The sequence below is a fragment of the Carya illinoinensis genome, chromosome 4, assembly GCF_018687715.1.
Source record: "Carya illinoinensis cultivar Pawnee chromosome 4, C.illinoinensisPawnee_v1, whole genome shotgun sequence".
Taxonomy (NCBI): domain Eukaryota; kingdom Viridiplantae; phylum Streptophyta; class Magnoliopsida; order Fagales; family Juglandaceae; genus Carya; species Carya illinoinensis.
The window spans coordinates 36,745,068-36,817,156 of NC_056755.1; the positions used below are offsets into that span (position 1 = coordinate 36,745,068).

Consider the following 72,089-nt stretch of genomic DNA (forward strand, 5'->3'; position numbering starts at 1 on the left):
AAGTTATTCTCTTTTTCAAAATACCTTTATCTAATGATTCTCTAAGATGAAAAACAAAGCTTGAAACTTGGCCCAATGTGAACAAGGGAAGCAAGAGGAATAAGCACCCCAATCCCACTCGTGGAAGATGGTGGTAGACTTTGACTCGCTTTGGATAATGTTGAGTTGTTGGTTGCCCGCCTATTCCCAAGAAGTTCACAATTATGATAATGGGTATCACATTGGATTCTCATAAAATTACGTATTTTTTTGAGATTTTTTTTATAATTAAAATATTTTTCAAATATATACACCTCCTAGATTACAATTCAGTTTTCTATCAATTTAGGCAAATCATCCTTCAAATTATCAGAAAATTATATATTTTTAAAACAATAAAACTAGAAGTTAAAAAATTTAAGTTATTTCTTAGTTTCTAAATAATTTTCCAAAAATATACAATTTTGTTAAAATATAAAATAAATGATAAAATCTACATTTTTCCATTAACGTAAATTTTTAGGATAAGTGATGATTTCACATGATATCAAAATAGAGGTACTAAGATTGAACTTTGACTCTACACTTTATCCTATTTAATTAAATATTTCACATGTTGGACTCATAGTAATTGAGATGGAGTGTTAATATATAAAATAAATAATAAAATTTATATATTCCCGTCAACTCAAGATTTTTAAACAAGTGGTGATTTCACATTTTAATTTTTTTTTTAAATAAAAGAATTTATTTAATAATATTTTTTTGTATTTTTTGTTTTGTGGAATTTATAGGTGTAGTTTTATCTTTTTAAGTGGACAAGGAGATCAACTGAAATTTTTAGTAGTTTGGGAACATGGCAAAATTGCTTTTTTTTTTTTCTTGTCTATCATGATGTCATATAATTTTTCAGGAATGGGACTGTGGTTTGAATTTTCTCTACTTAATTATTTTGATAAGTGGAATTGTTGTTAGGAAAAGTAATATCCAATGGGAGCAACTCCTTCATCTATTGGGATTCTAGATAGCTTCATTTTTCCCACCACCACTCATGCTAGCAGTCAAACATTGACTGACTACATGTGCTGCTCTCCAATGCTCTCCACTACCACTCATGCAAGCAATCAAGTATTACCATTATCTGTGATCTCTTTAGTCAATGGCCATTGGCCAATGCTTTACATAACCCCCACGAAATGGTTGGATTCAGAAAAATCAAGATATGATTATTACAAAAAGGTAAGATAAAATAACGATTAAAAAAAGATAAAATACAACAATGTATTTCCCTCTTTCTAGATGTTAACATGGCATGATAAAATATTGACGCTTGTCCCTAGCAGGTAGGGGTAAATTTGGTCCAGTTCAGTCATGCATGCCAATATATATATTTTTTTTCTTTTTGATCTTTCTAAATAAAAAATAAAATGATTTTAAAATAAAACTAACCCAGTAATCAGTATATTGTACAAAAATCAGGCAAATGTCTCCTGTTTTCTCTCTTGTAGTCTAGAAGGAAAGGAAAACTCATGCCACTCCGTGAAGATCTTCTGCCACTGCGATTTTCGTCCACCATGGAAAGGAACACAGCGAATGCTCATGTTCCAATATAACAAAAAATTTAAAAAGATCTAATAAATCACCTGGAATAGAAGATTTTGGACACAAAATTAAAGTACTGTATGAGAAAGAAAATGAGTTCACAGGCAGTATCGCATTTTTGGCGAACTTTATGACATTTGAAAAGTACGCGAGCCCTTTAGGTCTCTCTTTTAGGTCTGAAAATAAAAACCGGTAAATTGTGTTCAGGCTAGTGCAAAACCAGTCCGATTAAGTACCAATTTTGTTTTTTCTTTTGTAAAAAACTAGTTCCAAATCGGTCCGATTTTAATTTTGATTTTTCACATCAAACCGGTTCATATATATATATATTATTTTTTATTATATATAATTAATTTTTTTATATAATTTTTTATATTATATGCTAAATTTCTAATTCATATAATATGAAAATTTAAAATGTTAAAGATCATGTATGACAATTTAATAATATAAAATTTATATAACAAAATTTTAATCTTAAACATGAATATTAATATTAAGCTATTAATATAAACTTATTTTTGATATATATATATTATATCAAGGATAAATGCATTTTATGGCATAATAAATTATAATATATATTCTTTTTGATAAATACATTTCTACACATTTGATCATATATACTCGTATAAAAGTTTATAGTGTAACTGGAAACACTAAATTCAAAATCCTAATAATAAAAATTAATGTTGAAAAAATTATAAAAATCATAAATCAAAATTGGAAAAAGGGGACCGAATTGGATTGAAGCCAATAAAATTGGAAGTACCGGCTTTGGTGATGACTGATCCGGTATTGATTCTTCAATTGTCAAAATCAGTATATACCAATTTGATTCTAAGACATATCTAAAATTAGACCCTAGTCCCTTTTGATTTCTAAAGACAGTAAACTCCATCTACAACTCTCAAAATTTCTAGTGTTTCTTCTAAGAGTTCTACTATATACAATCACTTTTGCGTATTTCTTATACACTCCATTGTTATGATCGGCTAAATTAGTTATTTTATATTTAAAAAAATAAAACAAACAATTATATTAATAAAATATATAAGAAGTACACAAAAGTGATTATACATAATATTTTTATTCTTCCAAAAACATCCCTCATATGAGTTCAGGTTTTTTGATTTCCGAAAATAACCCTGACATGAGTTAAGCTTTTTGACTTTCACCCCTAACGCACCCAAGGCTTTTCATCAGTGTTTTTCTAGCATCCTATGAACGATTGCCATTCTTTTGTTTTTTCCTCGGCAAATCGAGTCAAGTCAAGAAAATTTGTCCGGATTTAATGCGTATGAATGATTGCCACTCTTTCTTGCGATGCTTTAGGCAAATACATTATTGATATACGTTATCTTTGTGTAATAATCATATCTTGAATTTTCTGATTCTAAATGGTGGTTGTGGAAAGCATTAGCCCTTGACTAAAGAGATTGCAGATCAGCAGCATGCACATTTAGTCCGTCAATGCTTGACTGCTTGAATGAGTGGTAGTGGAAAAAATGATGAAGCTGTCTAGAATCCCAATACATGAAGGAGTTGCTCCCACTCGATATAACTTTCTCTAACATTAAAAAGTTATTTACTCTTAGAGAATCATATATTTAAACTACTTTCAAATATGTTAGGCTTGTTTGAAAACAAATTAAAAAAAATTATTTATGAGATAGAAATGACGATGAGTTGATTTTTCAAAGATCATGACTATATCTTTAAAAATTTCAAAGTTGTAATTATTTGAAAATTATATAGGTATTTTCGTCCATTAACAGTCTTTTTAAAATTTGAGCTACATTCCATATTATCTAGAAAAATGCATTTGAGGAAAAGCATTGACGTACTTTTTAGCTTATTTAAGATTAAAAAGTAGTTTAATATGTAACACTCAAACAATTTAATTTTTTCATCATAGAGCTTATAAGAATATTTAAACACTTTTTATGACTCATAACGCAACCCCAAACAGGCCATAAGTGCATGCTTGAGATTGTAGTGAAAATATAGCTTATGGCTTTAGGGTTTATAGTTTATAACTTCAGTAATAAATTTTATTATTAAAAAGTTATTTGCTGTTTGCTAAACATATGTTTAAATTACTTTTAAACATGTTGTGTTTGTTTGAAAACAAAGTAAAAAAGTGTTTTATAAGGTAGAAATGACAATTATTTAAATTTTAAAAGATTATAACCATATCTTTAAATTTGAAAGTTATAATTATCTTAAAGTTGTATAAGTATTTTCGTCCATTGATAATGTTTTTAAAATTTGAATTATTTTATGCTTTATCTGGAAAAGCACGTTTGAGGAAAAATATTAAGGGCCTGTTTGGGACTGCGGTGGGAGTTTTAAAAAGTACGGTAGAATGGTATAAAGTGTTTATATGACAAAATTTATCCGTTTGATAGTTTTACATTAAAGTACTTCTAAACTAAGAAAAAACAGAAAACTACGTTTCAACAAAAGTACCAAAGTGATACTTTTTGTCAGAAGCACTTTAGAAAAAATAATCCCTATTTTACCGTGCTATGTACATTACGAAATGACCCTCATCATTTTAACACAATGACAATTTTGCCAATCTATATTTTTTATTATTCCCGTATAATCTACTCAAGACTTTGCCCATCAATATTTTTCATTTTTCTCCTATCACTTATGCATCGTTGAAGAAATTTTCTTTTTCATTATAATTATTGAAAAATCTATTAGACTATTTTTGTTATTATTTTATTATAATATTTTATTTTTATCAAGTATATGCCTTTTTATGTCTTTTTTATGTCAAAAAGTGCTTTTTAAATTTGTTTCCAAACAAATTAGCATGTTTAAAAGTGCTATAGACATACGGATCCCAAACAATAAATAGCTTTTTAATAGTAGAACTTATTGTGTTAAGCTCTAACCTATAAGTTTTAAGTTAAAAGTAATATTTTCTACCGCAACTCCAAACATATACTAAAACTTTTTCTTAAATATACTTTTTAACTTATCTGAAATTAAAAATACTTTAATAAGTAACATTCAAACAACCAAAATTTTCAATTAAAAAACTTTTCAGACTATTTAACTACTTTTGAAGACTCTACAGTAAGTCCAAACATGTCATAAACCTATAAATTCTTCGAAACAAAAAAAGACAAAAGTAGTTGTAAACTTGACGGGAAAGTGCGTATAGAACCAACAAACTCAACATCATCCAAAGTGAGTCAGAGTCTTCTGCCATCTTCCACAAGTGGAGTTGAGCTGCTTATTCCTCTTTTTTTCCATGTTCACATTAGGTCAAGTTTAAAGTTTTGTATTTCATGTGAGAGAATGATTAGATAGAGGTATTTTGGAAAAGAGTATAACTATTTAAACATCAAAACTTTCAAGTAATTAGAAGAACAAATATACCACAAAATCAAATTTTGTGATGAAAACAAGGATTTTAATTTAAGCACGTACCAATCATGTTAAACACTCTCATGGGTTGCAACAGAGGGGGATGCATAGTTAGCATGAAACTAGCCTCTTGGTTCTAAACATATGAGTAAATCTACTAACACTACAAGAAATCTGACTTTTTGCAGCGTTTTTTAGAATGTTGCAAATAAATTCGCTGCAATAGATAGCTTTTTGCAACAAAATATACGTCCTTGCAAGTATTCGTTGTAATAGATGAATTTAACAGAGGCGGTCACTTAATTTATTTTTTTGCAGCGTTTTTTTTTTTTTATTGAGGCGAAAGTATGCGTTGCAATAGAAAAAATCTTATTACAACGGGCTACCATCGTTGCTAATTGATCGAGGCGCCTACTTACTTACACAAAAATGAAAAGATTTAATTTTCCCCCCAAAATCATACCCACTCTGTTACTGCGTAGCTCCTTCTCCACTTCGTCTTGCTTTTCCATTGCTCGTACCTTCAATGCCCCTGTAACCAACTTGATACACACAGGGTGAAAATCTACCCCCACTGTCGACTACGTCCCGAACCCTAGATTCTCCTCCACTTCAAATTCCATCAGCGGAAGCTACGGTCATGTTTTCCTGAGTAGACGAGCTCTGTTCCTCCATCGTTACTATCGGAGTGATTTCCTAAACGATAGCTTTTTGTATCGGTAGCCAAACGGGAGGACGAGACTCTTGGGTATTTACATACCCAACGTCACCGCAGGTATCTCTGAAACGATTTTGTCCTTGTCTCCCCTTTCATTCGCCCTCGTTGATTTACAAAAATGGAAGCTTTTTTTTTATACTATTGATAGTTGCTAGAATCTGAGTGCCTAAACATTCTTGCACAATTTTATTTTATTATAACTGTATTTTGGCTACGGGTTGATTTGGGTATTTGATGTTCATAATTTTTGGAGTCTAGTTTTAACCTGTGTGTCCTCTGATTTGTATAATTTTTTATTGAAATCAAAATCCCTAATTAGATGACTAATTATCCAATATGAAGTTAGGTTTTGAAAAGCCTAGAAAAACAGTTTCAAGATACATCTGTCCCTGCAACAAAATCTAAAACTTAGACATGATAAGCCTTAGCATAACACATGCATCTTAGACGATTATCATTGTTCCACAGTAGTTGAGATCAAAATAGTGATCCTATCCAGAATATATTAGGAAAGGAAAAAAGGTGAACAGAACATACAAGGCAGATACTTACTGTAGCAAAACTAGTGGGAAATGAGGTGTGTGTCCAAGAGAGACAAAGCATAGCAATTCTCCTCTGTGATGAAGCGACAATGGTCACCATTGTCATATTGCAGCAGCATCTTGTGTTATTTTGGTTTAGAAATATATATATGATCAGTCTATATATATATCTATAACACATATATTCATAAGGATGTAATTAATGACTAGTTTGGCATGTTAGAAACTGTAGTTCTTTCTCTTTCCTCCTTTGTTTTTTTTTTTCATTAGATAGTTATCCTTTTATAATGGTTCAGGAAAAATTAGCTTTTCGAATGGCATATATATCTGTCAAACATCTTTTCTTTGTGATATACTAAATTTGTTATTTTAGCTTCATGTTCTGTTTCTATTGCATCTTTTCTTCTTGAATGGAAAAACAATACCACTGTGATCCATGGATGCTACTGTGAGCTCATGGAGACTGATATTAGATAGGATTCTGCCTATCAAACTCTCTACATGGCTTTGGATGAATTTTAATCCTTGCTTCTCTTTGCATCACTATTAACTTTATATATTTAAGAGATTAGTTGGCTTTGTTTTAAGATGCAGGGGCATACATTCTAACTTAAATATAATTTCCTTTTTTACCCCCTCTTGCTTTGTTGTCTTATTATTACAGTAATTATAATATGCAGTACTAAGTCAATATAATAATTATACAAATATATATATATATATATATATATCCATATATATATATATATATATATATATATTCAAGGGAGCATTTCTTGAGGAATTACAATTATGGTTTTGTATCTATCATAACATCTTTCAAACAAGTTTTAATGTTTAGGGGTCAAACCAGATTTTGTTTTTCTGATCACTATCCTGGTACTGAAAAATTGCAGAATTCCTTGTAGTTTGGAAGACACTTGAAAGCTTATAGAAAAGGAATTCCTACTACTTTTTGCATTGTCTCCCATATGTAATTCAAGTATTCCAACTCTAGCAGGCAGTAAGTTGGGTACCATTTAAAGCACCAATGATCACATGACTAATTAACACTGCATCCATCCAATATCATGCATTATATTGGATGTTCACTTAACTAATCACTAGGGCCTTATGCTAAGGGAACGTCAGACAAAGATCAGCAAGAAGAATTTCTTTACCACTTCATTTCCCTTGACCATCCTTTCTAAATTCATTTGCTGCTTTGTAGCCTTGTGTCCTCAATTCCCCCCATCATCTTTGGTGCTTTAAATGTTTCTTTATGTGCAAAAAAATGAGGATGGTCCAGATCATATAAATTGTAGCCTATTCATACGTGAATGCTCTTACTCTTGGCATGCATGAAAGTACCATCCTCATGGTCCCTCTAGTGGGACTTTGCACTCAATAACACGGACTGCACAACAAAACTTCAACATGGCAAATGCTACATATTCCATGTATATTGTAGTTTTGTGATAGATAGAAGATAGACAAGTACAGTTGTGATTGCTCTTGTGAGAATATATTAACAAAAAATTACAGAAACTTTGTAATAATGTATACTATTTTTTTTCTTAGAAGTAATAATTTTCTTTTCTGAATAGTCATATAGTTTAGTACACAGGTCTAGTATACAAAGGATAAACCTACAACTTCCAGAAACAAAAGGAAAACAAACCCAGAAAACATATCCAGGTTCAGGAAATCCTACCATTAGTTTAACTTTACCTGACAAACCCAAAGTACTCAAGCAAAAATTCCTAATATCTTCCAAAGAGCTCATCTTGTGCTATCGATATGATCAGCCATTTCTTTTGATCCATAAGCACCACATGAGTTAGGTAAAATCATCTGTTGTTGCCCACGCTGCCTTCTTACAGCCCTTCAAACACTTCCACCCTACCAAAAAAGAGCACCACATCTTTGCATATTACCCTATGTAAACCTGTCCATGTGCAGAACCTATTTAGGAAATAGGTGTGCAGTTTATACAAAGATGGCTTTTAATAAAAGTTAATCTTCCCCCCTAGACAAATAGATCCTTTCCAACCCGCTAATGAAGCATTCCTCCCAAGATACCTGCAAAGGCAATTATCAGATTCTTCCACCCCAGTAAATTTCCCAAATCTGATAAATTCTGAACATCACCCACAGGAACAGTTTCAGACTTTGAGGTCTTAACTCCAAACCCAAGAATCAGCTTCAATAATTAACTCCAAAATGAAGCATTATACCATAGAGACCAATGGCTCACTTTGACTTCCATATATTAAATAAAAAGCAGTAAATTTTGAACTTTTTTGTGAAAATTGAAGCTAGTTTGGATTTTCTTGCACCTTTCTTTGAAGAACTACTTTTTATTTAATACTATATTGCCATTGCTTGTAAGGATCAAATATTTAATTCACTTTTACTCAAGGATACATAAAAAAACATTGGATGTTCTTGCATTTGTTCTAACTTCATTCAGTGCTTTTGCATGATCTTTTCATATAATATTGACTTGTTAGATGGAGTTAAGCATTGTTACAAGTTGATATTTCTTTAAAGGATATGGTGACCTTCTAATTGAAATTCATGATCTTTTTGCATCTAGGATTCCAACGTATCTACTCCCTCTACTTGCCATTGAGAACAAGGAAAAGCCTTATGAACATCTAAGGCATACTAGCTTAGGTGCTATCGATTCCTTAGTGAAGGTAATCTTTCTTTCAACCTCTTCAATAGTCTTTAAGCACTTTGTTTTCCCAGGTAAATGGATATATATTTCTCACCCAATTTGATTGTTGATAATTAAAGTTTGTTTAAAAAATTGCACAAAAAATGTATGTTCCAATCAGAACACAAATATTTCCTGTATTATGTACAGAAACAGAGTTTGTGCTTCATGGAAAATATCCATTCTCCGTATAGGCTTGATTGCTTTTTAACTATATGAACCTGTTACCCAAGGTAGCTTCTCTAAAAGTTCCAACATCCTAAACTGCTAAAATAAATAACCATAGGAGGACTTTTGAATATGTTTTCAATAATTAACTCAGTTCTCCTAGTCCATACCCTATGACAGATAACAACCACCAAATCTAAGTCTTAATAGTTCAGTCCATGGACAAATTGTTAGTATTTATTTTTAACCTTTTCCTCAACCTAATAACCTAAGTATACATATAGGTTATTGGCTGTAAAACTCGAATGAAATTTCCAATATGCATTCTGTTTTAGTTCAAATCAGACCATTTTCATTTCTATCTTCCATTTGATCTTCCACTCAACTAAAGTTACTTGCTAATTTCTGTGATGAACTACTTAATATCAAGGGAAAAACTAGCTATCAAGTGATCCTTAGTTCTTAAAACTTTTTGGTTTCAACAAAAATACCAAAAGCTGTCAAACATATACACAGTAAATTGATGGATACAGAGAATGTTTTAGTTGTTGTCATTCCATTTTTTTTTTATTTTATAAATTGCCTATGCATGTGTTTGTGTATGTATAATGTAACTGTGGCCACTTAGGTATCTAATTCCATGAAGTACTTTAGCTAGCTTTTACATCCTTTGCCTTCCTATAAGATTAGATGTTGTATTTTTTACTTTTGTGTTTGCCATCAAATATATCAATTAGAGATCTGCAATTTGTGATAAAGATAATTTCTTAACTAAATATATAATACAAAATTAAGAACAACTCAGAAGATTATATATAATAGTATCCAATCAGAAGTTCAAATACTCTTTGGATATTCTACACTTGCCCTCTATGTGAAAACTGTTCAAAGTTTCACACACATACACACTCGTGATGGATGTTGCAAATAAGCGCCCATGCCCCAGATAATTAATAGTTTTTTAATGGGTTGTTGACTAGTTTTACATCTTAGTTTCTGTTGAACTCAAGGTTTCAAGTTTCATGTGATTATAAATCTACACATGGATTTTGATGATAACAAATGAATTCAAAGAATAAAGAAGTCTCAAGCTCAAGTTGTCTACACAATGGAGTCAAGCACATCAAGGAAACAAGCATGAGCAAGAAGGGAACAAGTTCACATTAAAATTATAGAGTAATGTTGTAAATCTCTTCAAAATTCGAAATTAGGATTAATGCTCAAAATTAATATTTTATCATAAAGCATTAAAATACATTTTCCACATGTGCATGAATATTTTTGAAAATTAAATTTGAAAATTTTGAAAGATGATTGATTGTTATCTTTTGCATGTGCATGCCTTGATTAAAGGGTTGAACTTTGAAAATATTAAAGATGATTGATTGTCATCTTTCACATGTGCATGTTTTATTTGAATATTTTCAAAAGTGATTGATGCTTTTTTAGACTTATACAAAAAGTAAAAGATTAGGTTTGAATTTTTTGAAAATGAAAGTGTGCTCATTTTGTCATATGCCAAAAGTAAAAGATTAGGTTTGATTTTTTTGAAAAAGTGAATGATGTTGTCTTTGACAATTGAGAAAGAAGAACCTTTTATTTGAATTCTTTGAAAAAGTGAATGATGTTGTCTTTGACAATTGAAAAAGAAGAACCTTTTATTTGAATTTTTTGAAAAAGTGAATGATGTTGTCTTTGACATGTGAATCTTTTTAAATTTGAATATGAAGTCTCATATGCCTATAAATAGATCATTTGAGAGCTTCACATTTAACAACACCAAGAGCATACAACATTCATTCAAAGCTTTCATTCTCTCTTCTCTAAACATTGAGCCTTAATCCTTGTTCATTTTGAGAGATATAGCTTGCGCTGTATTGTTCTTATTTCACTCATTGAGGAGTGTTTTCTGATAACCTACCCACTATCAGCTTTTGTATCAGAAAAAGGGTGTGTATAACCCTTGTGTGTGTAGAAAGTATTCTACACGGGGAATAGTTGAATCACCACGTGTAAGGTGATTGCAAGTGTAGAGGGTGTTCTACACGGATCCTTTGTAGCGGTGTTGTTCAAAGGTGTAATAGGTTTCTATCTCCACCTGAAGGAGGTTGAATAGTGAATTTGGGAATCCTCAAGGGGTAGCTTGAGGCGAGGACGTAGGCAGTGGGGCCGAACCTCGTTAACATACTGAGTTTGCTTCTCTCTTACCCTTACTCTTTATATTTATTGTTATTTCATATTTTGTTTATATTTTATATTATATATTTGATTTATAATTGTTATTTTTTTTAATACAACTCAATTCACCCCCCCTCTTGTGTTAGTCATCTGGGCAACAGTTTCATTACTTGCAAACAGGGCAACAGGACTTACATTGGTAATTGCATTTGCACTGCTTTTGGATGGTACTTCAACTTTCAATGGTGGCAGAGTAGGTCTCTTTAATCAGCACTTCTTTACTTGCATTTGAGGTAATATGTGAGGTGTCTTCATCCACTGCTCCCCAGTTTGCTCCTCTGATAAAGACTGCCCCTAACACCTTTCAATTTTTGGACATAGGTTATTCATACATGATATATATTCATCATGTCTTCCATTTAAATAGCAAGTTCACCTAAAATCTGTCACATTAATATCATGGTTGTAATTTTTTGGAGTTTGTAATTTTTTTCCTATAATTTGGAGCTATATATATATATATATATGTCATTGGGTGTGTGTGTGTTTGTGTGTGTGTGTGTATATATACAACTTATATAAAAAAAGTGTATATATACACATTTGAATTTGTAATATATACATCTCTTTAGAGAGCTGGTTTAGAACATTGTATATGTTGGTGTTATAAGCAATAGCTAATGCACACGAGAGATAGGAGTACATATATATATATATACTCTAACTGATTAGGCCCTTCTTGGACAGCAGTCACTACTTTTTTATAAATAAATATCTAAGCAAATTGTTTGTAAATTTGTATAGGAGTTTTGGTTTGGACAGTTATTGATGAGCTTCTAGTGTTAACAATACACATTTTTCCAAAATTTTAATAAAAAGAGGTTTGATTCTAAAGTTGTACTTTACTTGAATGAAGTTCTACTTTGAGATTAGTAAATTAGATTGATGTTGATGTGTTACAACTACTATGAAAGGTTTTCATGCATTCTTTACCTATAATAAGGCTTTCTCCTGTTTGTATGACTTCATGCTCCACTTTCCAGGTTTTTTGTTCTACTAATCAGTTGGTATTGTGTCTTTTCAGAAAACTCATATACAGGTATGCCTTTGAATATGGGAGCAATTACTTTTAGTTGAAAGTGATGAAGTGCACTTAGGATCGACTTGAAGTTTCTGCTTGGCTATGTACTTAACATATTTCTACTTGTTGTATACTGAATGTACTGAACATATTTTTACTTGTTGTATACTGAATGTACTTTGTTGTTATTTTCTATGTACCCTTTGTATTATTAAGTAAAGGGAATTAAATCCTAGCTGATCTACTAACTTTGCTTCTAATACAAGTGAAAAAAATTACTGAAACTGTATGTTTCAGTAGTAATTTTTTTTTTAATTTTGTAATTAAGTATTTGCAGCGATTTTTAGTCGATGCAAATAGGCCAAAATTCGTTGCAAATCATCAGTTTCAGCGATTTTAGTCCTTGAAAAGTATGCAAAATGCAACAAAGGAAGCAAGCGTTGCTTTTGCACATTTGCAGCGCTTTTTGATTTTTTGCAGCGATTTTAAACCTTGCAAAAAGTATCAAAAGCAGCGCTAGAATGGTATGTTGCTTTTGACGTACACAAATTGCAGCGCTTATAAATCAATTGCAGCGATTTTAAGTGTTGCAAAAAATGGCAAAAGCAACGAACCAAATGTAGCGCTGTTGTTGTTGGGAGGCTATTGCAGCGAAATTTAATGATATAGCAAGGATAAATTTCGCTGCAATTGATCAAATGCAGCGCCATGGCAGTCACATGGGGTGGCCTTTTGCAGCGTGAAATTAGTGACTTTGCAGCGGTTCAAAAACGCTGCAAATGAAGTCTTTTGCAGCGTTTTTTCAATAACGTTGCTATTGATCAAAAATATCACTTTTATACCAACGAACATGCAAGGAGGGTAATAACGCTGCAATTGATGAATTACAGCGTTTTTTGAATGTATTTGCAACGATTTTAAGCGCTGCAAAAGGGCTAATTTCTTGTAGTGTATAATCTTGTTTTAAAAAGTATTGTTTTCTTTAAGAATCCCCTATTTTGGTTTTTATTTACTCGGCAGGGATGGAAAATTCCAGCCCCACAAAACGTATCATCTCAGCAAAGATGCTCGACTAAACTTGCAACTATTGGTCAAAGAATTCCCTTTCCGTGGAAAATTTGCAAATGCTACGTTCTTTGAATTTTCCTTGTTTTGAAGTTTGAATGTTCCACCATTGGTTATGTTTTTTCTTATCTTTCTCCAATTTTCATCTATTTATTAGCTCATTCACTACAAGAAATTAGCCCTTTTGCAGCGCTTAAAATCATTGCAAATACATTCAAAAAATGCTGTAATTAATCAATTGCAGCGTTATTACCCTCCTTGCATGTTCGACAGTATAAAAGTGATATTTTTTATCAATAGCAACGTTATTGAAAAAACGCTGCAAAAGACTTCATTTGCAACGTTTTTAAACCGCTGCAAACTCACTAATTTCACGCTGCAAAAGGCCACGCCATGTGACTGCCATGGCGCTGCATTTGATCAATTGCAGCGAAATTTATCCTTGCTATATCATTAAATTTCGCTGCAATAGCCTCCCAACAACAGCAGCGCTACATTTGGTTCGTTGCTTTTGCCATTTTTTGCAACACTTAAAATCGCTGCAATTGATTTATAAGCGCTGCAATTTGCGTACGTCAAAAGCAACATACCATTCTAGCGCTGCTTTTGATACTTTTTGCAAGGACTAAAATCGCTGCAAAAATAAAAAGTGCTGCAAATGTGCAAAAGCAACGCTTGCTTCCTTTGTTGCATTTTGCATACTTTTCAAGGACTAAAATCGCTGAAACTGATGATTTGCAACGAATTTTGGCCTATTTGCATCGACTAAAAATTGCTGCAAATACTTAATTACAAAATTAAAAAAAAAAAATTACTACTGAAACATACAGTTTCAGTAATTTTTTTCACTTGTATTAGAAGCAAAATTAGTAGATCAACTAGGATTTAATTCCCTTTACTTAATAATACAAAGGGTACATAGAAAATAACAACAAAGTACATTCAGTATACAACAAGTAGAAATATGTTCAGTACATTCAGTATACAACAAGTAGAAATATGTTCAATACATAGCCAAGCAGAAACTTCAAGTCGATCCTAAGTGCACTTCATCACTTTCAACTAAAAGTAATTGCTCCCATATTCAAAGGCATACCTGTATATGAGTTTTCTGGAAAGACACAATACCAACTGATTAGTAGAACAAAAAACATGGAAAGTGGAGCATGATCTCGTTGCAAACAGGAGAAAGCCTTATTATAGGTAAAGAATGCATGAAAACCTACTTTTCATAGTAGTTGTAACACATCAGCATCAATCTAATTTACTAATCTCAAAGTAGAACTTCATTCAAGTAAAGTACAACTTTAGAATCAAACCTCTTTTTATTAAAATTCTGGAAAAATGTGTATTGTTAACACTAGAAGCTCATCAATAACTGTCCAAACCAAAACTCCTATACAAATTTACAAACAATTTGTTAATTTACATTATATGGCCACAGTTACATTATACATACACAAACACATGCATAGGCAATTTATAAAAAAGTAGTGACTGCTGTCCAAGAAGGGCCTAATTAGTTAGAGTATATATATATATATGTACTCCTATCTCTCATGTGCATTAGCTATTGCTTATAACACCAACATATACAATGTTCTAAACCAGCTCTTTAAAGAGATGTATATATTACAAATTCAAATGTGTATATATACACTTTTTTTATATAAGTTGTATATATACACACACACACACAAACACACACACACCCAATGACATATATATATAGCTCCAAATTATAGGAAAAAAATTACAAACTCCAAAGAAATAACATTATAGGTTGAATTTGTAAAGTGTGGCAGAAATATTATTATTTTTTACAGTTTTATCATTTCCAACCATGATATTAATGTGACAGATTTTAGGTGAACTTGCTATTTAAATGGAAGACATGATGAATATATATCATGTATGAATAACCTATGTCCAAAAATTGAAAGGTGTTAGGGGCAGTCTTTATCAGAGGAGTAAAATGGGGAGCAGTGGATGAAGAGACCTCACATATTAACTACACCCATCAATTGCAGAGTAGGTGCCACATACCTGCATGTTGCAAAAAATGAAATATATGAGAAATAAAGAGATAAAGCAATAAAATCAAAGCAATAAACACAAGCTCCCAATTTGGAATAAAACTACTAGTAAGACTGTTTAGCTGTCATACCCTATAACACAAATGATATGAACAATATATTACTTAAATACACTAAGCTCATATATTAAAAAATACACTAATCTGATTTTCATTTCCTCTACAACAGATCATATAAAGTACCAGAACACAATCATTTCAAGCAAACCTAATTTGTTACCTACTCCACATGGCATTCCTGCAAAAGAAATTACTTCCATTCCAATTAATTAATGCAGCATTTAATTAATGCTCTCAATGCATTTATCCAGCAAAACAAAATTTTCAAAAGTATCGCCATGTTAGCTAAAGCATCAACTAGAGAATAATTAAAAAGTAAGACCGTGAGCCATCAAAACTGAAAAATTTATCAAGATGCAGGGTGTCCCAGTTTGGTTATCAGATCGACATACAGAGGCATATAACATATACGTATGTTATATTAAGTTTTCCAACACAGACAACATTGTTGGTTTTCATGCCTTTGTATATGTGTGGTGATTTGATTAATACTATTGTCTTTGAAGTAAATAAAAAACTGGAAAGAAAATGATAGTGAACCAACTTCTCATAGAGATCCTATAAAATTAAGAGATAGCTCTTTTTTACTTAAATTGATAGTTCTTTTTTAGAAAAGAAAAATTGATAGTTCTTAACTATCAAGAAACAAAGAAAGGAGGACAAGAAGAAAAATAGAAACACAAGTATACTCTTTTAGGTAAGTTATTAAGATCCTTCTAGTCTCCAAAAAGTCAACAATCTATCTAAGATATGATGTAAATAGTCATGGACTCAATAAATAGAATGCAGTATGACAATGAATATTCTCGACGTCACTTGGCCAAACAAGCAAACACATGTGATTCCTCTTAAAATAATAGGTGGAAGACTTGAATAGAGCAACAACACCAACTAGAATTGAAGATACTAAAAAAACCTTAAAAGAACTTAGTGAATTGAGATATAACCTCCCCAAAGCAAAAATTGCTTTCCATTTGCAGAACACGACAGACAATTAGAGCACCAATGTCACGCCCAACAACTGCAATTTTTGGCTTTCTAGTTTTCAGGCACTTGTATAATTTCTCAGGACTAAAACCAATGTTGGATCCATTTTCTCTTGTTTGTTAACCGCAGTGGTTCTTTTTGATGTCATCTATTATACTAATCCGAAGGAATGGAGGAGAACTCTCGGCTGGAAGAAAAATAAAATTTTCAGAGCAACCCTAGGTGTCCATTTCGTGTAGAATCAAAATCCCCAAAAATGGAAACCAAAATTTGAAAGCTTACCTATGTTTATCCCTCTCCTTGAGGAGATTTAGGCTAGGGTTCCACCCTTTGTACTGAAGAGACGAGCTGGAGAGGAGGCCAAGGGAGAAACGCATTAAGGAAACCGAAAACAAGTGATGATTGACATACCATTTCTTCTCAGAGCCTCGTTTGGTGGTAGATGAGCAAGGTTTGTTTGAGGTTGCAACCCTAGATCTTCTCCTAGTCCGGTCCCAACAGCTGATGAACCCTGCATTGAACCACAAGATAAAAAATAAGACAAGCTAGAGAGAGGAGCAGAGTGCGAGAGAGAGAAGAGCAGAGCGCGAGAGAGAGAGAGGAGCAAAGCGTGGCGACGTGGTGGGGTCGCTGGCGACGGGCTGTGCGCGGCGGCGTGGGTCGAGGGAGGATCGCTGGGGGAACGAGAGCGGGGAGAGAGTGAGGGGGAGGTCTGCTGGAGGGAAAACAAAACATAAATTGGGGGAAAAAAAATTGAAACTTGGCGCCCATATCAATTTTGACTATATTTAGGCGCTGCAAACATAATTTTACACATACAGCGACTTAAATCGTTGTAAATATTAGATATTTCGTTGTAAACAGGTAAATCATGCATCGTTTCATCTTTTAAGACAAAAAAAAGCGGCGATTTAAAAAATGCTGTAATAGATAACCTTTTGCAGCGATTTGTTTTGCAACAATATAAAAATCGCTGCAATAGGCCTATTTTCTTGTAGTGATTATTGAGATCAGAGTTCAGACCAAAGCCAAAGTGTAACACCCCGTATCCAGGTAGGACGGAGAATTACACCTATCATCTACATTCATAGCTCCCAACACAAATAAGATCTTTCAAATATTTCCAAATAAACATAAATTCATCTTTTTCCACTTAATAAACATCAATTCCTCCACAAGGTCATTAAGCAATAATCAAACAACATAAATCCATGTTTCTACAATCTTCCAATAACTCAAAAAAAGAAAAGAAAAGAAAAGAAACTGACAATTTAATATGTCTCACTAAATCCCAATTAACAAAAAGAACTCCAAATAATCAATGCACCCTTCCACTAGCATTGGTATCCTTAGGTACTTGACTTTCTATAATCAGCTAACCATGCTTCAATTTCTATTCATAACCCTCAGCTGGGTCATCAATATCATCTAAAAAATATTGTGAAGATAAGACGTAAGTTATCAATAACTCAGAAAGCAAAATACATATACTAGTGCGTAAAAATAAGCCCTTTCAGATAGTTCAGTATGCAATAATAAAACATTTTATTTTCAGAATACATATTCCAAAAATATGCTATCAAAATATCGGAGCGATATTTCATAAATTGTTCATTTCAAGAAAAACTATTCATATTCAAAGACTCTTTGTTCATAATCAAAGATCGACTATAGAGGGCATCTATCAAAGCACTGTAGGCGGGACTCTACCACCGTTCCTACTTACCACCATCTCTATAGTTCCTGGTCGCCAAGAATTCATCAGGCAGGACTCTACTATTGTCTTTGCTTACATCATCCCTAACTTTGCTCTAATACTAACTGTTTATATCATATCAAAGACTTTTTATTCATATTCAAAATTGAATATCTTTCTTCATCTTATGATATCATTTTATATCATATCATTTCATATCATATCAAATCACGTGTTAAACATATTCATATCATTTCCATATGATCAAACAGGTCCAAAACATTTTTATATAACATGTACAAATTTCTCAGAAATCATATTCACTGTTTTGCACATTTCATAATCGTGTCAAATATTTTGCTAATGTCTACACCAGTCATATCAGAAAAACATTTTCCTCTTTCATAAAAATTTCATGAGTAATGTAGAAATACATAATTGAGGTTTTTTTTCACATTTTCTTTTCAAAACATATCATACACATTTTCCAAACCATCCCCAGTTCACTTTTCTTTTTATGAAAAGTCTAGCATAAGAACCCTACTTATCTAAACTTCTTAGCTTCTCTGAATTTCTTCAAAACAATGTCAACCGAATATCAATAATCACCTATAAAAATTCATGTAGCTTGAATAAATCTCCATTGAATAGTTACTCATATTTACACCTAAAATACCTATTTTAATTTCTCAAAGAAACCTAAAATTCCTTTAATTCTAAAAATATCATCACTTTCTAAATTCATCAATATCCACGTAATTTCTCCAAACAATTACTACATTAAATCCTAAGACCATATTAAAATCATGATATCTACTAGTGGTCCGAAAACGTGTGCAGCCCAAAGTCCAAACACAAAATCCGACTAAGTCCAACTTAACATAAGGACCTCGTGAACAAGAACGTCATTCTTCAAACTATTAAACCCAAAAATAAAACTAAATCTATCATAATAACAAACCCAACAAAAAATAAATTTAGTAATAGATGTAATGAGTCCAAACAAGACCCAAGCCCGTTGTAAAAATAAATAAGTTACACTTAAGGGTGGCCTAACTTAAAACAAAAGCCCAAGAATACTACAACCGAGACCACTAGAATTTGCCATACCGCGGGGGGGGGGGGGGGGGGGGGGGGGGGGGCGGCTGGGAAAGAATTATACTGCTAAAGGGCATCATTGGAATTTACTTATGGAAAACAAATCCACTCAAAAGTATATGGTTTGCACCGAAACTTGAATAAAACAAACACTGAGTTTTTTGTTACAACCAACTACTAATTGTAATGGAAATTAATGGATTGAAACTGAATATTATATTGATGTAAGAAAATAAACTCTCTTCGAGGGGAGAGCCTCTAGGTTCAACAGAACATTACAATAGAAAATTCCAGATCCCCTCTTTCGGACGCACAGGTAGAGTTTATACTAACAAGGGAAATAAAGAAAAATACGAAACTGCCCTTATCTAAGGGGCTTCAATTAATAGGGTTACTTTTATTTACTTTACTACTAATGGCCCGTAAGCCTAGCCCACTTCACTCCGGCCCTTCAAGCCCACTTCAGCTTACATCACTTCAGTCTAGGTTTCCATCTCATCTAGTCGACAACCTTCTACTTCGAACTGGGTTCTCTCATCTCTGCACTTCAGCCGTTCACCTCCCTTGTCGCCTTACCTCCATATACGCTGTGTAACAACTACCCCCTCTTTTAGAACACCTTGCCCACAAGGTGGGGATATTCTACACAAAGGGAGTGGTACGATTCCCACGAGGCATCCTCGGGTGGCTATCCCTGCCAGCGCACCAACAGCTCGACCAGCGGCTGATTCTTCACCTTCCGCATCCTCCTGGTAAGTACTTCCTCCAGTTTCGGTTTAAAGACTCACTTTTTATCTATCGGTGGTAAGTGTGGAATTGGTGATTGATGCGATAAGCCACTTCTCCCACTCTTTGCATGACCCGAAAAGGTCCATAAAAATGAGGAGAAAGCTTGAGGTTTTTTCGGTGGCATACAGAGGCTTGCTGATAGGGCTGTAATTTCAGGTAAACCCAATCACCCTCTGCGAAAGTTTGTTCCTTATGTCCCTTGTCTGTTTATTTCTTCATTCGGTCCTGTGCCTTGGTTAAATTTTGTTTGAGCAACATCCAGAGTTGATCATGGCTTAGTAATGTGTCTTCCACGTCTTGTACTTTTGCTGTCCCCGTGGTGTAACTGAGCCACTTGGGTGGTTTATACCCATAAAGAGCCTCAAAAGTTGTAACCTTTGTTGAGGCATGAACACTAGAATTATAGCACCATTCGGCTAATGCCACCCACTGCGACCATTCTTTTGGTCTGTCCCCCATGTAGCTTCGTAGGTAGTTTTCCACCCATTTATTCACGGCCTCTGTTTGGCCATCCGTTTGAGGATGGTAGGCAGTACTAAAGGCCATCTGCACCCCTTGCAATGTGAACAACTCTTTCCAAAATCTACTGGTGAAGGTTGGGTCCCGATCTAAGATAATTGTGTGGGGTAGGCCATGTAGTTTGAAGATATGTTTGACAAAGAGTTGGGCAACAATCTTAGCAGTGTAAGGGTGGGATAAAGGAATGAAATGGGCATATTTAGTGAATTTGTCTGCAACCACCTATAGAGCATTAAACCCGCCAGAAGTTGGGAGCCCATCAATGAAATCCATGGTTATATCAGACCATGGTATAGAAGGTAGGGGTAGAGGTTGGAGGAGGCCACTAGGTAAAGTATTATCGACTTTTATAGTTTGACATATTTCACAGTTCTATAAAAATTCCTTAACATCAGATTTCTGCCCTGGCCAATAGAAATCTCTTCTCAGTCGATACATGGTCTTGTCAAATCCTATATGCCCTCCCATTGGGCTGCTGTGCAAAAGCTCCAAAAGCTTATGGAGGAGAGGCTTATGGGTAGGGATATAAACCCTGTTCTTGTAAAACAGTGAGCCATTTCTCACTGAATAAGGTGCTGGTAACAGGCCTTCGTTGTGCTTCTTTAATAGTTGTTGGACTTGCTGGTCAGAAAAGTAGTGGGATTTGGTCTCATCCATCCAATCCCATGTGGGAAGGGACAACATAGATAGTATAAGCTCCTTTTCAGCCCCTTGACACGAGAGAGCATCAGCTACTAGGTTCTGCTTCCCTTTCTTGTATTCCACGATAAAGTCATAGCCCATTAGTTTAGAGATCCATTTCTGTTGCATAACTATTCCTGCTCGTTGGTCCAAAAGGAATTTCAGACTTTGATGGTCTGTTTTGACCACAAAAGGTTACCCCATGAGGTAATGCCTCCACTTTTGCACTGAGGAAACTAGTGCCAATAATTCTTTCTCATAGGTCGTCCACTTTTGCACTGAGGAAACCAGTGCCAATAATTCTTTCTCATAGGTCGAGAGTGCTAACAATCTGCCTTTGAGTGCTTGGCTAAAAAAGGCTAAGGGTTTGCCCCCTTGCATTAATACCGCTCCAATGGCATCTCCTGAAGCGTCACATTCAATGACAAAATGAGACTGAAAATCTAGAAGAGCTAGTAAAGGTGGTTCTGTCATGGCTCTTTTTAAATTATCAAAAGCTGCTTAGGCCTCTTCGTCCCACAGAAAATTGTCCCTTTTAAGTAAATTGGTCAGTTTCGCAGCAATAGACCCATATCCCCTTATAAATCTTCTGTAATAGCCAGTGAGGCCTATAAAACCTCTCAAGGCCTTTAAATTTTTAGGGGCTGGCCATTCGATCATGGCTTTTATCTTGGCTAGGTCTGCTTTCACTCCATTTCCTGATATCAAGTGTCCCAAGTAGGAAATTTCAGTGCAGCCAAAACTGCACTTGCTCAACTTAGCAAATAATTGATTCTCCCTTAGAATGTCAAAGGCCACTTGCAAATGTCTCACATGGTCAGCAGTGTTTTTGTTGTAAATTAAAATATCATCAAAGAAAACTAAAATAAATTTTATGAGATGAGGCTTAAAAACCTGGTTCATGAGACTCTGGAAAGTTGATGGGGCATTGGTTAAACCAAATGGCAACACCAAAAACTTGTAGTGGCCTTCATGTGTGCGGAAGGCCATCTTCGGGATGTCTTCAGGATGCACCCTAATTTGATGATACCTTGACCTGAGATCCAGTTTTGAAAAGACCTGAGCTCCATGTAATTCACCTATGAGCTCCTCCACCACTAGAATGGGAAATTTGTCCTTGATAGTAATGTTGTTCAATGCCCGATAGTCCACACATAACCTCTAAGAACCATCAGCTTTCCTCACCAGTAGCACAAGTGAGGAATAGGGGCTTTGACTGGGTCGAATGACCCTTGTTTCTAGCAACTCCTTGAATATTTTCTCAATTTCATCCTTCTGAAAATAAGGGTAACGGTATGGCCTGACTGAAATAGGATTGGTGTTTGGTGGAAGCTTGATGCTATGGTCATGGGATCTTGTTGGGGGTAGGCCAGTAGGGGTTGCAAAAATGTCAGGATAAAGGTTGAGGAGTGATTGGATGGTTGGCGGAATAGGGGTTCTTTGGAGAGGAATTGTCTTCAATGAATTGTAAGAGTAGCCCCTTTTGTTCTAGGCTGTTAGCCTTGGACAATTTCCCTTCCTCAATTAATTTTGTACTGCTGAGCCCTTTTAAAATTATTGCTGCAAACTTGTGAGTGAACTGCATAGTGAGCTGCTGAAAATTCCAAAGTATTGATCCAAGGCCTTGTAACCATTGTATACCAAGGACCACATCACATCTAGCTAGTACTAAGACATATAAGTCCATGGTAAAAACATGGCCCTGCATATTAACATTAACTCCCACTGCCTTGCCTTCACTTTTGAGTTGATCCCCATTAGCAACCTTCACATTCACCCTTGCCTCTTCCTGGACGGTTAAGGGAACTTGGGCTAGTATTGCTGGGTCAAGGAAATTATGCGTACTACCTGAGTCTATTAAGATAGTCACTGCTTGGTTCCCAATTTTACCCCTGATACGCATAGTTTTGGGGTTGCGTGACCCCAAAATGGCATGTAAAGAAATTTCAGGACATTTCCCTTTATCTAGACTTTCCACCACTTCCTCTTGGGTTGACACTTGGCCAGTATCATGGTCGATAGGAGGGTTATCCTCTTCCACTTCCTCAATCAAGTATATTTTTGGGGCTGTGACAGCGATGGCTTGGATTCTATTTGGAATCACAATGATAACAAAGGCCCTTCTCTCTACGTTGTTTCATTTGGTTTTGGGAAATCTTATGGACAGGGACAATGGCGTTGGGGTATGTTGTGTTTGAAGATTTGGGATGTAGTTGGGTTAATGGTTGTGGTATATGGTAGGTAGGCTTAGATTTGATGATGGCTGGGTCAGTGTAGGTAGTGGTCATGGTTTTGGGGTTGGATTTCTTATAGAGTAACACTTTCTCTTCCTGTATCTTAGCAAGTCCATAAGCAGCCATCAAATTAGTAGGCTCAAACATTCTCACAGTCAAGCGAATTTCATCCTTAAGACCACTAAGGAAACAACTCAATTTAAAGGGATCAGAAACGCCTCTTAACCTGTTTGATAATTCCTCAAAGTTAGACTTATACTCCTTCACCGTGCCTACTTGTCTCAACCTAGTGAGTTGTTCCACAGGATCATCATAATTACTAGGCCCAAATCTGAGCAATAAGGCCTTCACAAAGACCTCCCAGCTGGATAAAGCTCCTGATTCATCCAAATCTTGGAACCATACAAGGGCCTTGCCCTCCACATGGAAGGAAACTAGCCTCAAACGGTGTTGTGGTAATGTGTTGTGGAAGGAAAAAAAATTGATTGACCTTATAGAGCCAACCTGGGGGATTATCTCCTGTGAAAATAGGAAAATCCAACCGTATAGTGTGTGGAAAAATCTCACCAATATGAGGTGTGATTTGATGTGAATTGCTGTTTTCCCCATTGTGAGTTGCACCTGCTGATAACAGCTTGTTCACATTGTGCAGGTCAGTGGCAACTCCCAAAAATTGTTGCATCATAAAATCTATCTGCTGTCGCATTGCCAACATTTCAACTTCAATGGTGGTGAACTGTGAATCTGATTGTTGAATATGAGCTTTAATGGTCTTTCTGAACGCTAAAAAACCTTCTTGCAGATCCTTTAGACAAGTACCTTCAGCCATTTCTTGTGCAGAATCGGAGGCTTTGGATACCACTTTGTTACAACCAACTAGTAATTGTAATGGAAATTAATGGATTGAAATTGAATATTATATTGATGTAAGAAAATAAACTCTCTTCGAGGGGAGCGCCACCAGGTTCAACAGAACATTACAATAAAAAATTCCAAATCCCCTCTTTCGGACGCACAGGTAGAATTTATATTAACAAGGGAAATAAAGGAAAATACGAAACTGCCCTTATCTAAGGGGCTTCAATTAATAGGGTTACTTTTATTTACTTTACTACTAATGGCCCGTAAGCCTAGCCCACTTCACTCCGGCCCTTCAAGCCCACTTCAACTTACATCACTTCAGTCTAGGTTTCCATCTCATCTAGCCGACAGCCTTCTACTTCGAACTGGGTTCTCTCATCTCTGCACTTCATCCGTTCACCTCCCTTGTCTCCTTACCTTCATATACGCCGTGTGACATTTTTCCATGGGCTTTGATGGCAACCTGAAATTATAACCTACACTTTCAGAAACCTATAGACCTAACTATGATAACACAATATGAAACAATGGAAGTTGGGCTGCTACGGCGGCACAAAGATGTGAAACAAACCCCGATTTGAAGAGAAACTGAGAGAGATCTAGAATATTTGAGGGAAACGTGAGAAAAAAGATAGAGCGGAAGAGAGAGAGAAAGAGAGAATGATGCTTACCTTGGGTTCAAAATGACAACTCAGAATTGAAATCCTACCAAAACCACATCACCAATTTCACAAGAAATCTGCAAGTGGTGAGAAAGAGAGGGTGGTTGGCTGTGACGGGTTGTGAGGCTAGAAGAAAAATAAGATGGAGAGGGAGATGATGCTTACTCTGGCTCACATCGGCAACTAAGTCAAAAAATCTTCCGAACCGCAACACCAAAACCCACCAGAAAATCGAAGGGCATGAGAGAGGGAGAGAGAGTGAGTCTACAAGAGTCTTGAGAGTGAGTCTACAAGAGTCTTGAGAGTGAGGAGAGAAAAATTAGTTGCAAAACTGAAAAGATAAAAATTGTAGGTGTTTGAGGAAGAAAAAAAAAGCTCCCGGTGGAGGAGTTTTCGGAAAGTGAAAACCATAAAGAATGATGGAGATAATTGACTGGAAAGAAAAATCAAAAAAATTGAAGGTGAAGAATACTTACTGGCAACGACATTGTGTGAGGGTCTTCAAATAAAAAGGTGAGTCTAGGCCTGGGCCTTACACAAAGCTAGAGCCAAAGGAACTTAACCTCTTGTAATGACGAAAACAGCTCCAATATTACCCATTTCTCTTTCTACGTCACATTTTTTCTCTTTCTCAATCATGCAAACTCCCAGCCCACTGCACAAGAATAAGGAATCCTACTAAATCTAAAACAATTTTGGGGAAACCCAAAATCTCTCTGACATTGGATTCTGACAAACTACTCCTCCCATTGTTTCTGGCCTGAGATCACTTGCTCCAACGGTTCTATCATTAGATTATCCTTTCGAGATTATAACATCAATGGAATGGTCCCACCCTTCATTTGCAACCTCAAGAATCTCACAACATTTGATGTTTATAATAACAATTTCCATTCTATGGAGTTCCTAAGAGCTCTCTACAACTCTTTCAAGCTGGAAATTCTTGACCTCTCACAAAACTACTTTTATGGTGCCATCTCCGATGACATTCATCGCATATCTCGACTTCGAGAGCTCAACCTCGAAGGCCACAACTTTATCGGTAACATCCCAACATCTATCGGGCGGTTGACAGAACTGAGGAAACTCATGCTTATCTAGTGTGCATTTACAAGGTCTTTCCAGCCAGAAATTGAAAACCTATCCAATCTTGAGGAACTGAGATTGGTCTATAATTCTAAGATAGTGCCATCATTGCCTTTGGAGTTTGAAAAGTTGAAGAAACTAAAGTTTTTATGGATGGCTAGAACAAATCTGATCAGGGAAATCTCAAACATGATTGGACAAAAGGTAGCTTTGGAGCATTTGGATTTGTCAAAAAATAGCTTGACTGGGAAGATCCCTGACAGTTTGTTTATGCCAAAGAATCTAAGGATTGTTTACCTTTACAAAAACAAATTGTTTGGGGAGATTCCTCGAGTGGTCTAGGCTTTGAACCTCGATGTCATTGATCTCTCGAAAAATAATTTGACAGGGACAATTCCCAATGATTTTGGAAAGCTTAGAAATATGACGAGTCTAGCTTTGTTTCTCAATCAGTTATCTAGAGAAATTTTGGATAACATTGGTCGTCTTCTGAGGCTGATAAATCTCAAGTTATTTAACAATAACTTTTCAGGGAGTTTGCGTCCAAAACTTGGGAGGTATTCTTTGCTAGAAGAGTTTCAGGTTTCAACCAATAAGCTTACAGGAGGCCAGTAGCCAGAACACTTGTGTGACAATGGAAAGTTGCTGGTAGTGGTAGCTTATGAAAACCAACTCAATGGAGAGTTGCTCAAGTCATTTAGAAATTGCAGCAGTTTGGAATTAGTAAAGATATAAAGAAATAAGTTTTTTTTGTAATATTCCAAGTGGTCTTTGGACATCATCAAATCTGAACATGTTGATGTTAAGTGATAATTCTTTTACAGGCGACCTTCCCGAAAGATTGGCATGGAATCTTTCACGATTGGATATGAATAAGAATAGGTTTTCGGGCAAAATTCCACATGGAGTGTCTTCCTTGAGGAATTTGTTGGTTCTCAAGGCTAGGAATAACCTCTTCAAAGGCATGATTCATTGAGATCTTTCTCGTTTGACAACTCTTATCCTTGATCGAAACTGACTTTCAGGCTCCATTCTATTATATATTAATTCATGCAAATTATTAAATACTCTAAACCTCAGCCGAAATGTAATCTCTAGACATATTCCAGAGGAACTTGGTTCCTTACCTAGCCTTATTGAATTGAACTTGTTAGAAAATCAGCTATTTGGCCTAATTCCATCAAAACTTGGCCACCTGAAGCTCACTTCACTCAATCTGTCTTCAAATCATCTAACTAGAAGCATCCCAAGTGAATTCGAGAATGATGCATATGCCTATAGCTTCTTGAACAATCCTAGTCTTTATGCAAATAAACCATCTCGATCCCTTAATCTCGAGAACTGCAGTTCGCACCATAAACATTCGGGTAAAACTTCTTACCATTTAATTACTTGGAGCATAGCATAGGTCTTGTGGTGGCAATTCTTCTAAGTTTATTTATTTCATTCTTTGTGATCAAAAATTACAAAAAGAGAAAGCATGGATTGCATTTGACATGGAAGCTCACCTCATTCCAGAAGCTGAATTTCGCAAAATCAAATATTTTGTTAGGATTGACAATAGATAACAAGATTGGTTTTGGTGGATCAAGTCAAGTATACTGTGTTATTGTTAATTATTTAGGTGATACTGTTGCAATGAAGAAGATTTGCAATAACAATAAGCTAGAAGAAAAGCTTGAAAAAGAATTTATAGCAGAAGTCAAAATACTTAGTTCAATTTGACATGCCAACATAGTAGAGCTACTCTGTTGTATCTCCAATGATAAGTCAAAACTTCTTATCTACATGTATTTGGATAACTGTAGACTAGATCGATGGCTACATAAGAACAATAGAGCAACAACCTTTTCAAGTCTAGTCAATCATGTTGTCTTGGATTGGTCAAAGAGGTTGCATATAGCAATTGGAACTCCCCAGGGGCTCTCCTATATGCACTATGATTGCTCACTATCCATTGTTCATCGAGATGTGAAATCAAACAACATCCTTTTAGATCTCGATTTCAATGCACACAGTTGATTTTGGTTTGCCAAAAATGTTGATCAAGGATGGAGAATTGGCTACAATGTTAGCGCTGATTGGCTCTTTTGGCTACGTAGCTCCAGGTGTGTGACGATATAAATTTCCAAGTTTCCGTTTATTGGTGATGTTTTTATCTTTCTCCATCACCAGAAGTTGGCTTAGCTTGTTTTGTTGAATTGAAATGTAGAGTATGCTTGTACAACAAGAATCAATGAGTAGATCGATTACTACATCTTTGGGATTATTCTTTTGGAACTAAAAACTGGAAGGAAAGCCAATTATGGTGATGAACACACATCCCTAGCCGAAAGGACATTGCGACACATTCAACACGGAAAACCTATAGGTGATGCCTTGGATGAGGAGGTCAAGGAGCCTTGTCACTTGAATGAAATGTGTCATGTTTTCAGACTTTGACTCTACTGTACTGGCACACTGCCTTCTCCTAAACCATCCATGAAAAAAGTTCTGAAGGTTTTTCTCCAATGCAACCAGCCAGTTAGAAACGGAAAGAAGAATGAGGTAATTGAGATGCTTTTCCCTTCCTAAGGAATTGGAGGCCAAATGAGGATGCTCAGTATTGTTCAAGAGTGTGAAGTTAGAGCTGCCCAGGGGCTCTCCTATATGCACTGTGACTGATCACTACCCATTGTTCATCGAGATGTAAAGTCAAGCAATGTCATTTTAGATCTCAATTTCAATGTACAAATAGCTAATTTCAATCTAGCGAAGATGTTTATCTAGGAGGGAGAACGGGTTACAATGTCACTCATGGCTGGCTCTTTTGGCTACATAGGTTCAGGTCTATGATAATATAAATTTTCAAGTTTCCTTTTATTGATGATGTTTTTCTCTTTTTTTATTACCAAAAAGTTTGGCTTAGCTTGTGTTGTTGAATTGAAATGTAGAGTAAGCTCACACGACAAGAACTAATGAGGAGATAGATGTTTATAGCTTTGAGGTTATCCTTCTAGAACTGGCAACCAAGAGGAAAGCCATTGATGGTGATGAACACACATCCCTAGCTGAATGGGCATTGCGACACATTCAAGGTGGAAAACCTATAGGTGATGCCTGGATGAGGAGGTCAAGGAGCCATGTCACTTGAATGAAATATGTCATGTTTTTAGACTTGGACTTTATTGTACCGACACACAGCATTCTATCAGGCCATCCAGGAAAGAGGTTCTGAAGGTTTTGCTCTAGTGAAGCTAGCTAGTCAGAAATGGAGAGAACAATGTAGCAATTGAGATGCTTTTCCCTTCTTAAGGAATTCAAAGCCAAATGAGGATGCTCAACATTGCTCAAGAGATGTGAAGTTTGAGCTGCTAGGGGCTCTCCTAATTGCACCATGACTGCACACTACCCATTGTTCATCGATATGTGAAGTCAAGCAACATTCTTTTAGATCTTGATTTAAACGCACAAATGGTTGATTTTGGTATAGCAAAGATGTTGATCAAAGACGAAGAATTGGCTACAATGGTAGTAGTGTCTGGCTCTTTTGGCTACATGGCTCCAAGTGTGTGAGAATATAAATTTTCAATTTTCCTTTTTATTGACAATGTTTTCCTCTTTTTCCATCACTAGAAGTTTGGCTTAGTTTTGTGATGTAGGATTGAAATGTAAAGTATGCTTGGACAACTAGAATTAATGAGAAGATCGATTTTTATAATTTCGGGGATATCCTTCTAGAACTGACAATTAGGAGGAAATCCAATGATGGTGTTGGACACACATCCCTAGCCGAATGGGCATTGTGACATTTTCAAGATGGAAAACCTATAGGTGATGCCTTGGATGAGGAGGTCAAGGAGCCTTGTTACTTGAATGAAATGTGTCATGTTTTTAGAATTGACTCTATTGTACTCACACAAAGCCTTTTACCAGGCCATCCATCAAAGCAGTTTTGAAGGTTTTGCTCCAAAATAACTAGCCAATCAGAAATGGAGAGAACAACGTGGCAACTGAGATGCTTTTCCCTTCCTAAGGAACTCAAAGCCAAATTAGGATGCTCAGCATTGTTCAAAAGAAATAAAAAACCAAATCCTCTATGGCTACTAAAAAGAATTGAATGGTGAAGTTATTCCATGATATTATTTTTAGTAATAACTTCACCATTGTGTTTGCACTTTCATACTAGATGATCCCTTGTTTCACTATACTACTTCTTTTCATTTCCAAATTTTTGAAAACTTTTTTGTTGTAGTTTACACCCTTCAAGCCTTTTTTACTGTCTGCTTTACTCTATTTTTAATGAGTAATTTTTAAAATCCTTTCAAGTGCTTGCAATACACAAAGGGTAAACATTGGAATCTACGTTTAATTAAAATGAAAAATACAAAAATTGATATCCTAAATAATTCCACCCCATCTCCCCAATATGTCACCACAAAAGCATGGCCAAAACTAGAGATTCTTTACCCAAGGGATTATCACTCTTCTTAAACTAGCTTGCAAGGTCAATCACATGGACAACGATCCTATTGGCAGACTTACAAACTTAAAAGGAGTATTTCTTAGGTGCCAGGCATATCACTTAACTGAAACAATTAGTACTGTAATCGAGCTGAGTTGAGCTTGTCCTTGGCTTGTTGAGCTCGGCTCATGATTACGCCCAAAGAATAAAGCAGTAGTTGTAGCATAGCTTTGGGGTGTCGATTTTATAGGGAGACAAATTAAAAGAATAGTAGAAGGAAGAAAAAAAATAAAGAAAAATATTAAATAAGTAATGGAGGACAAAGATTAATTTTAACAGCAAAGTAAAGTGAAACAAAGTGATTAACGAAAAAAGTACTCAAATTTGACGAACAGTAGAGCATCGGAAATCCCTTGCATAAATTTGATATTTTAATTATTCTTAATTCATTGGATAATTCAATTAGGAACTCAATAATCGAAATTCCCAATCGGAAGGTATAAATTTATAAACCAAAATTAAATCAAATGTAACCCTTTGAAAAATCATTTACCACTTTTAAAATACGTAAATTACTATCCCTATTAAAAAACTCCAACGACAACAATATACTCGGGGAGCGATATTGCAACAAAGAACTAAATCAATATAGATAAATAATTGATCCAAACATAATCAAAGAACTAATCCATTCAATAGAAAAAGTATGACTGAATCCATAAACAGAATAAATTCTATGATTATTCGGAAAAGAAAACATCAACGATAAATTGAGAATAATAAAACAAAAGAGTTTTAATAATTAAAAATAAAATACACAAATTAAAAATAAATTAAAAATACCATCTAATGTGCAAAATCATCCCTAGCCCTATTTGAGAATTTAGTCACTCATAAATGTAATGGACAACAAAAATCTCTAGAGAAAACTGAAGTGAACGGTGGCCATGGAAGTGATTTTCTCCTTTCTTCAAATCTGCCTCTTGTGCCTCTTCTCTTTTGAATTTGACCAGGCTTTGACTTGTTACTCTGAAATTAAACATAAAAAAACTGCTTACGAGTATCCCAATGCAGATAGAAATTCAATTCAAGAATACACATTAATTTCTATGATTTCTATTCACTCACATTTTATCATTTTAATCTAATAATAGGATATTTAGAGAGCACTTTTGAGCACTCATCACACTCCCCAACTTATTCATTACTAGTCCCTAGCAATTTTCATGCTAAAATAACAAAGAGACCAAAGAAAATCACACTCAAAGGTCACCAAATTCACACTTTCTAGATTCACATATCAAAGTAATTTAAGAAATCCAATAACTCTACCACAAGCAATCCACCTATACCATCCACAGACTGTGTGTGTGTTCCAAACTATATCCATCTAACCAGAAGCCTTGACACATGTAGCATCAAGAACATCTAAAGTGAAAGGTTCAACTCCATAACTCATGGGTATAAAAGTATTTCGTGTAAGGATTTCTCTATAGAGTTGACAAGGGGTGTATACACACTCTCATGGGGAATTAGGCAATTATGTACAAGCAACAAGCAAACATTGATCTTATGATAGGAACACTAACAAATGAGACTTCCACCAGTCTTTTCAACAGCTTATTTAGGATCAGAACAGTCAACATAAAAGGTTGTAACGTGGCTTGAGTTCGGGGCTATATATAAAAGAAGAGGATGAAAGGGATTAAAAAACTTCCAAGTACATACAAATGAAATTTTATTGAATATCTCAATAGACCACACTTCTCTGTTGATGTACTCTCCAAATTTTTAGATCATTAAATAATAATGCTTTTCCTTCTTTTTCCTCTTCTCTCTCTCTTTTTCTTCAACAATTTGATAGATAAACACATGTCACTTTGGTATTCTTGCCATTTCTACCAACTTTTTCTTTTTTTTTTTCTTTTTTCTTTTTCTCTCGAAGCTCACTCAATTGAACACTATGCAACTTATACTCTTCTCTCTTTTTTTTCTTTTTCTTTTTTTTTTAATTGAAAATGATAAAATAAAAGAAAGAAAGTGAAAATTCCATACCTAGAAAAAGGTAGAAAAATTAGTGTATAGGTTATACTCCAATGTGGAGAGGTATGGATGATATGGCCATATGAAAAGAAAAAGTTACATATGTTTATTGGCTCAAAGTTGGCTACTAGGGTCTATGATGGAAAGGGTTAGCTTGAAAGGCTTAAACGTTAATCCGAAGTTGACATTCGTCCTATCCCAAGTATATCCACCATACCACAAACGATGTAATGATATACTCAAAAGTAGTGCCCAATTCAACAGATCAATGAATGCTTATCACAATTTACTGCATTTGTAGTCTCTCAATCTTCTCCAAACTCACACGAATACTTAATCAAAAGAGTTCTCTAACTACATGTGTCAAACTACGATCTTACCACAAACCTTGGATGAGTACATTAAGGGCTCTGTGAATGTTTTAACAAAAATGATTATGGTGGGTTTGATAAATTCACGAAGATGGCTATGAATGAGAATGAGTACACATGTGAAAATGATGCACATGTGATGCAAAAAATTGACACATAAAATATGTCACAGCATTCCAACAAGCATTTTAAATATTGAATTTGCACCACCACCCCCAAACTTAAATAAAACATTGTCCTCAATGTTTAAAAATCAAAATTGAATGGGGAGTAACTAAAAATGGTAGAATACACCTGATGAGTGACAAGGGTAGCTCGCTAAGCAACAAAGATGGTAACATGAAATGACGAAATGAAACTATCATGCAATCAAAAACAAAGAAAACAACAGCAAACAAAAAGGAAAAGAAAGAAAATAAGAGAAAACAAAAACAAAACAAAACAAAACAAATAAAGAAAAAACATACATATGTGATGTGGTCAAGGTTGATAGACCAGATCCACAAGTGGAATGTCTTTCACTTCCGGAACTTTCCTATCAATTAATACTTTAAGGCGTTGACGATTTACTTTAAAGATCCGACCATCCTTAGGATCCTCTATTTCTACCGCCCATTTTCAAAAATATTTTTCACTACAAAGGGTCCATTCCACCTAAACCGAAGTTTTCCTTGGTGCTTATGAAGTCCAAAATCATGTAAGTATACTCGGTCATTAGGCTCAAACCTCTTCCTAAGAATATTTTTACCATGAAACGCTTTCATTTTAATCTTATAGATTTTAGAGTTAGGCAAAGGTTTCAATTTAACTCTTGATGCTTTCATACTTACAAGAATTTGTTTTTCACCTTTATTAGGCAACTCCTCAAATTTCAGTTGCCATGCTCGTGCTCCATAATCTTGAGTTTTATAAAAAACAGCACAAATATCAACAATATTAGATGAATCACTAATAATATCAAATTCAAAATTAACAAGGAAATATTCAAGGAGATCAAAATCGTAAGTTGTGTGAACTCCCTTGTCTATGAGTGTGTCAATCATGTAAATTTGGTGGCACTCATCATCCTCTATTGGTTGTTTTCCAATATGGAAAATATTCAACTCGAGAGTCATATTCCCAAAAGAGAGCTTCATTAGACCATTCCTGCAGTTAATAAGAGCGTTAGAAATAGCGAGAAAAGGTCTACCTAAAATTAAGGGAATTTTAGAATTAGAGTCAACAACAGAACTGGTGTCAAGGATTAAGAAATCAATAGGATAATAAAATTTGTCAATTTGGATCAAAACATCCTCAACTATCCCTCTCGGTTTCTTAATTGAATGGTCAGCCAATTGAAGCACAACAGAAGTTGGCTTAATTTTACCCAAACCAAGCTGCAAGTAAATGAAATAAGGCATCAAATTAACACTAGCTCCTCAATCTAGCAAGGCTTGCCTAAACTCATGATTCTCAATATTACATGCAATAGTTAGACAACCAGGATCCTTGTACTTAGGAGGAATTCGTTGCTCAATTAGAGCACTAACTTGCTCTGTCAGAAATGTTGTCTTCTTAACATGGTGCTTCCTCTTCACTGTACACAAAATTTTGAGAACTTTTGTATAAGTAGGAACTTTTTTATTAACAAGTAAAAGAGGAAGGTTAATCTTTACCTGCCTGAGGTTCTCTAAGATTTCACTACTAGAATCTAAAGTTCACATACTAGATTTTAAAGCTTGAGAAAATGGTACCTTAATTGAGCTCTTGATTACCTCGGCTTCCTTGGGAAACTCAATACTATCATTGCTTTGTTCCTCTTCAATATCCTTTGGCTTATCAGTTTTTGGGATATATAAGGACTTACAACTTATTGTCACAATGTTATTGACCTCTTTCAAATTTCCTTGTGCTATATGCTGACCTTGGGGTGTAGATTGAGGTTGAGAAGCGAACTTGGCACACTCATTCACACTCAAGGAGCTCATCATCTTGGATATATGACTCTTGATCTCTTTGTTTTCTTCAACAACCTGCATAATCAAAAATTCAAACTTTTGATTAGTTTTACCCTGTGCTTCAATAAAAGCATATAAAGTATCTTCTATAGAGTTCCTAGAAGATGAAGGTGTATGATATGGTGTAGGATATGATCTAGGGGGTTGTGTAGGCGGCTGGTTTTCAGACTTCCAACTAAAATTGGGTGATTACGCCACCCAAGATTGTAGGTATCAGAGAAAGGTGCAATAGGCTTCATGTACATACCTAAGGCATTACATTGTTTCTCATACATCCCTCTCATCTCAACAAATGTGGGGCACTCTTGGGCGAGGTGATCTACCCTGCTACACACAAAACATGGTCTAAAAGACTCTGCATGATTAGCCATGTATGTTGGCTTTAAGTTCTTAGTCTTTAAAAACTCTAACTCTCTAGTGAGCATCCCAACATTAGCTTTTAGATTATCCTCTTCCCTGAGATGGTAAATTCCACCACCATTTAGGTTTCCTGTAGGTCGTGACCTATTTGTGCTCTCAGTAGCACTAGGCTCAGTCCAAGTGTGAGCTTTTTCAGCAAGCTCATTGAGGTATTTTATGGCCTCATCAGGATCTTTCTGTAAGAACTCACCATTACACATCATCTTCACAAATTGGCGCTCTCTAGGTGTAAGTCCCTCATAAAAATAGCTAACTAAGCACCAATTCCCATACCCATGGTCATTGGTGAGCACATACTCAACAACTCCTTAAATCTTCCTCGTCCTTTTGTGCAAAGGTGGAGATTTACATTTTTAAAGTATTGGTCTTATGTTGGAGAAAGTATTTATTAAAGAAGACCTGGGTTATCTCATACCATGACCCAATAGATCGTGGTCTCAGCGAGTATAGCCAATTCTTAGCTCTATCCTTTAAAGAGAAAGGACAGAACTTAAGTCTCACAATGTCATCAGTTGCATTTTGACTATGAAAAGTTGCAATTACTTCCTCAAACTCTCTAATGTGCACATATAGATTTTCATTTTCCAAGCCATGAAAAGTAGGGAGTAACTGTATCATCCATGTTTTAAAATCTAGTTGGCGAGTATTAGCTAGAAACATGATGCATGATGGTGTGGTTGTGCGTGTAGGGTGGAGGTAATCCTGAAGGGTCCTAGTGGGTTGATCTCTGTGTTCACTCATTTCCTCAGAATTAGAAAAATTATCAAACAAATGATTAGAAAAATTAGACTCTGATTCTGACTCTAACACGGGTCTACAAGCAAACCGACCCAATGCGTATCTATACCTGTGCATGCAAAGTAGAGAAAAATGCAACACCAAAAAAAAAACTATAAAAAGAAAAAGAAAATAAAATAAAGATGTAGCAAGCCAAAAGAGGGAATGAAGTTACCGCCTTTACAAACTGCATAAAAGAAAAAACTATCTAATAATTTTTCTAACGTTTCCTCGGCAACTGCGCCATAATTTGATTATGCTCAAAGAATAATGCGGTAGTTGTAGCACAGCTTTAGGGTATTGATTTCACAGGGAGACAAATTAAAATAATAGCAAAATGAACAAAGAAACTAAAGAAAATATTAAATAAGTAATAGAGAACAAAGATTAATTTTAACTGTAAATTAAAGTGAAGCAAAGTGATTAACGGAAAAAGTACTCAAATTTGACAAACAGTAGTGCGTCGGGAATCCCTTGCACATATCTGGTATTTTAATTATTTTTAATTAATTGGATAACTCAATTAGGAACTCAATTTCCGAAATTCCCAATCGAAAGATATAGATTTATAAACCAAAATTAAATCAAATGTAACCATTTGAAAAATCATTTACCACTTTTAAAATAAGTAAATTACTATCCCTATTGAGAAAATCCAACGATGACAATATACTCAGGGAGCGATATTGCAGCAAAGAACTAAATCAATATAGATAAATAATTGATCCAAACATAATCAAAGAACTAATCCATTCAATAGAAAAAGTATGACTGAATCCATAAATAGAATAAATTCTATGATTATTCGAAGAAGAAAACATTAACGATAAATTGAGAATGATAAAATAAATTAAAAATACCATCTAATGTGCAAGATCTGTTGTAAAAAAATGATGACAATGAATTGAAAAAGAGAAGAGAAAAATTGGAACGAGAAAAGCAATCACACAATCACACACAACACAAGATTTACGTGGTTATGCAAATTGTCTACGTCCACGGGAGCTGCAGAAGATTTTATTATTGAGAAATATCACACTACAATGATGGATCTCAACACAGTACGTCCACTGTGTTCTCTCATACATCAACAGTATGGCCATATGATGTAAAACATCATATATATAGTTAAACGGCGAAAAACACTAAAAAATGCATGTTCGCTCGAGCGGCGTGTCGAGCATGCGTCGAGCAAACTTCCCTTCTGCATTTTGCTTGAGCTCATTGTCGAGCTGACATCGAGCGTTCAACTCTGCCTGACCTCGCTCGAGCGAAAGCTTCCTGCTCGAGCTCACTGTCGAGCTAACATCGAGCGTTTGAATCTGTCTGAATTAGCTCAAGCGGCCAATGCCTCCGTTCGAGCGGTGTGGACCAGACTCCACAGTACTCAACAATTCTCCCACTTGGAGACTGGTACACTCGCTGCATCGCCGTCTTCCTCAAACATGATATCCTCCACCTCTGCAACTCACTGCCCCTGTCTTCATGCTAGAAGACCAACTGAAGTTCACAACTTCAGTTTCTCAAGTGTAACACCCTTTGTCAACATATCAGTAGGGTTATTACTTCTACAAATCTTCTCAAGTAACAACTGTCCATCATCTAACAATGATCGTATGAAGTGATACCTGATCTGAATGTGCTTGGTCCTGGAATGGAATGTTGGATTCTTGGAAAGGAATATGGCACTCTGACTATCACTGTAGAGAGTGCCTTTCTGATTCTTTTTACCCAACTCCTCCAAGAAGTCCTGTAGCCATACCATCTCCTTTGCAGCCTCTGACACTGCAATATACTCAACTTCTGTAGTGGACAAAGAAACTGTTTTCTATAGATTAGAACCCCATGACACTGCAGTACCACCAAGTGTATAAACAAAGCCCATGGTACTCTTTCTGCTATCAATATCTCCAGCTAAATCAGCATCAACATAGCCCTGCACCTCCAAGCTCTCTCCAGAGAAACACAAACAGGTTTCTGAGGAACCTTTTAGGTACCTCAAAATCCACTTCACTGCTTCCCAATGTTGCTTTCCTGGGTTACTCATGTATCTACTCACAACTCCCACTGCATGGGCAATATCCGATCCTGTGCAAACCATAGCATACATAAGTGAACCAATAGCTGAGGCATAAGGAACCTTACTCATGTAATCTTGTTCCTCTTCTGACTCTGGTGACTGATTCTTGCTGAGTCTGAAGTGACTTCCCAAGGGTGTGCCAACTGGTTTGGCCTTATCCATATTGAACCTGCTGAGTACCTTTTTCACATACTCAGCCTGTGAGAGTCTCAACGTACCTCTCACTCTATCTCTGACAATTCTCATGCCAAGGATTTGCTTTGCAGCTCCCAAATCCTTCATTGAAAGTGCTCTGACATCTGCTTCTTCAGATTATTGATCTCATCAATACTAGCCCCTGCAATAAGCATGTCATCCACATACAACAACAAAATAATGTAAGAATTGTCAAAATGCCTGACATCGCAACGGTGATCTACCTGACATCTAATGTACGCTGCACTGTGCATGAAGTTATCAAATTTCTTGTACCACTGTCTAGGAGCTTACTTCAGGCCGTACAAGCTCTTCTTCAATCTACAAACTGAACCTTCCTTTCCCTGTACCACAAAACCCTCAGGCTGGTGCATGTAGATGTCTTCTTCAAGGTCTCCATGAAGAAAAGCTGTCTTCACATCTAACTGCTCAAAAAATAGATCTTCAGTAGCAACCATAGCCAGTTCCATCCTGATGGTTGTGATCTTCACCACAAGAGAAAAGATCTCAAAGTAATCAATACCCTGCTTCTGCTGAAAGCCTTTACAACAAGTCTAGCCTTGTACCTCTTACTGCCATCATGTTCAGTTTTCACCCGGTACACCCACTTGTTGTGTAATGCCTTCTTCCCTAATGGAAGTTCTGTCAACCCCCATGTCTGATTCCCTAGTAGGGAATCCATCTCATCTTTCATGGCCAGCTCCCACTTGCTTGAATTTTCATCTTGCAAGGTTTCTTCATAACACTGCAGTTCTCTACCATCTGTCAACAAAATGTAATTCAAAGTAGGTGAGAAACGCTGTGGAGGACGTATAGTCCTAACTGACCTGCGAACTGCAACTGTAGGAGTGGACGGTTCTGAAATTGCCTGCGGAATAATAGGAATGGGTGCACTAGACCCACTCTCCCCATCACTCACATCTCTACACTGCACTGTAACCTCTGGTAGGTCATCCAATCCTGCAAATTCGGACTCCTGAGGAGCTACTACAGAAGCTGTACTAGACTTATCCTTGTACATCATTTTCTCATTGAAAATCACATTCCTGCTTCTTATGATCTTCCGATCCTGATCATCCCAGAAACGATAGCCAAATGCCTCGTCTCCATAGCTAATGAAATAGCATTTCTTTGACTTAGCCTCAAGCTTACTACGAGCATCAGAATCAATAAGCACATAAGAAAGACAACCAAAATTTTAAGGTGAGAAAATTTGACATCTTTCCCGCTCCAAGCCTCCTCAGGCAATCCACAATCCAGCGGAACTGATGGCCTCTGTTTATCAAGAAACGGCAGTGCTGACTGCATCTACCCAGAAAGTGTGTGGTAGTCCAACGTGCAACCTCATGCTTCTAGCACGCTCATTAATGGTTCTGTTCATATGCTCAGCAACTTCATTTTGCTGTGGTGTCCCAAGAAGTCTTCTCCATTCTGATACCCAGAGCTGCACAACACTCATTGAACCCACTATCCACATACTCACCACCATTGTCAGACCTTAAACATTTCAGTTTCAAGCTTGTCTCAGTCTTTACCATGGCTTTCCAAATTTTGAAAACATTAAATATGTCAGATTTATGCTTTAAAAAATAAACCCATACCTTCCTACTATGGTCATCAATGAACGTGACATAGTAGCGAGAACCTCCAAGAGATGCCACTGGGGAAGGACCCCACACATCTGTGTGCACAAGATCCAGTCTTTCCTGTCTTAGGTGTCCTGCCACTTTTCAAGAAGCTGACCTTCTTTTGTTTCCCCATAACACAACTCTCACACATACTGAGATCAACTGACTTCAGTTCTGGTAGCTTGCCTTTAGACAGAAGTTCTTTCATACCCTTCTGACTCATATGGCCAAGCCTGCAATGCGACAAATCTACTGTGCTCTCTGCAACGGTAGTAGCAATAGTGTCAATTAAACCAGTAGTCATATATAGTGTACCAGTTTTCTTACCCCGAGTTAGTACCAATGCCCCTTTTGTGACCTTCTAGGTGCTCTCTGAGAACACCACTGAATGACCACACTCATCGAGCTGCCCAACAGAAATGAGGTTCTTCTTCAACTCAGGAATGTGCCTGACCTTTTGCAAGGTCCATTTGTTCTTGACAGGGAGTGCAATATCAATGTCTCCCATCCCCACTACGTTCAAAGCCTCACCATCAGCCAAATACACCTTCCCAAAATCACCTACAACATATTTCCGCATTAGCTCCCAGTGGGAAGATGTATGGAAGGAAGCTCCTGAATCCAGTATCCAGTCATAAACTGGACTAGGAACTGCAAGAAATAGTGCATCCTATACTTCTTCAGTTACCACATTAGCACTATCATTCTCGATCTTCTTAGGTTTTTGCAGTTCTTCTTTATGTGGCCAGCTTTGCCACAATTCCAACAAGTTGCCTGCTGACAAGGCCTCGACTTGCTCTTGCCCCTGTACTTTGATTTTGATCTTCCTCTATTTGAATTCCTGTCGTGTGATCTCCCTCGAGAATCAGCATTTAGGGTTGAACTCAAACCCGAGGTCTTGCCTGAATCTTTCCTGTGCACCTCCTCATCCAAAATCAAATCACGAATATCATCATATTTCAATTTAGATTTACCAGCAGAATTATTAATAGCCATTCTCATGGCTTCCCAACTATTTGGCAGTGAAGCCAATAGTATCAGTGCACGTATCTCATCATCAAATTCAATTTCAACAGACGGCAATTGATTAGTGATAGTATTAAAATCATTCAGATGTTGTGCAACAGACGTACCATCTGCCATCTTTAAATTGAATAACTTTTTCATCAAATGTACCTTGTTATTCGCTGACGGCTTTTCATACATACCTGACAAAGCCACCATGAGATCTGCAGTCGTCTTCTCCTTAATAACGTTGTGTGCAACAGATCTCGACAGGATTAATCGAATAACCCCCAGAACCTGTCGATCCAATAGGTTCCAATTAGTATCATCCATCTTCTTCGGTTGCTTCCCCAATAGTGGAAGATGAAGTTTCTTCCCATAGAGGTAGTCCTCTACCTGCATCCTCCAGTATCCAAAATCTATGCCATCAAACTTCTCGATCCCTGATACCTTCAAATCATCTTCAGCCATCGTTTTTCCTCAGACCCGAACCTTGGTTCTTGATCCCAATTGTTGTGAAAAAACGATGACAATGAATTGAAAAAGAGAATAGAAAAATTGGAACGAGAAAAGCAATCACACAATCACACACGACACAAGATTTACGTGGTTCGGCAAATTGCCTACGTCCACGAGAGCTGCAGAGGATTTTATTATTGAGAAATATCACACTACAATGATGGATCTCAACACAGTACGTCCACTATGTTCTCTCATACATCAACAGTACGGCCATATGATGTAAAACATCATATATATAGTTAAACGGCAAAAAACCCTAAAAAATGCATGTTCGCTCGAGCAGCGTGTCGAGCAAACTTCCCTTCCGCATGTTGCTCGAGCTCACTGTCGAGCTGACATCGAGTGTTCAACTCTGTCTGACTTCGCTCGAGCGAAAGCTTCCTGCTCAAGCTCACCGTTGAGCTAACATCGAGCGTTTAAATTTGTCTGAATTCGCTCGAGCGGCCAATGCCTCCAATAAAAAATCACATAAAACTCAGTTTCGAATGTGCTTCCAAGTGTAGAAGTGTCAAGTTGTATCAAGGATAAGTCTAGGATTGTATTCCACAGGGACAAAGGGTTATCAAAGCGTATATGAGATTTTTAAGTAACAAATGTGTCGACTATGAGAGATGAAAATAAAATTAAAATGCAATGCAAAAAAAAATAATCGAAGTTTAAATTAGAGTTTCTAATCAAAAAGGCAAATTAACAAACACTTGGGTTGGTTTTGAGACTCTCTTTATTTTAGATTCTAGATAATTTTTTCAATTAAGAATCCAATCAAGGCATTGATGATTGGAAGATAAAAGGGTTAAGCTCAAGTTTTTGCAATATTTTCCTAAGGGATTTTCTACTTTACTATCCGAACACACATTAATAAACAACTGAGAGAAGCCTTGATAATTTTTAAACTTTTGTTTTGCCTTACGTCAACAACAAATCAAGAGCAAGAGCCGCAATCTATTTTCAATTCAAATCCGACTAGTAATATAGTGAAATCAATATTCAACTAGAAAATATTGCATTAAACTAGGATCCCAAAATAAATCAAGTCTCATTCCACAACCCAAGCTAAAGAAATTAGCTACACATGATAATTTTAACAGCAAGGATTAATCTAAGTAGAGTCATATTAAAAATTAAAGAAAATACCAGCATAGAATAAATCTTAGAATGCAAAATAGATGGTCTATAAAATACCCAGCAGTTTAAACGGTCAAAGCTCAAAGACATAAAACAAATCAAAACTAAATAAATAAATAAAACTAAAAACTGTCAAATGAAGGGAACGCTGCTCCTGCTGCTGAATGAAAAAGACAAAGTGAAAAGAAAATAAACTCAAAGCTCACTCTACGGCTGGTCTAAACGGAAAAGTAAAGTGAAAGGAAAACCAAAAACTGCTGCCCTGCGTCTAAACGAAAAGAGAGGAAAAATAATCTGCCAACTGCGCCGAATGAATACCAAAAGAAACAGAGAAATAATAAATAAAAGCTTCCGCCCAGTGTCTTCAACGAAAGAAAGAAATAAAACTCAAACTACTCTACTGCTCTACTGCTAAACGAAAACCAAAAGAAATCTAAAAAAAAAATTGCTAGCGTCTCCAACAAGAAGGAAAAAAATAAAAGAAAATAAATGCTCCCTGCTGTGCCGAAGGTCTCCCACCAAAAACAGAGTGAGTAAGACAAAAGCAGCCGCTGCTGTGTCCGTCCAAAATGAAAAAGTAAAGCAAATGAAAATAAAGACTACCCTACCCTAGGTCTGAAAATGAAAAGCTCCAGCCGTAAGAAATAAAAATGTTAAAAAGCTCTCCCAACCAACTCTGTCTTGAACCGAAAAAAGAAGAAAAAAATAAAGCTATCCAAAAAACCAAATTCTGAAGTCGCCCAGCCTTCTTTTAGTGCCCAGCGTGATATGCAATTGAGATGAAATTCCATAAGACCATAATCAATTCTTTTATTTTCTCATAGATCCTATTCTTTCTTTTCTTCCATAAATGCCCTACAATATACAAATGAAATGATATTATAGTTTAAGTATTTCAAGGGCAAATATGAGACTTTGATGTGCAAAATATTATCATCAATAAATTTTTCATTAAGTGTTAAAATTTTGATGCATAATTAAGTGTTCAATCCTCATTTGATAAAATAAATCAGTCATTTAAACAACTTAATTATGCAATTCTAACCCTTTATCACACCCCCCAACTAGCTCTCCCAACCAACTCTGTTTTGAGCTAAGATCTTATGACTAACATTTCAGCTTCATTTGGTGAAGGTCAATCTAGCAGTCGACCTCCACTCTTTTGTGGAGATAATTACTCATTTTGGAAAGTTAGAATGAGAATATTCCTCCAGGCTCAAGGTCGAGAAATCTGTAAATGCATTGTAAATGGACCTTATATTTCAACAAAAGTGGTTGATGGAGTAAAGGTCAAAAAGGAAGAAGAAGAGTTTGATTGTGAAGACGATAGACTTTATACTTTGAATTTAACTGCTATGAATTTATTATTTAATGCTCTCAATGGAAATGAGTTTAATAGAATAATGACTTGTGCTACGGCAAAAGAAATTTGGGATAATTTAGAAGTTACTTATGAAGGAACTTCGCAAGTCAAGGAATCACAAATTTATATTCTTACTCATGAATATGAAATATTTAAGATGAATGATGATGAATCTATTTCTAGTATGCAGACTCGTTTTACTAACATCATAAACAGCTTGACAGCTCTTGGTAAAGTTTATTCCAAGTTGGAGATAGTAGAAAAATTCTCAACTCTCTACCAAAACGCTGGGAATCAAAAGTGACAGCGATTCTTGAAACTAGAGACCTCAAGAAGCTAGAAGTGAATGAACTCATCGGGTCACTTATCACCCATGAGTACACATTGAAAAGAGGAGAAGAAGAAGGAAAGTCAAAGAAAAGCTTGGCACTTAAAGCTATTCCTCATAAAAGTGAAAGTGATGAAGATGAGGAAAATAAAGACAAAGATGAAGAAGTTGCGATGATAGCAAGAAAAATTCAAAGATTCTTAAAGAAAAATAAAACTCTTCCGAGAAAATCCTTCAAAAAGTTTTCCAAGAAAGATTCAGGTAAAAATGACACTTTAATTTGTTATAAATGCAATAAACCTATTCATATCAAGCCAGATTGTCCTCTATTAAAGAAAGATCGAAACAAGGGCAAGAAAGCAATGAAAGCTACATGGGATGATGATTCAAGTAGCTCAGATAGTGAAGCAAGCAATGGAGAATCAGCAAATCTTTGTTTTATGGCTAAAGATGACATTAAGGTAACAAATCTTTATAATATTGAAGATCCTTCATATGAAGAATTGCAAAATATTTTAGAAGAGGTTTATGAAGAATTTGAAAAATTGGGTATCAAATATACTGTTTTGAAAAAGAAAAATTTTTCTTTAACAAATAAAATTGATATTTTAAGAAAAGAGAGTATCATTTTGAAAGATGAAAATCTTGAATTGAATAAGAAGAAAATCGATTTAGAAAATATTGTTGAAAACTTTACGAATGGAAAAAGAAATTTTAAAAAACTTCTTGGTAGTCAAAGATGTGTTTTTGATAAAGCAGGTTTGAGATATATGCCAAAACAAAAATAGAAACCTTATAAAAATTTCTTTCATAATCTTTCTACATCAAAGACCAATAATCAAAATTCTTTTCATAAAAATAATTTTGTCAAAAAAAGATATTATTATAATCATTCAAGTTCTTCATATATGTCACATGCTATTTGCAATTTCTGTAATAAAAATGGTCATAATTATCATACTTGTCCTATTAGAAGAAATCATACAATAACTATTAGGGTCATATGGGTACCTAAAAATCTTGTTTCTTCTAATACTAATAAATAAAGGATCCAAAGAACTTGGGTACCATGAAAAATCATTTTAATTGTTTTTATAGGTATGCATGAAGTCATCCACAAGCAAAAACTAGTGGTTTTTAGATAGTGGATGTTCAAGACACATGAAGGGAGACAAGACTAAGTTTTTTGATCTTAGATCTAAAGAAGAAGGACCCGTGACATTTGGAGACAACTTGAAAGGGAAGATCGTGGGAATAGGTAAAATTAGTAATGAATCTTCTTTCATAATTGAAGATGTTCTACTTGTTGAAGGTCTAAAACATAATCTTTTGAGCATAAGTTAATTATGTGATAAATGATTTACAGTTACTTTCAAAATGGATAAGTGCATTATTTTGAATGATCATGATTGTAATATTTGTTTTATCGCTTTTAGAAACAATAATGTTTATACAATCGATTTTGAAGAAATTACCTCACAATATGCTATTTGCTTTTCTGTTCAAAATGAAACTAGTTGGCCATGGCATAGAAGATTAGGTCATGCCAACATGGAACTTATTTCCAAACTTTTGAAAAATGATCTTGTGAGAGGTTTACCAAAAACAAATTTTCTTAAAGATAAAATTTGTGATGCATGCCAATTTGGTAAACAAACAAAAACTTCTTTTAAAGCCAAGAAATATATTTCCACTACTAGACTATTGCAACTGATACACATGGATCTTTTTGGACCAAATAGAGTTGCAAGTCTAGGAGGAAAATATTATGCATTTGTTATTGTTGATGATTTCTCTAGATATACTTAGGTCATCTTTCTTGCTCATAAATGTGAGGCACATAATGCCTTTACCAAGTTATGCAAGAGAATTCAAAATGGAAATGACTATACTATTTCAAGTATCCGAAGTGATAGGGAAAAAGAATTTTTTAATAAAAATATTGAAGCATTTTGTGATGAAAATGGTTTTGTGCATAATTTTTCTGCTTCTCGAACTCCTCAAAAAAATGGGATAGTAGAGAGAAAAAATATATCTTTTCAAGAGATGGCAAGAACAATGCTCAATGAGAACAACTTGCCTAGTTATTTTTGGGCCGAAGCGGTAAGTACTGCATGTTATGTTATAAATAGAGTTATGCTAAGGTCTAAATTAGATAAAACCCCCTATGAGCTTTGGAATGAGAAAAAGTCCAACATTGATTACTTTCATGTATTTGGATGCAAATGTTTTATTTTGAATGACAGGGATAATTTAGGCAAGTTTGATACAAAATCTGATGAAGGTATCTTTCTCGGATATTCTATTAATAGTAAAGCTTATAGAGTATTCAATGAAAAAACTTTAACTGTACAAGAATCTATGCATGTAGTATTTGATGAATCTAATTCTCCACTCTCCAAGAAATCTATTGATGAAGAAACAGGAGGTATAAATAACACGGAAAGTCTCAATCTCAACAAAGAGAAAACAATAGAGGAAGTTCAACATGGAGCCATCAGGAAAGATCATCAAAATTTAATATAAGATGCAACCAAACAGTGGAAATTTGTGAAAGATCATCCAGTGGAACAAATTTTAGGAGAACCTTCACGAGGTGTAAGTACTCGATCATCTCTTAGAAATATTTGCAATCATACTGCTTTTCTATCTCAAATTGAACCCAAAAATATTGATGATGCACTTCTTGATGAATGTTGGATTCTAGCTATGCAAGAAGAGTTGAATCAATTTGAAAGAAATGATGTTTGGACACTTGTTCCTAGACCCAAAAATCATACTATTATTGGAACAAAATGGGTTTTTAGAAACAAGAAAGATGAGTGCGGAGTCATTACTAGAAATAAGGCTCGACTTGTATCCCAAGGTTTTAATCAAGAAGAAGGAATTGATTATGATGAGACATATGCACCAGTCGCAAGATTAGAAGCTATTCGAATGCTACTTGCATATGCTTGTTATAAAGATTTCAAACTTTTTCAAATGGATGTTAAAAGTGCTTTCTTAAATGGTTTTATAAATGAAGAGGTATATTGATGAAGCGCTAAAATTGCATGATTAAGTTACTTAAGCGAACAAATTGTTTAATAAAAAATGATTTAAGTACTTAATTATGCAATAGATCACATTACTTGAGTCAATTGATAAATTCTAGTATTTTGGTGCTTAAAAAGATTTATAATGCAATTGTTTCACATGAAAATAAATATTTCATTTTTATTCCTCTCATAACAGGGATAGTTTGGGCAATACACAACATCATTCAAGTGTGAATGCACACATGCAGACCAAACATTCGGACAGCACCAGCAGAACACTCACAACACATGCAGAAAAATAGATGCAGAAAAAAAAAGATGCAGAAAACGTGGACCAACAAACCAGCACATGCACATGCAGTGCAGAAAGCATTCGGACCACATGACAGCACATGCAGAACAGAAAAATCACATGATCAGCAGAAGAGTATTTGGACTCACACACGATGCAACACAGCACATGCAGAAAAACTCACACATGCAATGAACACGCTGAAGAAAAGCACTTGGACAGCATCAGCAGAAGATCCTTCGGTCAAACATGCAACACATGCAGAAAAGTTACAACAGACAGAAATCAATATGCAGAAAACATGGACCGAAAGCAGCAGGAGGAGTAGTCTTCGGTTGGCAGCTGTTTTTCTTGACTTTTATCTTTCATTTTTTCTGCTTGCTTTCGGTTTGGCAGCAAGAGCTGGAGAGTTTGAATTTTTCTTCTTTCTTTTTGATTCGGCTAGCAGCAGATTTTCAGGGTTTTCTTTTGGTTTTACATTCGGGCAGCAGAGTAATGTAGAGGTTGGTGTGTAAAGAAAGAGAGGTGCCGTGATTAAAGGGAAGTGAAGAGTGGAAAATCGGTGGTGATTGGAGGAGGGGGTTTGGACTTTGGACGACTAGAAGCAGCTTTATATTTATATATATATGTTGCTGGACGTAGGTGAGGGGGAGAAGAAGGTGTAGAGTGAAAGGGATAGGTGGGGAGTTGAGAGAATTGAAAAGAGGGAGTCGGCTGTAATTATTTCTTTCTTACAGGAAGTTGAGGTCGGTTGAAGAGAGGGAAAGAGAGACGTGTAGAGAATTTCCAGATTGACTTTGGGGATTAATGTGAAAAGAAGTTGATGTGGGGGATGGATGTGTAGGCCGGCTGGAGTAATCTAATTGGATGGGATTTATTTTGGTGGAGAAAGGGACATGATGAGATAGATGCTTGAGTTTAACGTGGAGTTGAAGTGGTTGGAGTTTTATTTTTTTTTGCTTCTTCATGTTTTTCGTTTGGCATCTGGTGGGGCTGTAGCTTCTTCTTGATGAATATCTTTTAATTTCAATTTCTGTTTTATCGTGAGCTTTATTCCTCTATATCAATTGGATTTCAGATTTTGTTGTTTTTAAGTTATTGCTTAGTATTTCTTGTGTTAGTTATTTAATGGAGAATACTTATGTGATTACTATAGTATTTGCAATGAATATGTTTGGCTAAATTTTCATACTAAGGTTAGATGTGAAGCTTAATGATTTACATATTGTTTCCGAATCCACGTAAAATCTATTTTGCGAGCTTGATTGATTGAAAGATTTTATTTGGATAATTTGATTATCTATATACTTGTCTTGATTCATTGTGATTTCCGAATACAGTGAATGCTTGAGGAATCCCTGTGGTATTCAAATAGATTTGTAAATGTTTTAATCATCAATCGTTCACGCTCAATCATAAGCGTCTGTTTTTCTCGATCTTAAATGCTAAATCTATCAATTAAACGGAATCATTATTCTAGTTTAGTTGAGGTAAATTGATCGGAAACAATATCATAAATTATTAGACGGATCCTCGAAACCTTAGTCTTTTTCCATTCATTTTATCATTTTAGTTTGATTCATTTTATCAATCTTCATTTGATTGCACGTTTCTTTTAGTAATTTCGTTTCATTATCTGAATTTATTTTCTTTATCACAAAAGTCAATCCCTGTGGATTCGATCCTGTAAGATACTACAACACCTGTATACTTGCAGGTAAAACTGCACGAGATTCTTGATTCATTAATTTGAGTCAAAGTTTAGTCGCAACAAGTTTTTGGCGCCGTTGCCGAGGATTGCAACGTGTGATAATTGTTTTTGTAGAAAAGAAAAAAAAAATTAGTAATCTTTTGCTAATTGTCTTTCATATCCTTTTGGCAGGTACGATTTGTTTTCCAGAAAAGAGAGCATGTGACATTGCTTCCATCTTCATACCATTTGGTAATCTCATTCAAAAAAATATATATATATATATAAATAAATAGATTAAAAAAAAATTACTTTCTTGCTTGTTTTGCATTTTGTTTATTTTGTTTATTTTTAATATTTGAATGTGCTTGATCCTCTATGATGAATGATCTCGTGGCAACGTGATCAAATGGGTAGATTGAGAAGAGAGGAAATTATTTTAAAAGAATTGATTAATACTTTGTCAGGTGATTCTGAAAATTCTCATACCATGGCTGACAATCGTAGTGTTCATGACGAACTAGAAAATGAAGAGGCACAAAATAATCCGCAAATGAGAACTTTGCGTGAATATTTGCAGCCTACAAGGACAAGTACTCCATCTTGTATGATTTTTCCTACGAATATGGGAAATTTTGATTTAAAACCGGGAGTAATCCAATTACTTTCCAAGTTTCATGGCTTGGATTCAGAAAGTCCTTATTTGCATCTAAAAGAATTTGAAGAAGTTTGTGCAACTTTACAAAACCAAACTATCAATGATGATGTTGTTAGATTAAAGTTGTTTCCATTCTCTTTAAAAGAAAAAGCTAAGAATTGGTTGAACTCCTTGAGACCGAAATCTATTGGCACATGGCAAGAAATGCAAAGGGAATTTCTAAAAAAAGTTTTTTCCTACTCATAGGACCAACACTCTTCGCAGAAATATTATGAATTTTTCTCAAAAGGAAAATGAAACTTTTTTTCAGTGTTGGGAACATTTTAAAGAATTGTTGCTAACTTGCCCACATCATGGCTATGAAACTTGGCGCACCATTAGTTTCTTCTTTGAAGGTTTAAAATCTCAAATGCGTCAGTTTGTAGAAATGATGTGTAATGGTGATTTTCTAAATAAAGATCTTGATGACGCTTGGGACTATTTTGACCAGTTAGCTAAAAATGCCCAATCTTGGGATAACACAGATCGTTCTGATCGGTCAAATAAGCCCAAACTCAGTGTCATGTCTCAAGAAGGTATGTATGTTCTTAAAGGAAATGATGATGTGAATGCTAGGATAGCAAGTCTGACAAGAAAAGTCGAAGCCATGGAACTTAGGAAGGTAAATCCGGTTAAGGCCAGTGAAAAAGAAGAAGAAAATTGTGGCATTTGTGAGATTAGTAGACACCTAACTCAGGATTGTCCAACAATCCCTGCTTTTAAAGAGGTGTTGCACGAACAAGCAAATGTCATGAATTCTTATCGGAGACCATTTTCTTCCCCATATTCGGAAACATATAATCCTGGATGGAGAAATCATCCCAATTTTAGTTGGAGGAATGAGTCCAATATAAATCAAAATCCTCAAGGGCCATCTTCTTCTACTCCTTATGTGCCTCCACATAAGAAAACCCTTGAGGAGACATTACAGACTTTTATGCAGGGGCAAGCCAATATCAACACTCAGACAATGCAGGCCATTACTGAGATGAGAAGTTCTATCAGAGACTTGACCTCTGCATTACATGCTCAAGAAAAGGGTAAGTTTCCTGCTCAACCTCAGCCAAATCCAAAAGGTAAATTTGAGGTAAGAAATTCAAATCCCTCTGATTCAAAATTTGAACATGCCAAGTCCATCACCACTCTACGCAGTGGAAAAATAATTGATAAGAGTATTTCAACAACGAAAGTTGATGAGACCAACAACTCTTTAAATTCCAAGAGTGATGGTGAACTTGAGAAGGTTGAATTAGATGTGCCTGTGAAAGCCCCAATACCTGCACCATTTCCCCAAAGATTGCAACATTCTCACAAGTTGGTTCAAAATGCTGATATTCTTGAAATTTTTAAACAAGTAAAAATCAACATTCCTTTGTTGGATGCAATCAAACAAATTCCTTCGTATGCTAAATTTTTGAAAGATTTGTGCACAGTAAAGCGTACGATGAAGGTGCAGAAGAAGGCTTTTCTCACTGAGCAGGTAAGCGCCATCCTCCAGAACAATTCTCCACCAAAGTACAAAGACCCGGGTTGTCCAACAATTTCCTGCGTGATTGGAAATTTTAAAATTGAAAAAGCTTTACTTGACCTCGGAGCTAGTGTTAACCTCCTACCCTACTCAGTATATGAGCAGTTGGGTCTTGGTGAGCTTAAACCCACCAAGGTAACACTCCAACTTGCTGACCGTTCAATTAAAATACCGAGAGGGATAGTTGAGGATGTGCTAGTTCAAGTAGGAAAATTTTATTTTCCAGTGGATTTCATTGTTTTGGACACGGAACCTGTCTTTGATGTTTGCACTCAAATTCCTATAATTTTGGGAAGGCCATTTCTTGCGACCTCAAATGCTTTAATAAATTGTAGGAGTGGTGTGATGGTAATTTCTTTTGGCAACATGACTTTGGAGTTGAATATTTTCAATATTTGCAAACAACCTGGTGATGATGATGATGTGCAGGAAGTGAATCTGATCCAAACTCTTGTTCAAAATAAATTTGATTTGTCAAGTTTTTCTGACCCTCTTGAGGCTTGTTTGGTTCATGGTATAAACTTTGATGATGATTCTGTGCTTGCATCTATGAATTTTTTGTTAGAATCTACTCCTATAATGGACACTGATAAATGGAGAACACGTTTTGAGGAATTACCACCTCATGATGTCGTGTCTCTCCCCTCAAGTGTGCAAACACCAAAACTCGACTTGAAACCTCTACCTGCTGATCTCAAATATGCATTTTTAGGCCAAGCAGAGACATTACCAGTGGTCATTTCATCAAGACTGGATGAAATTCAGGAGAAAAAATTAATTGGTGTTCTCATTGAACACAAAGAGGCAATAGGATGGACCATAGCTGATATCAAAGGTATCAGTCCTTTGATTTGTACCCACAGGATTTATCTAGAGGACAATTCTAAACCCTCTAGAGAAATGCAGCGTAGACTGAACCCCAACATGAAAGAAGTTGTCAAAGCAGAGGTGTTAAAACTTCTAGATGTAGGGATCATTTACCCTATTTCTGACAGCAAATGCGTTAGTCCCACGGAGGTGGTACCCAAGAAATCTGGTGTGACTGTAGTTAAGAATGCTAACAATGAATTGATCCCAACTAGAGTTACTACTGGTTGGCGTATGTGCATTGACTACAGAAAACTGAATTCTGTCACCAGAAAGGATCATTTTCCCCTACCATTCATGGATCAAATCATTGAATGTGTAGCGGGCCATAAGTTCTATTGCTTCCTAGATGGTTATTCTGGTTATATCCAAATTGATATTGCTCCTGAAGATCAAGAAAAGACCACTTTTACATGTCCATTTGGTACCTTTGCATATCGAAGGATGCCATTCGGACTTTGTAATGCTCCTGCTACATTTCAACGATGCATGATGAGCATATTCAGTGACATGGTAGAGCGTTTCGTTGAAATATTCATGGATGATTTTTCTATTTTTGGTGATTCATTTGATGAATGTTTGACTCATTTGGAAAAAGTGCTGATTAGATGCAAAGAAAAGAATTTGATTTTAAACTGGGAGAAGTGTCATTTTATGGTCACTCAAGGGATTGTTCTTGGTCACATTGTTTCTTCTCAAGGTTTTGAAGTGGACAAGGCAAAAATTGAATTAATTTCTAAATTGCCCACCCCAAAGAACATCAGGGATATCAGATCTTTTCTAGGTCATGCAGGTTTTTACAGGAGGTTCATTAAAGGCTTCAGCACAATTTCTAGACCTTTGTGCAATTTATTGTCAAAGGAAAATTCTTTTGTGTGGACTGATGATTGTGAGTTAGCTTTTACAAAGCTAAAAGGTATGTTGATTTCAGCCCCAATTATGCAATCACCTGATTGGAATTTACCATTTGAGATTATGTGTGATGCTAGTGATTATGCTGTTGGAGCTGTGTTGGGCCAACGTAGGGACAAAAAGCCTTGTGTTATTTATTATGCAAGTAGAACTTTAAACAGTGCTCAAATGAATTATTCAACAACTGAAAAAGAGCTACTTGCAGTAATTTTTGCACTTGACAAATTTCGCTCTTATTTGATTGGATCTCAAATTGTCATCTTTACTGATCATGCTGCGTTAAAGTACCTTTTAGCGAAAAAAGATGCAAAGTCCAGGTTACTTAGATGGATCCTTTTGTTGCAAGAATTTGATTTGATAATCAAAGATAGAAAAGGAGTTGAGAATGTTGTTGCTGATCATCTGTCTAGACTTGTTCTTTCAGATTCCGTAGAGACAATTCCTATTAAAGACACATTTCCAGATGAGCAACTCTTTGGTATATCTCAAGTGCCATTATATGCTGACATTGCTAATTTTCTTGCTACAGGTAAAATTCGTCACATTTGGACTCAACAAGATAAGAGGAAATTTTTTGTGGAGGTAAGAAAATTCTTTTGGGATGATCCATACTTGTTTAAATATTGCCCAAATCAGATAATTAGACGATGTGTTCCCAATAACGAATTTCAAAGTGTGATATCTTTTTGTCACTCTGGGGCATGTGGTGGCCACTTTTCTGGAAAGAAAACTGCTTTTAAAATTTTGCAATGTGGCTTCTATTGGCCTACCATTTTCAAAGACACCCACGAATTCTGTAAAACTTGTGAGCGCTGTCAAAAATTGGGAGGGATTACCCGCCGGAATATGATGCCATTAAATCCAATCTTGGTTGTTGAAATATTTGATTGTTGGGGCATTGATTTCATGGGACCCTTCCCAGTTTCTTTTGGCAATCTCTACATTTTGGTAGCTGTGAATTATGTGTCCAAATGGATTGAGGCTATTCCATGCAAAAACAATGACCACAAAGTGGTACTGAAATTTCTGAAAGAAAATATTTTATCAAGGTTTGGAACACCTCGAGCCATTATCAGTGATGGGGGCAAACATTTTTGTAATAAGCCTTTCGAGGCCTTAATGCGAAAATATGGTATTATCCATAAGGTTGCTACCCCTTATCATCCACAGACAAGTGGCCAAGTTGAGGTATCTAATCGGGAGATCAAAAAAATTTTGGAAAAGACGGTTAACCCAAGCCGCAAAGATTGGTCTTTACGACTAACTGACGCACTTTGGGCATACCGTACTGCTTTTAAAATCCCGATTGGTATGTCCCCATATCGACTCATTTTTGGAAAGGCATGTCACTTACCTGTGGAATTGGAACACAAAGCTTATTGGGCAATCAAGAAATTTAATTTTGATTTGGATAAAGCTTGCTCTCTTCGTAAGTTTCAGCTTAATGAGTTAGAGGAAATCAGGAATGAAGCTTATGAAAATTCTCGTATTGCCAAGGAGAGAATGAAAATTTTTCATGACAAAAATATTTTTCGAAAATCTTTTGAGTCTTCACAAAAAGTTTTGTTGTATAATTCAAGGCTCCATTTGTTTCCTGGCAAACTTCGATCCCGATGGATTGGTCCCTTTGTTGTAAAAACTGTTTATCCTTTTGGGGCCATTGAGATAGAAAATCCAGAGAATGGTAATGTTTTTAAGGTTAATGGACAAAGGTTGAAACCATTTTTGGATGATTTTACTCCAGAGGTTGAGTCCACTACTCTGGAGGATCCTGCGTATCAGAATTAATTTCTGATTCCTCATTGTATATACCGTATGTGTTTGTTTTGTTTTTCCTTCTTTTGTTTTCTTTTGTGTTTTTAACTTTGACAGAAATCTACTCCTTGTGTGCACTCGAGTATCTTAGGTGAATTCTTTCCTCTCTGTTTAATCATTTTCGTCTCAATATATGTTCTGCAGTGTTTATCTTGCTTTAATTCATGCCTGTATAGCATACATCATCAAATATTCAATTGCTAAACATTGAGGACAATGTCACATTTAGTTGGGGGGAGGGTTTTCTGTTAAAAATGTGTTAAAATTCTGTTAAAAATGTGTTTAAAAAAAAAAAGAAAAGAAAATGATTTGTTGAGGTCATGGAACATGTGGAACGTAGTGCAAATATGAGTATATGTCAAAAGAGGGACTTATCCATTTTATTTAGTTGTTAAACCAAGGGAAAGATGTTAAAAGTTTAGCTAAAACACACACAACACATACCCGAAAGGCCTAGAAAGACTACATCGAGTCATTGTTGGTTGATTTACACTTCAATTGTTTGAGACTCTAATAAACCATATCCTAATGGCTTAGGAAGAGATCTGAAATGAATTAAATGAAAAAAAGGGACAAGCCAGGGATCAAAAAAATAAAAAATAAAAAATAAAATCCTTTAGGTAGACTAGTGGTAAGGGTTGACTTGTGAAAGTGTGGATAGGCGCACATTCATAAGTCCGATTCCCCCACTAGGAAATCTAAAAACATAAAAAAACAAAAATTACGTTTGTGTAGTGGAAAAGGCTGCCTATTACCGGGGTCCTTACAAAAAAAAGTAGGCGCCTTTCAAAGTGTAATAGCGTGAAAGCCGCCACTACAATGGTTTTGAATTAGAGTAAGACCGTGTGGTTTTCTCAGATTGGTTGTTGTGATTGAAACTGTTAATGTCTCTTGGTAGTCGATCTTGGAATTCTAACCCCATTTCCATGCACTTGAAAGAAAGCAAGCTTTGTTACATATAATTCCCTTGGTTGATTAACTAAATTGTGTATAAATCTCTCAGTTGATACAAAATTCAGATTAATCTGTCTCCAGTGTTCTTAAACTCAACAAGTCTATTTCATAGCATGTGATTTTTGGATCTTTTGAAATTGTAGTTGGTAATCTCACCTTTGCATGAATTCATTCGCTTTGTTTGCTAGAGTCTAGCAAAAAGATAGTTGGGGGGTGTGATGAAGCGCTAAAATTGCATGATTAAGTTACTTAAGCGAACAAATTGTTTAATAAAAAATGATTTAAGTACTTAATTATGCAATAGATCACATTACTTGAGTCAATTGATAAATTCTAGTATTTTGGTGCTTAAAAAGATTTATAATGCAATTGTTTCACATGAAAATAAATATTTCATTTTTATTCCTCTCATAATAGGGATAGTTTGGGCAATACACAACATCATTCAAGTGTGAATGCACACATGCAGACCAAACATTCGGACAGCACTAGCAGAACACTCACAGCACATGCAGAAAAACAGATGCAGAAAAAAAAAAGATGCAGAAAACGTGGACCTACAAACCAGCACATGCACATGCAGTGCAGAAAGCATTCGGACCACATGACAGCACATGCAGAACAGAAAAATCACATGATCAGCAGAAGAGTATTTGGACTCACACACGATGCAACACAGCACATGCAGAAAAACTCACACATGCAATGAACACGCTGAAGGAAAAGCACATGTACAGCAGCAGAAAAATCCTTCAAAGCAGCAAATAATCACGCTGGAAAAAGCACTTGGACAGCATCAGCAGAAAATCCTTCGGTCAAACATGCAACACACATGCAGAAAAGTTACAACAGACAGCAATCAATATGCAGAAAACATGGACCGAAAGCAGCAGGAGGAGTAGTCTTCGGTTGGCAGCTGTTTTTTTTGACTTTTATCTTTCATTTTTTCTGCTTGCTTTCGGTTTGGCAGCAAGAGCTGGAGAGTTTGAATTTTTCTTCTTTCTTTTTGATTCGGCTAGCAGCAGATTTTCAGGGTTTTCTTTTGGTTTTACATTCGGGCAGCAGAGTAATGTAGAGGTTGGTGTGTAAAGAAAGAGAGGTGCCGTGATTAAAGGGGAGTGAAGAGTGGAAAATCGGTGGTGATTGGAGGAGGGGGTTTGGACTTTGGACGACTAGAAGCAGCTTTATATTTATATATATATGTTGCTGGACGGAGGTGAGGGGGAGAAGAAGGTGTAGAGTGAAAGGGATAGGTGGGAAGTTGAGAGAATTGAAGAGAGGGAGTCGGCTGTAATTATTTCTTTCTTAGAGGAAGTTGAGGTCGGTTGAAGAGAGGGAAAGAGAGACGTGTAGAGAATTTCCAGATTGACTTTGGGGATTAATGTGAAAAGAAGTTGATGTGGGGGATGGATGTGTAGGCCGGTTGGAGTAATCTAATTGGATGGGATTTATTTTGGTGGAGAAAGGGACATGATGAGATAGATGCTTGAGTTTAACGTGGAGTTGAAGTGGTTGGAGTTTTATTTTTTTTTGCTTCTTCATGTTTTTCGTTTGGCATCTGGTGGGGCTGTAGCTTCTTCTTGATGAATATCTTTTAATTTCAATTTCTGTTTTATCGTGAGCTTTATTCCTCTGTATCAATTGGATTTCAGATTTTGTTGTTTTTAAGTTATTGCTTAGTATTTCTTGTGTTAGTTATTTAATGGAGAATACTTATGTGATTACTATAGTATTTGCAATGAATATGTTTGGCTAAATTTTCATACTAAGGTTAGATGTGAAGCTTAATGATTTACATATTGTTTCCGAATCCACGTAAAATCTATTTTGCGAGCTTGATTGATTGAAAGATTTTATTTGGATAATTTGATTATCTATATACTCGTCTTGATTCATTGTGATTTCCGAATACAGTGAATGCTTGAGGAATCCCTGTGGTATTCAAATAGATTTGTAAATGTTTTAATCATCAATCGTTCACGCTCAATCATAAGCGTCTATTTTTCTCGATCTTAAATGCTAAATCTATCAATTAAACGGAATCATTATTCTAGTTTAGTTGAGGTAAATTGATCGGAAACAATATCATAAATTATTAGACGGATCCTCGAAACCTTAGTCTTTTTCCATTCATTTTATCATTTTAGTTTGATTCATTTTATCAATCTTCATTTGATTGCACGTTTCTTTTAGTAATTTCGTTTCATTATCTGAATTTATTTTCTTTATCACAAAAGTCAATCCCTGTGGATTCGATCCTGTAAGATACTACAACACCTGTATACTTGTAGGTAAAACTGCACGAGATTCTTGATTCATTAATTTGAGTCAAAGTTTAGTCACAACATATATGTTGAGCAACGTCCAGGTTTTGAAAATCATATTTCCCCAAATCATGTTTTTAAACTCACAAAAGCACTATATGGACTTAAACAAGCTCCTAGAGCTTGGTACGAGAGATTCAGTGGTTTCTTGATTGAAAAAGGTTTTTCAAGAGGAAAAATCGACACAACTCTTTTCATTAAATATGAAAATGATGATATTCTTTTGATTCAGATTTATGTTGATGATATAATATTCGGTGCTACTAATGAAAATATGTGTTAAGTTTTTGCTAAGACTATGCAGGAAGAATTTGAGATGAGCATAATGGGAGAACTTACATTCTTTCTCGGATTACAAATTAAGTAAGCAAAAAGTGAGACATTCATCAATCAATCAAAATATATTAAGGAATTACTGAATAAGTTTGGGATGGAAAATGCTAAGGAAATTGGAACACCAATGAGCCCATCAACTAAACTTGATAAAGATGAATCCGGTAAGCCAGTTGACTCGAAGATATATCGAGGTATGATTGGTAGCTTATTATATTTAACAGCCAGTAGACCAGATATTATGTTTAGTGTGTGCTTATGTGCACGCTTTCAATCATCTCCAAACGAATCACATTTAATTGCAGTTAAGCGCATTCTTAGATATCTTAGTGGTACAATTAACCTAGGGTTATGGTATCCTAAGCACACATCTTTCGATCTAATCAGCTACACAGATGCAGATTATGCTGGCTGTAAAATAGATTTAAAAAGCACTAGTGGAGCATGTCATTTCTTAGGTCAAGCACTAGTTTCCCGGTTTAGTAAAAAATAAAATTCTGTTGCACTATCTACTGCTGAGGCAGAATATGTTGCTACAGGTAGTTGTTGTGCTCAAGTTCTCTACATGAAACAATAACTTGAAGATTTTAAACTCATGTATAATCACATTCCAATCAAATGTGATAATACAAGTGCTATAAATCTTTCAAAGAACTCAATACAACATTCTAGAACTAAGCATATTGAAATAAGATATCATTTTATTCGAGATCATGTGTAGAAAGGCGATATAGTACTAGAGTTCACAAACACACACGATCAGTTAGCAGATATTTTCACAAAGCCTTTATCAGAAGATAGATTATGTATGATTAGAAGAGAAATATGTATGATGCATGCTATGAATATCTCTTAAAAGATAGACCAAAGTCAATAAAAATAGAGATAGATTTTTTAAATACTTTTACATAAACTTGAGATTCTTAGCCTCATGTTTGAGACGCTCATTCTCTTCATACAATATCATGTCATTCTTATCCATGGGAACCGGTAAGCGAAATGAAGAATCTAATAAAGATTTCAACTATTTATTCTTCTGCCGAATGATTCCTTCCCTTGTGTGAGACTCTTGAACAATTCGTTGAAGTACAACAATTTGTTCTTTGAGCTTTTCAACTTCATGATTTTTGGCTTGTAGCCGTTGAGAAAAAGCAACAATAGAGGAAGAGTAGCGAGTCCCAAGACTCACCAAGTCATAAATAGCATCAGAATCTGACTTATTAGTCAGATTATTATTTTCTTGCTGCAACATGGCACCAATGGCAGCTGCAGAAAGGACAGGAGGTTGAGATGCAGAATGCCTCATGGATGGATCTAGAGAAATGTTAGAAGAATGAGCCATTGAGAAAAGAATAGAAGGCTTAAAATGAGAATGTTGAAGGAATGCAGATGAGTTATAGAGATGAGAAGAAAACTTGATGCGGATTGGATGAACTTCAGGACTGATTTTATAGAGATAGCATAAAGAATAAGACAAACTATTGTCTCTTTAAATCTTATTTAGTCAAAAGAAATACAAGATATGCTGGACACACATTGTCAAAAGTTTTCTTACTAAGCCGAGAGATTAACAGTAGATTGTCCCTATTTATCTAGTAAACGATGAACCTCTGCTGTTATCTGCCAATGTTGACCTTGTATCTGAACCCTTTCTCGTTCCAGCTCCTCTATTCGTGGTTGCAAATCATGAGCATACCAATCTGTAAATTTTTTTTAACTCTTGGTTTTCTTGCTTTAGCCTTTTATTCTCACTATCCTTATTAGCAAGCTTCTGTTGTAACTCAAATATTTGCATATTGACTACTAAGCATTCTTGATTCCGCAATAATCTCAGAATCAGCCTTACTAGAAAAACGATTCTCTGCTCCTATCATGGTATTGACGGCCTCAAGAGAGAAGATTCTCCAGCCGCACTAAATTCATAGAGTTAGGCCTCGAGACTTTACAGCATTTGTCGGGTCACGGACGGCTCCTTTTTCAACTATCTACAGTGACTATTAAACGCATCGTTTTCTTCAGTCTATTTACTTGCTGTCGATCCTTTTTAATGATGCCAAAAGGGGGAGAAGTTTTAGACTAGAACATTAACATTGTTTAAATTGCTAAACTTGTTATATATGCTTGGAATTATATTTATACTTTTATTTGAAAAACTAACGCATATTTTCAGGGGGAGCTTAAGTATTAATATAGGTTTCAAGTTCTATCAAGTATTTGTCATCATCAAAAAGGGGGAGATTGTTGAACCCAAGGTTTCAAGTTTCATGTGATTATAAATCTACACATGGATTTTGATGATAACAAATGAATTCAAAGAATAAAGGAGTTTCAAGCTCAAGTTGTCCACACAATGGAGTCAAGCACATCAAAGAACCAAGCATGAGCAAGAAGGAAACAAGTTCACATTAAAATCATAGAGTAATGTTGTAAATCTCTTAAAATTCGAAATTATGATTAATGCTCAAAATTAATATTTTATCATAAAGCATTAAAATACATTTTCCACATGTGCATGAATATTTTTGAAAATTAAATTTGAAAATTTTGAAAGATGATTATTATCATGTTTTACATGTGCATGCCTTGATTAAAGGGTTGAACTTTGAAAATATTAAAGATGATTGATTGTCATCTTTCACATGTGTATGTTTTATTTGAATATTTTCAAAAGTGATTGATACTTTTTTAGACTTATACAAAAGGTAGATGATTTTGTTTGAAAAATTTGAAAAGTAAAGTGTGCTCCTTTTGTCATATACAAAAAGTAAAAGATTAGGTTTGAATTTTTTGAAAAGTGTGCTCCTTTTGTCATATGCAAAAAGTAAAAGATTAGGTTTGAATTTTTTGAAAAGGAAAGTGTGCTCCTTTTGTCATATGCTAAAAGTAAAAAATTAGGTTTGATTTTTTTGAAAAAGTGAATGATGTTGTCTTTGACACGTGAATCTTTTTAAATTTGAATATGAAGTCTCATATGCCTATAAATAGATCATTTGAGAGCTTCACATTTACAACACCAAGAGCATACAACATTCATTCAAATCTTTCATTCTCTCTTCTTTAAGCATTGGGCCTTAATCCTTATTCATTTTGAGAGATATAGTTTGCGCTGTATTGTTCTTATTTCACTCATTAAGGAGTGTTTTCTAATAACCTACCCACTATCAGCTCTTATATCAGAAAAGGGTGTGTATAACCCTTGTGCGCGTAAAAAGTATTCTACACGGGGAATAGTTGAATCACCACGTGTAAGGTGATTGCAAGTGTAGTGGGTGTTCTACACGGATCCTTTGTAGCGGTGTTGTTCAAAGGTGTAATAGGTTTCTATCTCCACCTGAAGGAGATTGAATAGTAAATTTGGAAATCCTCAAGGGGTGGCTTGAGGTGAGGACGTAGGCAGTAGGGCCGAACCTCGTTAACATACTGAGTTTGCTTCTCTCTTACCCTTACTCTTTATATTTATTGTTATTTCATATTTTGTTTATATTTTATATTATATATTTGATTTATAATTGTTATTTTTTTAATACAACTCAATGCACCCCCCTCTTGTGTTAGTCATCTGGGCAACAGAGCAAAATAGCTATAAGAAGAGCCAAATAGGAAAAGAAAAAAAAATGAAGGCAAAAGGAAGAGGAATTACCTGGGCAGCTTTGAAAAGAATGCAGCCAAAATAAAAATAAAAACTGAAGAACAAAAGAAAACAATGAAAAGAAATGGATAGATCAAGAACCATCAATTATGATCAAGCAGATGTAGAGTAGATTCCTCAGGTGCAAAGTTAGAAATAAAAGGCTTGAGCCTTTGACCATTAACCTTAAAAGCATTTCCATTTTGAGGATTGACAACCTCAATAGCACCATGAGGGAAAATTGTTTTAACCAAATAGAGGCCACTCCATCGGGATCTTAACTTGCCAGAGAACAAATGAAGTCGAGAATTATAGAGTAAAACCTGTTGATTAGGCTCAAATGATTTTTTTTTAATATGCTTATCATGGAAAGACTTCATGCGTTCCTTGGACAGCTTAGAATTATCATAAGCATCCCTCCTAAGTTCCTCTAACTCAGAAAGATGTAATTTCCTAAAGATCCAGCTTGATCAAGATCAAAATTAAATTTTTTGATGGCCCAAAATGCACGGTGTTCAAGCTCAACAGGGAGGTGACAAGCCTTACCATAGATTAACCGATAAGGAGACATACCCAAAATAGTTTTATATGCAGTCCTATATGCCCATAATGCATCGGTTAATTTCAAAGACCAATCCTTTCGATTAGGACTCACAGTTTTTTCCAAAATGGTCTTAATTTCCCTATTAGCAAGTTCAACTTGGCCATTCGTTTGGGGATGATATGCGGTAGAAACTTTGTGGTGAATGCCATACTTATGCAAGAGGGCAGCAAAAGGCTTGTTGCAAAAATGGGTGCCGTTATCACTTATGATGGCCTTAGGCATGCCAAAGCTAGCAAAAATATTTTCCTTCAAAAATTTAAGCACCACCTTGTGGTCATTTGTTTTACAAGGTATGGCTTCGACCCATTTTGAAACATAATCAATGGCCACTAAGATATACAAATAACCAAAAGAAGAAGGAAAAGGCCCCATAAAATCAACTCCCCAACAATCAAAAATTTCAATGACCAAAATGGATTGTAAAGGCATCATGTTCCTTTTAGTGACAGCACCTAATTTCTGACATGACTCACAAGTTTTGCAGAAACTATATGATTTCAAAATCACTTGCATCACACATGATTTCAAAAGAAAGTGACCAATCAGGAGGTTGAAGAATAGGAGCAGTGGTTAGCAAAGTTTTAAGCCGACAAAAAGCTTCTTGACACTCGGGTATCCAATCAAATTTTACATCATTCATCAATAGCTTACATAGAGGCTTAGAAGTAGAGCTAAAGTCTTTGATAAATCTCCTATAAAAACCTGCATGCCCAAGAAAAGATCTAATGTCTTTTATTGACTTAGGTGTAGGAAGTTTAGAAATCAACTCAATTTTCGCTCTATCTACTTCAATTCCTTTAGATGAAACAATATGTCCCAGAACAATGCCCTGTTGTACCATGAAATGACACTTCTCCCAATTAAGTAGCAATTGCTCCTCTTCACACCTGGCCAAAACAGCTTGTAAATTGGTTAAACAACTCTCAAATGAATCACCAAATACAGAAAAATCATCCATAAACACTTCTAGGATGTTCTCAATCATGTCACTAAAAATGCTAAGCATGCATCTTTGAAACGTTGCTGGTGCATTGCATAAACCAAAAGGCATTCTCCTAAAAGCAAAAGTACCAAAAGGAAAAGTAAATATGGTCTTTTATTGACCCTCTGGTGCTATTTCTAATTGATAGTAACCGGAGAACCCATCTAAGAAACAATAAAAAGCATGTCCAGTAACTTTTTCTAACACTTGATCAAGAAAAGGCAAAGGAAAATGATCTTTCCTAGTGGCGGCATTCAACTTCCTAAAATCTATATACATGCACCAACCAGTAGGAATCCTAGTAGGAATCGATTCATTTTGTTCATTTTTAACAATGGTAAGCCCAGATTTTTTTGGAACTACATGAATGGGACTTACCCACTTGCTATCCAAGATGGGGTAAATGATACCTACATCAAGCAATTTCAGCACCTCATCTTTAACCACTTCCTTCATTGTGGGATTCAACCTTCTTTGCATTTCCCTAGAAGGCTTTGCATCACATTCTAAATAAATCCTATGGGTACACTCCAAGGGATTTATACCTTTTATATCAGCCATTGTCCACCCAATAGACTTTTTATGCTTCTTAAGGACATCTAGCAATTTATCTTCTTGTTCACTAGTTAAATGAGAAGAAATTACCATAGAGAAGGTGCTTTGTGGTCCTAAGAAAGCATACTTCAACTCCAATGGAAGAGGTTTGAAGTCTAAAGTTGGGGATTGCTCCTCCAAAGGATTGAGGGTTGATGTTAATGGTGGAAGTTGCTCAAATTTTGGCCTCCATGGTGGTGTAACTTGCTGACCTATTGAGGAAACAAAAGATGAGTCATTAACATTATCAAATATTTTCAAATCTTCTTCAAATTCCTCTAAAGAATCAATAAGTTGAAAGTAATGTGCAGAATTTTCATCAATGAAATTTTCCAGCAAATTCACTTCATGAAGTTCCTCAACTTCTTGCGGTTGCCTGCAAAGATTGAAAATATTTAGCTTTAAAGTCATATTTCCAAAACTCAACTTTAAAACTCCATTTCTAAAATTTATGAGTGCATTAGAAGTAGCCAAGAAGGGTCTTCCTAAGATAACAGGTGCTTGGAAAGTAGAATGAGTAGTCAATTGCATGTCGAGTACGACAAAGTCTACCGGATAGTAGAATTTGTCTACTTGAACCAAAACATCTTCCACAACACCTCTAGGAATCTTAATAGACTTATCAGCCAACTGCAATGTGATAGAAGTAGATTTCAACTCACCCAATCCAAGCTCAACATAAACATTATAAGGCAATAAGTTCACACTTGAACCTAAGTCTAATAATGCTTGGCCTATTTTTGAGCTCCCTATCATACAAGCTATGGTAGGGGATCCCGGGTCCTTGTATTTGGGAGGAGTGTTGGTTTGGATAATAGCACTAACCTGCTCAGTAAGAAAAGCTTTCTTTTGCACATTCAATTTTCGTTTTACGGTGCATAAATCCTTTAAAAATTTAGCATAGGTAGGAATCTGTTGAATAGCATCTAACAATGGTATATTAATCCTAACTTGCTTAAAAATTTCAAGAATTTCAGCGTGATGCTTATCTTTGTGCAAAGGGACTAACCTTTGAGCAAAAGGTGCAAGTGTAGTGCTTGGGACACTTTCAGATTCCAAAGGATCATGTGCCTCATTTTCAGAAGGAGGTTTAGAAGTGTTACCATTCTTTTCTACCTCTTGAGCTGGAATGCCAATCACCTTACCACTTCTCAAGATGCCAATCACCTTGACTTGCTTGACATTTGAATCTCCTGCCACACTTTGAAATTGCTGGTTTTGGCCTTGGGGATTAGGCTGAGATTGTGCAGGGAACTTCCCTTTCTCTTGAGCACTCATGGTTGTAGTCAACCTTGCGACTGACCCTCGAATCTCAGTAATGGCTTGTGAATTTTGACTGTTGATAGTAGCTTGGCTTTGCATAAATTGCTGAAAATTGATGGACAGCTTCTGGAAGTTGGTGGATAATTGTTGGAAATTGTCTTCAAGGTTCTTTTTCTGAGCTAGGACCATGTGGTTGGCATATTGAGATGGTCCTGAACCTCCTGGGGTCATGTAGGGTGCAAATTGTGAAGGACCAGCTATGTTGGGTGCAGGTAAAGCAGCTTGTTCACCCCTCCAACTGAAATTAGGCTGATTTCTCCATCCCGAATTGTAAGTGTTGGAATAAGGACCTGAAAAAGATTTAGCAACCATATTAACAGCATTAGATTGATCCAAGAGAACTTCTTTAAAGGCAGGAATGGTCGGGCAATCATTAGTTGAATGTCCTTGGTCCTCACAAATATTACAGCTCAAGGTAATCTGAGGTACAACTTGTATTTCATTCACTTTCTTCAATTCTGTGGTTTCTAATTTCTTAAAAATCATAGCCAACCTAGCATTCAAATCATCTACTTTCCTCAGATTATATTTCCCACCGCCTAAAATTTGCCTTGAACTTTCCGACCTATCATGAACATCAGATGTATCCCATGATTGTGCATTTTCAGCCAGATAATCAAAATATTCAAAAGCTTCCTCAGATTCTTTGTTAAAAAACTCTCCATTACACATGGTTTCCACAAATTGTCTCATTTTTTGTTGCAACCCCTTATAAAAAAAACTAATGACCCTCCAATTCTCATATCCATGATGAGGACATGCATTTAAAAGGTCTTTGAATCGTTCCCAACAATGATAAAATGTTTCCACATCCTTTTCGCAAACATTCATGATTTGTCCTTTCAAAGCATTGGTTCTATGCATGGGAAAAAATTTCTTTAAAAACTCAGTTTGCATTTCTTGCCAAGTCCCAATGGATCTTGATCTTAAAGAATTCAACCATGTCTTAGCCTTGTCTTTTAAGGAAAATGGAAACATTTTCAATCTTATGACCTCATCAGTGCATGTTCTATCCATGAATGTGGAGCACACTTCTTCAAACTCTTTGATATGCAAATAGGGGTTTTCAGATTTCATACCATGAAAGTGTGGTAATAATGGAATCATCCCAGGTTTGAAATTAAAAGCATTTGCATTAATAGGTAAAATGATGCAAGAAGGTATGCTATTCCTAACAGGCTGAAGATATTCTCGAAGTGTCCTGTTCTGATTCACCATTTCCCTGTCATGATGCTCTTCTTCAGCCATGTTATTATAAGTGTCAAATGATGATTCAAATGCTAAATTAAGAGAAACAGATGATGCACTTGATGATGAGGTTGATGATTCAGTCCTAGCAAGTCTATATGTGCTATCCCTACTCCAACCAGACATGCAAGTTCAGCACAAAACAAGATAAAAGTAAACAAGTAAAATGAGAGGGAAAGATATCACCCAGGCTGTGAAGAGGATCATAGCTCCATAAACGTCCTCTCAGGAGAAAGAGAATGCTCTGATAAGCACCAGTTGTCCCCGGCAACGGCGCCAAAAACTTGACTCGGTTTCGAATGTGCTTCCAAATGTAGAAGTGTCAAGTTGTATCAAGGATAAGTCCAGGATCGTATTCCACAAGGACAAAGGGTTATCAAAGCGTATATGAGATTTTTGAGTAACAAATGTGTCGACTATGAGAGATGAAAATAAAATTAAAATGCAATGCAAAAAAAAATAATCGAAGTTGAAATTAGAGTTTCTAATCAAAAAGGAAAATTAAGAAACACTTGGGTTGGGTTTGAGACTCTCTTTATTTTGCATTCTAGATAATTTTCTCGATTAACAACCCAATCAAGGCATTGATGATCGGAAGATAAAAGGGTTAAGCTCAAGTTTTTGCAATATTTTCCTAAAGGATTTTCTACTTTACTATTCGAACACACATTAATAAACAACTGAGAGAAGCCTTGATAATTTTCAAACTTTTGTTGTGCCTTACGTCAACAACAAATCAAGAGCAAGAGCCGCAATCTATTTTCAATTCAAATCCGACTAGTAATATAGTGAAATCAATATTCAACTAGAAAATATTGCATTAAACTAGGATCCCAAAATAAATCAAGTCTCATTCCACAACCCAAGCTAAAGAAATTAGCTACACATGATAATTTTAACAGCAAGGATTAATCTAAGTAGAGTCATATTAAAAATTAAAGAAAATACCAGCATAAAATAAATCTTAGAATGCAAAATAGATGGTCTATAAACTACCGAGCAATTCAAACGGTCAAAGCTCAAAGACATAAAACAAATCAAAACTAAATAAATAAATAAAACTAAAAACTGTCAAATGAAGGGAACGCTGCTCCTACTGCCGAATGAAAAAGACAAAGTGAAAAGAAATAAACTCAAAGCTCACTCTACGGCTGGTCTAAATGGAAAAGTAAAGTGAAAGGAAAACCAAAAACTGCTACCCTGCGTCTGAACGAAAAGAGAGGAAAAATAATCTCCAAGCTGCGCCGAATGAATACCAAAAGAAACAGAGAAATAATAAATAAAAGCTTTCACCTAGCGTCTTCAACGAAAGAAAGAAATAAAACTCAAAATACTCTACTGCTCTGCTGCTAAACGAAAACCAAAAGAAATCTAAAAAAAAACTACTAGCATCTCCAACGAGAAGGAAAAAAATAAAAGAAAATAAATGCTCCCTGCTGTGCTGAAGGTCTCCCACCAAAAATAGAGTGAGTAAGACAAAAGCAGTCGCTGTTGTGTCCGTCTAAAATGAAAAAGAAAAGCAAATGAAAATAAAGACTACCCTACCCTAGGTCTGAAAATGAAAAGCTCCAGCCGTAAGAAATAAAAATGTTAAAAAGCTCTCCCAACCAACTCTGTCTTGAACCAAAAAAAAGAAGAAAAAAATAAAGCTATCCAAAAAAACAAATTCTGAAGCCGCCCAGCCTTCTCTTAGTGCCCAGCGTGATATGCAATTGAGATGAAATTCCATAAGACCATAATCAATTCTTTTATTTCCTCATAGATCCTATTCTTTCTTTCCTTCCATAAATGCCCTACAATATACAAATGAAATGATATTATAGTTTAAGTATTTCAAGGGCAAATATGAGACTTTGATGTGCAAAATATTATCATCAATAAATTTTTCATTAAGTGTTGAAATTTTGATGCATAATTAAGTGTTCAATCCTTATTTGATAAAATAAATCACTCATTTAAACAACTTAATTATGCAATTCTAACCCTTTATCACTTATCCAAGGAACTTGTTAAAACTGTAGAACCTTTTAGGCTTTCATTAGGAGTCGCTGGGGTCTGTCTTCTATGCCTGTTGTCTCAGCCATGCAATGTCCTAGGAATATTTTCATCCGCATGACCAATGAATCTGATTTTCATAAAGCCTTGTCAAGGGAGTCGTGTGATATCAAGGGGGTCCCTTACCACCCCTTTTCCTGGTCTCCAGAGTTTGATGAGGACTGTGAGCCGCCGTATATTCCAGTTTGGGCTTTTTTGCTAGGCCTCCTGCCTAACTTCTATCATTCTTCTCTCTTAAAGATACCCACGTCACAGATAGGGAAGTATATCTGCAATGACAATCCTATGACCTGTGCTACTCGTACTGATGGGGCTCAGGTTTGCTTAGAAATTGATGCTTCACATGAACCCCTTTCTCATTTTTGGATTGGTATTCCTGGTATGCCAAAAAGCTGTAGGCAGGAGATTATTTGCGAGACTTTTCCGGCTTACTGTTCAACATGTCGATGCTAAGGCCACAACTAATGGACTTGCAGGTATGAAAGTGATCAAAAACAAAAGGTGAAAGGAGAGAAGATCTGGGTGAAGAAACTTGAAAAATCGATTGACAAGGGGGTGAACGTGGCTAGAAGTTTACCGATTGTACCTCTTTTGCACAAGTCTGACAACCATGAGAAGACTTTGGAACCTTTTGTTGGTGTCGTGATAACTGAATAGGGAGAATCTAGTAAAGAAGCACCTCGGCAGGAAATTTCTCATCCGATTGTTTCTGATGGCAAAGCTCTATTGGGAGTGGTCAATTCTGAAAGCCTCCATGGCTAAGGGGTTTCTAGACAGGCGCAAGCTCCTCCTAAGAAGGAGTCTGGGTTTGAGGTTGGCTCTACTTTGATTGGAGAGTCCTTGACTGTAGCCATTCAAGAGGCTGTACCGAATCCTGCTATACTTGATGATCTACCATTGGAAAGGGTTGATGAGAAAGGTAATGCAAGTCTAGGGCCTACGTGCAGGTCTACGTTTGGGTTGAATGAGGAAGCTAATGTCCTTGGGTCTAGTGTGAAAGCCCACCGTGAAAGGAAATAGCTTCATCCGAGTGTTGAACTAACAATGGGTTGTTCAAATGAATTGATTGCCATGGGCTTTGGACTTGTGGTTGCTGCCATGGGTTCTGGTGAGATTGGGCCTAACTCTAAGGTGTTATTGGAACCGATTGAAATTAAGGAGCTTGAAGGTGCAAGTGATGAAGAAACAGTCCATGAGGGGTGTGCAATTGTTGCTGAGCAAGACATGAGCATTCATTCATATTGTGAAAGTGAGCGTGACAAGCTGAAAGGTGATCTGAGAAAAGATTATTGCTCTGACTTGGCTGGTAAGTTTCAAAAATGAAGCTCCACTAGGGTGGTCACTTGCCCTTCTAAATTGAACTTATGATTAGTCCAATTATTTTTTGGAATATTAGGGGTCTCGGTACATCTATCATGCATTTAAAGAAACTTATAAAAAACTTTAGGCCTAATATTCTTGCTTTGGCCGAACCTTTTGTGACGGCGGATGAAATTCCTAAGTTGTTAGGGCGCCTCAAGTGTGAGTTTTTCCTCACTAATGAAGCACAAAATGGGAAAATTTGGTTACTTTGGAAGTCTACAGTTTCGGTCCATTTGTTGGCTGCTTCTAATCAATTTGTGTCAGTAAAAATAGAAGAGAATGGGCATGTCTATGTTCTTACCATTGTGTATGCTAAGTGCAATCAGTTAGAGCAGAAGATGTTATGGGAGGACCTAGAAGCTTCTGGGTGTGGTAATCTTCCTTGGCTCATATGCTGAGATTTCAACATTATCAAAAATGATTTGGAAAGAAGAGGTGGTCATCCACGTCCTTTCTTAGCTATGGAAGATTTTAACATGTGCATTCATAACAACGGGTGGCTGGACATGTGCTCTAAAGGCCCAAGTATGACTTGGTGTAATGGTCGAGGCAGTTTGGTGCTCAGTTGGGCAAGGTTAGATAGATGTTTCATCGATTCTAATTTTCTTAACTATTTTCCTAATGTGTTTTTTCAGGTCTTGGCTTGTACCACTTCTGATCACTCTCCGTTGGTCCTTTTAGGTATGCTCCTAGTCCTTTTTAGTTTCAGTTTATGTGGATTGATCATAGTGATTTTCTTTGCCTTGTGGAGAGCGTGTGGAGATTAGAGGGGTATGGTCATGGCCTTGGGAATCTTTCTATTAAATTGAAAAGGGTCAAGGTTGCTTTAAAGGAGTGGAATAGGAATGTGTTTGGCAGGACTGAGGTCATCATCAATCAATTAGAGCATTGTATTAAGAGTTTGGAAGTTCATCTTCAAACTTGTTTCAATCAAGAGGATGAAATGCTCTCTTGAAGTCTAAAATGGATTTGTCTACTTGGCTTGATAGAGAAGATACTCGTCTTGCTCATATGGCTAAATATAGTTGGTTGAAAGATGGGGATCAAAATTCTAAATTTTACCATGCTTACATGAATGCTAAAAATCATAAGAAGATTAAGGAGATGCGTTTGGTTGATCGTACTTGTTTAAATTCTCCTTCTAAAATTCATAAAGCTGCTGTTGATTATTTTAATAATTTCTTCGGGGTTGGGGGTCTTCGTGAACTGCCCAATCTTAGTGATTTATTTGATCCTGTGATTACTATTGATGAGAACAGGGTTCTTTGTTGAGCTCCTTCTCTCAAGGAAATTAAGGACGCTCTCTTCAGTATTTCTATTGATAGTAGTCCTGGTTCGGATGGTTTTGGCTCAGGT

At 35.7% G+C, this 72,089-nt stretch overlaps 1 protein-coding gene, 1 long non-coding RNA gene and 1 other non-coding gene across 3 annotated transcripts; 2 read left to right on the forward strand and 1 right to left on the reverse strand.

The window, feature by feature from the left end:
- Window positions 1-5,455: 5,455 nt before the first annotated feature.
- Window positions 5,456-12,463, forward strand: LOC122306632. Its single transcript, XR_006241485.1, has 4 exons — window positions 5,456-5,743; window positions 8,807-8,909; window positions 11,456-11,568; window positions 12,360-12,463. It is a non-coding gene; the product is annotated as an uncharacterized LOC122306632 (long non-coding RNA).
- A 13,537-nt stretch (window positions 12,464-26,000) lies between these two features.
- LOC122306465 (MDIS1-interacting receptor like kinase 1-like) lies at window positions 26,001-27,165 on the forward strand. The gene is made up of 3 exons (XM_043118895.1): window positions 26,001-26,145; window positions 26,578-26,796; window positions 27,014-27,165. Exons 1-3 carry the CDS (start codon window positions 26,001-26,003, stop codon window positions 27,163-27,165), a joined length of 516 nt encoding a protein of 171 aa, XP_042974829.1.
- Window positions 27,166-50,421: 23,256 nt separating this feature from the next.
- On the reverse strand, window positions 50,422-50,525 carry LOC122308618. The gene has a single exon (XR_006242137.1). It is a non-coding gene; the product is annotated as a small nucleolar RNA R71 (small nucleolar RNA).
- Window positions 50,526-72,089: the final 21,564 nt, after the last annotated feature.

Coding starts and splice junctions, on each gene's coding strand:
- LOC122306465 (XM_043118895.1), top strand. CDS start 26,001: ATGGAGTTCCTAAGAGCTCTCTACAACTCTTTCAAGCTGGAAATTCTT. Junction 26,146..26,577: donor CGAAGGCCACAACTTTATCG/GTAACATCCCAA, acceptor ATAATTTGACAG/GGACAATTCCCAATGATTTT. Junction 26,797..27,013: donor AACCAATAAGCTTACAGGAG/GCCAGTAGCCAG, acceptor ATTCTTTTACAG/GCGACCTTCCCGAAAGATTG.